This window comes from Ichthyophthirius multifiliis (assembly GCF_000220395.1).
Source record: "Ichthyophthirius multifiliis unplaced genomic scaffold scaff_1120509249410, whole genome shotgun sequence".
Taxonomy (NCBI): domain Eukaryota; phylum Ciliophora; class Oligohymenophorea; order Hymenostomatida; genus Ichthyophthirius; species Ichthyophthirius multifiliis.
The window spans coordinates 1-59113 of NW_004087739.1; the positions used below are offsets into that span (position 1 = coordinate 1).

The 59113-nt window shown below is 17.1% G+C and overlaps 9 protein-coding genes across 9 annotated transcripts, besides 83 other annotated features; 3 read left to right on the forward strand and 6 right to left on the reverse strand. All coding sequences in view use genetic code 6, as the record gives it.

The window, feature by feature from the left end:
* Positions 1 to 172: 172 nt before the first annotated feature.
* Positions 173 to 257: a microsatellite.
* A 1176-nt stretch (positions 258 to 1433) lies between these two features.
* Positions 1434 to 1505: a microsatellite.
* Positions 1490 to 1575: a microsatellite.
* Positions 1492 to 1597: a microsatellite.
* Positions 1492 to 1687: a microsatellite.
* Positions 1495 to 1584: a microsatellite.
* Positions 1495 to 1615: a microsatellite.
* Positions 1569 to 1631: a microsatellite.
* Positions 1688 to 2809: 1122 nt separating the features above from the next.
* Positions 2810 to 2875: a microsatellite.
* A 1216-nt stretch (positions 2876 to 4091) lies between these two features.
* Positions 4092 to 4127: a microsatellite.
* Positions 4128 to 4286: 159 nt separating this feature from the next.
* Positions 4287 to 4351: a microsatellite.
* Positions 4301 to 4348: a microsatellite.
* A 139-nt stretch (positions 4352 to 4490) lies between the features above and the next one.
* Positions 4491 to 4539: a microsatellite.
* Positions 4540 to 5097: 558 nt separating this feature from the next.
* Positions 5098 to 5134: a microsatellite.
* A 1453-nt stretch (positions 5135 to 6587) lies between these two features.
* Positions 6588 to 6669: a microsatellite.
* Positions 6592 to 6648: a microsatellite.
* Positions 6670 to 7083: 414 nt separating the features above from the next.
* Positions 7084 to 7117: a microsatellite.
* Positions 7118 to 8197: 1080 nt separating this feature from the next.
* Positions 8198 to 8292: a microsatellite.
* Positions 8203 to 8273: a microsatellite.
* Positions 8261 to 8318: a microsatellite.
* A 1350-nt stretch (positions 8319 to 9668) lies between these two features.
* Positions 9669 to 9721: a microsatellite.
* A 232-nt stretch (positions 9722 to 9953) lies between these two features.
* Positions 9954 to 11804, reverse strand: IMG5_001950 (taurine catabolism dioxygenase, putative; the record flags this gene model as incomplete). The annotated part of the gene is made up of 3 exons (XM_004040037.1): positions 9954 to 11123; positions 11293 to 11320; positions 11374 to 11804. The coding sequence occupies 3 exons, from the start codon at positions 11802 to 11804 to the stop codon at positions 9954 to 9956; spliced, it is 1629 nt and encodes a 542-aa protein (XP_004040085.1).
* An 856-nt stretch (positions 11805 to 12660) lies between these two features.
* Positions 12661 to 12709: a microsatellite.
* Positions 12665 to 12734: a microsatellite.
* Positions 12670 to 12712: a microsatellite.
* Positions 12735 to 12791: 57 nt separating the features above from the next.
* Positions 12792 to 12842: a microsatellite.
* Positions 12843 to 13736: 894 nt separating this feature from the next.
* Positions 13737 to 13802: a microsatellite.
* Positions 13782 to 13824: a microsatellite.
* Positions 13825 to 15060: 1236 nt separating this feature from the next.
* Positions 15061 to 15107: a microsatellite.
* Positions 15063 to 15107: a microsatellite.
* Positions 15066 to 15120: a microsatellite.
* Positions 15075 to 15137: a microsatellite.
* Positions 15138 to 15442: 305 nt separating this feature from the next.
* Positions 15443 to 15579: a microsatellite.
* Positions 15489 to 15578: a microsatellite.
* A 53-nt stretch (positions 15580 to 15632) lies between the features above and the next one.
* Positions 15633 to 15695: a microsatellite.
* A 1816-nt stretch (positions 15696 to 17511) lies between these two features.
* Positions 17512 to 17554: a microsatellite.
* A 1132-nt stretch (positions 17555 to 18686) lies between these two features.
* On the forward strand, positions 18687 to 20538 carry IMG5_001960 (hypothetical protein; the record flags this gene model as incomplete). The annotated part of the gene is made up of 3 exons (XM_004040038.1): positions 18687 to 18870; positions 18916 to 19369; positions 19413 to 20538. 3 exons carry the CDS (start codon positions 18687 to 18689, stop codon positions 20536 to 20538), a joined length of 1764 nt encoding a protein of 587 aa, XP_004040086.1.
* Positions 18872 to 18907: a microsatellite.
* Positions 18872 to 18914: a microsatellite.
* Positions 18875 to 18914: a microsatellite.
* Positions 18875 to 18940: a microsatellite.
* Positions 19366 to 19403: a microsatellite.
* On the reverse strand, positions 20507 to 22392 carry IMG5_001970 (phosphatidylinositol 4-kinase, putative; the record flags this gene model as incomplete). The annotated part of the gene is made up of 2 exons (XM_004040039.1): positions 20507 to 20672; positions 20720 to 22392. 2 exons carry the CDS (start codon positions 22390 to 22392, stop codon positions 20630 to 20632), a joined length of 1716 nt encoding a protein of 571 aa, XP_004040087.1. The 3' UTR covers positions 20507 to 20629.
* A 466-nt stretch (positions 22393 to 22858) lies between these two features.
* Positions 22859 to 22915: a microsatellite.
* A 573-nt stretch (positions 22916 to 23488) lies between these two features.
* Positions 23489 to 23544: a microsatellite.
* Positions 23489 to 23546: a microsatellite.
* Positions 23489 to 23547: a microsatellite.
* Positions 23495 to 23530: a microsatellite.
* Positions 23548 to 24654: 1107 nt separating the features above from the next.
* Positions 24655 to 24699: a microsatellite.
* A 127-nt stretch (positions 24700 to 24826) lies between these two features.
* Positions 24827 to 24934: a microsatellite.
* Positions 24873 to 24932: a microsatellite.
* A 30-nt stretch (positions 24935 to 24964) lies between the features above and the next one.
* Positions 24965 to 25031: a microsatellite.
* A 4-nt stretch (positions 25032 to 25035) lies between these two features.
* IMG5_001980 (viral a-type inclusion repeat protein) lies at positions 25036 to 27838 on the reverse strand (the record flags this gene model as incomplete). Its single annotated transcript, XM_004040040.1, has 5 exons — positions 25036 to 26703; positions 26959 to 27124; positions 27165 to 27296; positions 27339 to 27561; positions 27608 to 27838. Coding segments are annotated over 5 exons (2418 nt in total), but the record flags the coding sequence as incomplete, so codon positions are not given.
* Positions 27135 to 27160: a microsatellite.
* Positions 27565 to 27605: a microsatellite.
* Positions 27839 to 27844: 6 nt separating the features above from the next.
* Positions 27845 to 27899: a microsatellite.
* An 824-nt stretch (positions 27900 to 28723) lies between these two features.
* Positions 28724 to 28766: a microsatellite.
* An 819-nt stretch (positions 28767 to 29585) lies between these two features.
* Positions 29586 to 29638: a microsatellite.
* Positions 29639 to 29782: 144 nt separating this feature from the next.
* IMG5_001990 (malate dehydrogenase nad, putative) lies at positions 29783 to 30910 on the reverse strand (the record flags this gene model as incomplete). The annotated part of the gene is made up of 2 exons (XM_004040041.1): positions 29783 to 30232; positions 30298 to 30910. The coding sequence occupies 2 exons, from the start codon at positions 30908 to 30910 to the stop codon at positions 29859 to 29861; spliced, it is 987 nt and encodes a 328-aa protein (XP_004040089.1). The 3' UTR covers positions 29783 to 29858.
* Positions 30246 to 30293: a microsatellite.
* Positions 30911 to 31077: 167 nt separating the features above from the next.
* Positions 31078 to 33927, reverse strand: IMG5_002000 (WD repeat protein; the record flags this gene model as incomplete). The annotated part of the gene is made up of 8 exons (XM_004040042.1): positions 31078 to 31137; positions 31185 to 31373; positions 31424 to 31639; positions 31682 to 31809; positions 31855 to 31996; positions 32071 to 32152; positions 32204 to 32294; positions 33837 to 33927. Coding segments are annotated over 8 exons (999 nt in total), but the record flags the coding sequence as incomplete, so codon positions are not given.
* Positions 33439 to 33477: a microsatellite.
* A 790-nt stretch (positions 33928 to 34717) lies between the features above and the next one.
* Positions 34718 to 34797: a microsatellite.
* Positions 34798 to 34840: 43 nt separating this feature from the next.
* IMG5_002010 (hypothetical protein) lies at positions 34841 to 35483 on the forward strand (the record flags this gene model as incomplete). Its single annotated transcript, XM_004040043.1, has 2 exons — positions 34841 to 35067; positions 35124 to 35483. Coding segments are annotated over 2 exons (267 nt in total), but the record flags the coding sequence as incomplete, so codon positions are not given.
* Positions 35484 to 36484: 1001 nt separating this feature from the next.
* Positions 36485 to 36519: a microsatellite.
* A 1397-nt stretch (positions 36520 to 37916) lies between these two features.
* Positions 37917 to 37962: a microsatellite.
* A 4093-nt stretch (positions 37963 to 42055) lies between these two features.
* Positions 42056 to 42116: a microsatellite.
* Positions 42069 to 42141: a microsatellite.
* Positions 42113 to 42161: a microsatellite.
* Positions 42113 to 42166: a microsatellite.
* A 126-nt stretch (positions 42167 to 42292) lies between these two features.
* Positions 42293 to 42697: a microsatellite.
* Positions 42698 to 42703: 6 nt separating this feature from the next.
* Positions 42704 to 42770: a microsatellite.
* A 4507-nt stretch (positions 42771 to 47277) lies between these two features.
* Positions 47278 to 47303: a microsatellite.
* A 3242-nt stretch (positions 47304 to 50545) lies between these two features.
* Positions 50546 to 50612: a microsatellite.
* Positions 50552 to 50614: a microsatellite.
* Positions 50615 to 52174: 1560 nt separating this feature from the next.
* IMG5_002020 (hypothetical protein) lies at positions 52175 to 52968 on the forward strand (the record flags this gene model as incomplete). Its single annotated transcript, XM_004040044.1, has 3 exons — positions 52175 to 52321; positions 52371 to 52730; positions 52786 to 52968. The coding sequence occupies 3 exons, from the start codon at positions 52175 to 52177 to the stop codon at positions 52966 to 52968; spliced, it is 690 nt and encodes a 229-aa protein (XP_004040092.1).
* Positions 52339 to 52369: a microsatellite.
* A 685-nt stretch (positions 52969 to 53653) lies between the features above and the next one.
* Positions 53654 to 53708: a microsatellite.
* Positions 53709 to 53750: 42 nt separating this feature from the next.
* Positions 53751 to 53786: a microsatellite.
* Positions 53786 to 53825: a microsatellite.
* A 555-nt stretch (positions 53826 to 54380) lies between these two features.
* IMG5_002030 (rab-like gtpase activating protein, putative) lies at positions 54381 to 55328 on the reverse strand (the record flags this gene model as incomplete). The annotated part of the gene is made up of 2 exons (XM_004040045.1): positions 54381 to 55083; positions 55126 to 55328. 2 exons carry the CDS (start codon positions 55326 to 55328, stop codon positions 54381 to 54383), a joined length of 906 nt encoding a protein of 301 aa, XP_004040093.1.
* Positions 55329 to 57639: 2311 nt separating this feature from the next.
* Positions 57640 to 57687: a microsatellite.
* Positions 57642 to 57686: a microsatellite.
* Positions 57653 to 57696: a microsatellite.
* Positions 57697 to 57791: 95 nt separating this feature from the next.
* Positions 57792 to 57865: a microsatellite.
* Positions 57806 to 57865: a microsatellite.
* A 34-nt stretch (positions 57866 to 57899) lies between these two features.
* Positions 57900 to 58000: a microsatellite.
* A 114-nt stretch (positions 58001 to 58114) lies between these two features.
* Positions 58115 to 58184: a microsatellite.
* A 377-nt stretch (positions 58185 to 58561) lies between these two features.
* Positions 58562 to 58603: a microsatellite.
* Positions 58564 to 58601: a microsatellite.
* Positions 58604 to 58706: 103 nt separating the features above from the next.
* Positions 58707 to 58745: a microsatellite.
* A 285-nt stretch (positions 58746 to 59030) lies between these two features.
* Positions 59031 to 59113: a microsatellite.

Below are 59113 nucleotides of genomic sequence, written 5' to 3' on the forward strand. Positions count from 1 at the left end.
TCTTATATTAGAAATTTTCTTTTGACGTTATAGCAACTATTTATTTTAATATATTTATTAATGTATTAATTTTGGATAATTTTTAAATTAAGATTTTTTTGTTACATGTAGATAATAGGAATGATAATAGATATAAAAGGAATTAAATTGTTAACATTTTTATTATATGTATATTTTTATTGTTATATTAAATAAATATAATTTTATTTAATATGCTATTATTTTTATAATTTTTATGTATATATTAATATAATTATTTTAACTTTTTATTTTAATTTTATTATTATTAATTTTATGATAAATTATATAATTTATTTATATAAATATAATCAAAAAATAATTATTATGGATTATAAAATAAATTTATCTTATAAAATAAAAATAATTAATAAATAAGATATTAATTAATATTTAATACTTTTAATTAGCAAAGTTAAAGTTTTTTAATAATAAAAAATTTACTATTTTTATTAATTATTAAATTTTTCATCTATTAATAATTTTTTTAATCTTTAATTAATACATATATTATAATAAATTATAATAAACTTTAATAATTATTTATTCAATAAATATAAAAATATTAAATATATATTAATATTAATAAAAAATTTATTTTGACCATTTTATTTAAAAAAATAAATAAATATAAATTTATTTTTTAATAATAAACTACGATTTGGTTATATTAAATAAAAAAAACTTAAATATTATAAATCTTTTATTTTCCATTTTATTGTAAGAAAAAATATTAATAACAAATAAAATTTTAAAATTTAATACATGTGATATAAATTAAGATAATAATAATTTAAAGTATGCATAAATAATTAATATAAATTATCATTTATCGTCTTTATTCAATAATTATAATCTTTATTAGTAAAATATTTTATTTATACAAAATAATGAAAAGAAAAGTAGTTTTTTTTAATTATATATTACATTTATATTAATATTCTATTGCTAAAATTTTAATCATTGATATTTTATTAAATTAATATTTCTATTTATATAAAAATAGTAAACATTTATCATACATTATTATTAAAAAAGTTTTGATTACAATATAAAAATTATATTATTAAAATATTTTTTTTTATAATATATGATGTTAAAAGTTTGATATAATATTTAAATTTATGCTTAAAAAAATATTAATTTTTAAATTATATTGTCTTAAAATTATGAAACTAATATATATTAATGCATTAAATTGTAGGAGATATATATCCTTTTTTTATAAAATAAATAATGTATGTTTCAAATAAAAAAAAGTTGAAATAATAAATACGATGTTAAAATAGATTATATTTGTTTAAGCTATTAGTTAAATAAAAAAATTAATTATGGATTGAAAATTTATAGGATGATGAAATAAAAATATAAAAATAAGATAAAAATTAATTTAATAAGTAAAACTTTATATATAAAATAAATAAAATATATATAAATTTTAATAAAAAAAACAGATAATATTAGTAAATAAAAATATATATAAATATATTTATATAATTAATATGTTAAATATATTTTTATATATATATAATTATAATTATAATAATATATATATATTTTTATATATATTTATATATATCATTTTATATATTTATTTGTATTTTTATACTATTAATAGATTTATATATAATTCATAAATTAATTTATATATTTATTTTTATAAATATTTTTTAAGATATTAAATTTTTAAAATAAAATTTTTTGAATTAAATATTATTTTCTTTTATCATATTATTAAATTAATTATATATTTTATTGTTTATTACAATTTTATTTATAATAATAGTTTAATTTTTTATTGTCTATTAAATTTGATTATATTTATTTTATAATTAAATAATTTATTTTATTTTGATAAATTATACACTAAAGGTATGAATACATTTTAAGAATATTTTATATACATATATATAGTTACTAAAAATAATTTTAAAATATAATTTTTTATATATTATAAAAAAAAAATATTTTAATATATATATAGATAATTTAATTAATTTTTCTCTTAATTTATATAAAATATTTTATAATAATAATAAATTTATTATAGAAAATTTATTATTTTTCATCCCATATATTAATTTACTTTATCCATAACTAAATTAACTTTTTTTTCGAATTCCTATTCTAGAATAATAATGTTTATTTAATTGCTTTAAAAATTTCTATTTTTAATTCTATTAATATTATCGAAAATTTCTTTTATTTATCTTCTAAAAATGAGTATTTGATTCTTTTTTTCATTTTATTCAATAATAACATTACTTTCATTTAAATTATTAAAACTGTTAACAATAATATTTATTTTGTTACTAATATTATCAAAAAAATCATCAATTTCACTTTTTATTTTTCCTATAAATTTTTTTATTTATTCCTAGTCTTATTTATACATATCTAATTGACTTTTTAGCATATTAATTTGAAAATCTTTTAACTTTTCGAAATTTTCTTTCAAATTAAAAATATCTTTTAACCCTAATAAACAAATTCCTATTTTATTAACTAAATTATTAGCCAAATGAATATCTTTTTGCTAAAAAGCATTAAAAAAATCATAAAAAAGATTATTTAAGACATTAAATTTATCATTAAAAGATCTATTTATATTAATTTTTTAATCATAATCAAACCATTCGTATTATTCCTCATTTAAATTTTTGGAAACAATAGTAACTTTTTACTAAAATAATCCATTATTATAATTATTATTTGCTAAAAGAATACCCAAACACATCAAATCTTCGCAACTTTTTCTCAACAATTCAACGATTTCATTCATATTACTGTAATTAATATTATTATTGTTATTATTATTATTATTATTATTATTATTATTATTATTATTATTATTATTTTCTTTATAGAAAATTAATTTATTATTGTTGTAATAATACATTAATTTTTCTAATAATAAACTTAAACTGCTTTCTGTTTTCATTATTTATTAATAGTCTAAATAAATTGTTTTTTAAGCACCTTTTGGGTTATTAAAATCTTAAAAAAGCTGCTTGTTTTCCAATAATTAATTTGGTAAATCTAAAGTTCCATTTTTATCTTTAAAATAAAAAGGGTTATTTTTAAATATATTAAATGTTAATATTTTTTAAAAAGCCTATTGGCTTTTCTTTACTTTAGTAGCCAAAATAGTTACTAAATTATTCAAATTTTGTTTCTCTTTAATTGAAAATGCATCATATATAGTTTTAACATGAAATATTTTTTCATATTTATCCAAAAAAAGTTTAATAGGATGTATATACTTTACTTTATTTTTTTTAATTACAAAAAGCTTTTCAAATTCAGCATTTTTTAATGAAAAGTCACTTACTTTAGCATAAGAATCATTAAAATTATTTAAAAATTTTTACTTATCCTCGACATTAGTTAATGTATATAATAATTATTCCTATATTTATTTAAAATTTAAATTTTTGAAATATTCCTCCTGTAATTCTTCAATTTTCGGAATCATATTTTCATCTTCAACGAACAAATTATTATTTTATTATATATCAGATGTTTATTTAATTATTTATTAAGGTTATTATTATATTTATATATTTTTTTATCATGATAAAGGCGATTTTTTCAATTTTTATTCTTATATAATATTAGATTTTGACTAATCCATATTAATCATAAAATAATTACAGATTTTTAATAATTCTTTGTAGCTTTTTCTTTAGTTTTATATTAATTAAGTTAATCTTTAAATGTGTTTTTATTATTGAGCTATCTGGGCTTTTAAAAGAGTTATTCTTTATTCATTTATTGGCTCATTTTTTTGTTTATTTTATTCATTTTTTTCTAAAGAAATTTTAAATTCGTTAATTTCTTATAATTCGTTTTTCATGTCGTTTATTACATTTTTTAAATGAATATTGTTTTAATTTAATTCACTTAATCTTTCAAATCGAGTGTCTTTTGTCGTATATGAATTTTTAGGTAATTATTTTGTTGTATTAGACTCCATTAAAGTTTCGTTATTATTGCTTATCATTTATTAAATTTTGGACATTTCTTATAAATTTTATTTAATTTTTATATTTTCGTCATTTTTCAAATTTTAGGGAGTTCCAATAGGAGTTCCAATGGGAGTTCCAATATAAGGTTGTTAGATTGTATTTAATAAATTATTTATTTTTTAGTGAAAATCTGTTGATGCTTTGGATTAGAAATATTTTTTTTCAGAAACATATTAAGTAGAATGAGATCTGAATGATATTTATTTTTAATTTGGACTTTTATATTAATGATCTTTTTTATATTTTTTATATATATATATATATAATATTATTTTTTAATATATATATAATATTATTATTTTTTACTTTTAATTCTAAATACATTATTGTTATTAATATCTTTACTATTCATTTGAATATTTTTTTTTATAGTAAATAAAAAGAGTAATTATTATCTTATTAAAAAATTAAATTTTTAATTATATTTTATATATATGTATAAGAATAAAATTTAAATTATATAAAATTATATTAATATAAAATAAAATTAATAATTTTTTTTTAAATAAAACTATTTATAATAAATATTATTCTTAATACAAATACTTTAATTTTATTTTTTTATTTAATTAATAACTAAAGTTAAAATGTAATATTTTCTATTATTTTTGAAAAATAAAATAAAATTATTCAATTTTTTTATTGAACATATTTATTTTATAATATAGAATGAATAAAAGAATAAAACTTCGATATTTTTTTTTCCAGACTCTTTATATTTTTTTAATTTAATATTTTTTCTCAATAATCTCTAGTTATTTTTAACTGTTAAAATTTTTCAAATCACTTAATAACCTTTCCATATTATCAAAATCATTAAGAATAATATTATTTGATTCCAATCCATATTTTTGATTTTGCAAACAATATTAAAATGCTTTAAAAAGTTTTATTAAATGCCATAAATGCATAATCTTCCCAACAATGAAGAAAAATGGTTTTCCTCCCGAAATTCTTGTATCTTTTTCAAAATTTTATGAAATTTGGACATTTATATAATCAATTTCATTACAAATCCTATCAATTCCAAATTATTTAGCCTCTTCAGAAATTATATTTTTATAAAATTTTATATTTTCATAATATTTATAAAAGTTATTATAACATTAATTATTTTCATCATTTTCATCCAAAAATCCTTTTTCATTTAATTTAGGTGGTTACATGAAGCTTTTTAATCTTAAAAATTTTACAAAAAAACATATTTCATTTGCAATAGCATAAAAAGTATCAACTGTGACACTAAATTATCCTATAGAATAAGATTCTCTATATATTTCTGCTATTTCCTAATCTGTACTTTCGGGAAAGTTTATTTATAAAATTTTTTTAAATTAAGAAAAATCAATAGAGAATTTTTTCATCTCATTTATAGTTGAATTTAATCTAAAGCATTCCTTTAGTAAAAAATATTTATTCTATTTTTCTATTTAATAAAATTCTAATAATATTCTTAATACATAATCTGCCTCAATTAAAATTTTATTATTAATTCCTTTATTTACACTTTTTCTTTTCTCGAAATCCTTTTTTATTTATATCCTTATTTCTTCATTATATTCACACATTATTATTTCGATTAATTTTATTGCTTATTTCACTAAAAATAAAAGTATAAATTTTTATATTTTATTATTTATTCTTTACATTCTACATATTATAATACAACAAAAGTACTATCGGATCTTAATAGATTAGGTCCTTAAAATAATAAAAATCTACAATGCAAATAAAAATATAAATCATCTAATAAAAGGTCTTCACATAAGAATTATTTAAATGTGATAATTTCCCATATTTTGTTTAATTTAGGATTTATTAAATCCATTAAAAATATACTTTTTATATCATCCTAAATTTATTTTTCCTAGTTATTCAAATATCTATATATATTTTTTATTTAATATTATAAATAAAATAAAATATGAAAACCTTAATTTTCTTGTTTCTTTATCTACAGCAAATTTACTTAACCATCCATAAACAAAATCTGGAAATTTACTTATTTGTTTAGGTGTTTATTCAAATAATATGAATTCATTATATTTAGAATCTAATATTCCACGTAAATTACCTAAAAAAGAAAGATCTATTTTCCTTTCATCATCTTATTAATAGTTTTTGATATTTTAATCTATAAATATATAAAAATTAGGCTTAAAAATTTATATTAATTTCATTTTTTCAGAAATATTCGAAGTATTTTTTGCTAAATCTTCTAAAATATCTGTGTATTTATTTTTATTTGAAAAAATAATGTTTTTGTTTAAAGAATTATTATTAGCTTCTTAAAGCAAATTTTTAAAAAAAGTACGATTTTTAGTAAAATCTTAATTAAACTATTTTAAAAACACAAAATCATTTTTAAAATAATCATCACAAGGAATATCAACTTACTTAGTTCTTTAAATTACAAATTTATTCAATTTAATTTCAGTTTGATTTAACTTTTTTTATAACAATCCCATTAATATTTTTGCATTTTTTTAATTTAATTTATATGTTTAAAAATCTTCGCTTAACATTAGGAATCTTTCACTAATAAATATATATATATATATATATATATATATATAAATATATATTAAATATATTAATATATTAAGAAAGAATATATAAATATTAACTTCAATTAAATAATTTTTCCTTTGAGTTCTATATTTATTAATTCATAATTATTTATTTTTTACTCTTGTTAATCATAAGTTTATTTTTATTTTTTTAATTCATTTTGTAACTAAATTATATAATTTTAAAATAATACAAAAAATATATATTTTACCTTTTAAATCATATTTTATTAATTTTTAATAATATTTTTCTTAATAATAATTTCATTTTATTTAGTGTTTATTTAATAAAAAAGTTATTTAATTTATTCTTCATGTTATTCATTAGACTTATTAATTTATTCACGTAAAACATTAATATCAGAATTCTCTTACAACTACTTGTACTAATTTGCTAATTAAATATTTTATTAGCATAGTTTTGTATTAAGAAATTTTAAAGCATTATTATCAGAAATAGAATTATTATTTGTATTATTAGAATTTTATTATTTAGAATTTATAGGTGAACTATTTTTTTAATGAATTTTTAATTCTTGATTTTATTATTCTTCAAATTTTTTTTTTAACTATTCTATAATTGAACTTTTAACTTATATTTGATTATTTTAATCTTTTAATAAACTCATTATCACCTTCATACCCTAAAAGTTTATAGAATATATTTTTTCTACTAAATTATGTAAATTTTTTTCATTTAAAACTTCATAATCAATTTCTTTTTCAAGTACACTTTACATACTGAAATAATATATAATTTAATCTTTTACATTTTAAATAAATTTAAAGCAATTTTATTTTTATATTTAGTTAAATATTTTTTTTCTTTTTAGATTATTTTTTTATTTCAATTTTTAATGATTTTCATTTTTTATCTATTATTTCTATTAATTCATAGTAAAATATGGAAAAGGTTCTATTTTTTAAAAAAATAAACTCGGTTTTTCCGAAGGATTATTTTAACTAAAAATTGTATTTGAAAAACTCTAATCTTAAAAACATATTGGAGTTGTAAACTTCCTTGTTTCAGAATTTTATTCAACTCTAAAAATTTTACTTCTTTCATTTTATTTTTAATATTAAACATTCAAAGGCTTTATTTGTTAAGTATTTTGATTTTATTTTAAATAATTTATTTTGTATTTCTTAAATTCTTCATTATTTGATGCTTTTTAATTTACAGTTTAAATAAATATATTATCTTCTTTAAATTTTTATATTTTTGAAGGAATTTAAAATAAAGATATTGTTTTTTTATTCTTTTTCTATTATTTTAAAAAACGATTTTGTGGGGATAACATCACCTTTTATTATTTAATATCAAATTATAAATTTAAATTCATTTTACTTATTAAAAATACTAAAAATATTGGAAAAAAAATAAAAAAATAAAATTGAAATTAAAAAATAAATATATATTTGTATTATTGTATAATAAAAATAAATAACAAAATAATTAATCAATTCAATTCAAAACAGAAACATTATTATTATTTTTCACACATTTGTTTCTTTGATTTTATGTTTAAATAAAATCATAACTATTTTACCTAATAGATATTTTATTTTTCTATTTAAAGTTTTACTATTATTAAGAAAAGCATTATTATTATTAAGAAATACTTTATTATTATTAAGAAAAACATTATTATTATTATTAAATATTTTTATTATTATCACTAAATTTATTATTAATTTTATTCTGAATTTATTAAAAGCATGTATTTTATTCTAAAATATTTTTGATTAGGGGAATGATATCTTAATTGTTTTAAACTTATAGTATTTTCTTGGTATAATTAATTAAAATAAAACATTATTTAAATTCTTAATACTAATCAATAATAATTTTGAATGCATTCCAACTATCTTTTAAAGTATATTTATTTGAATTTTATATATTTGAATATTTTCTAATTGTGTCTTTAAATAATTTCGCGAAATCTTTATATTTGAGAAATTCCTTTTAAATTTCTAAAAGTTCTTAAATTAAATTATTTTTTTAACAATTAAATCCAAATATTTATTATATTTCTGCTTATAAACTCTATTATTGTTAATTCTAATTTTCAATTATTTAAAGTAACTAATTTTTTTCTTGTTTTATATCTTCATATTATTACATTAACTTTTATGTTTTTTAAACATTTTCTTGATTCAATTATTCTTCTTTTTAATTTTTTAAAATTCTCTCATTTAATTTTTAAATATCTCCTCCCATTTATTTTATTTATTTATTAGTTTCTATTTTTAATATTTACATATGATCAATTTTTTGATTTAACATTTCGTTTTCTGATCTTAAAAATTCAATTTCGGATTATTACTTTTAAAATTAAATATATTTTTCTTTTAATTATATATCTTTTTGAATTTGTATCTATTTATTTTTGTTTATTTCAGTTTTTAAAACTTCAATTTAATTGACTAAGTTATTAATCTAATTATTTAATTCTATATTTTTTATTTAAATTGATTCTTAATTATTTTCTTTAAATTATTAGTATTAGAATTCATTTTGTTCATTTTTTGTTAATTTATATGAATTAATACTGTTATTTTACGTTTTTAATTAGCAATTATTTATAGTCAACAATCCTTTATTCATATTTAAATTTTCATTTTCTTTACCTTGATTTTAATTTTCGATTAAAGAGTCTGATTTACTAAATGTGTTTATATGTGTTACAGATAACTATTCTTTAAATTCCTATGTTTCCGATTTTAAACTATTATAATTTTAATCATATATCTCTTCACTTTATCGAGTTTTTTGTAAATATTTTTTTTCAAAATAACTCGAGTCTTTTAAATTTTCTTCTTCATTAGAATTTTAATCTGAAATTTTAAAGAAATTTCCATGTTCCTATTCGTCCTCATCTTCAAAACATTCACTTTTTAATTAAATTTTTAATTTTTATAGACGTTCTTGATATGAAAAATTATATTATTATTAATTTTATAAATACATTATTTTTTTTAAATATTATTTAATTTATTATTAATTTTAATAAAAAATTTAACAATAAAAAAATAATTGTATTAATAAATTTAAATATAATATATTAATAAATATATATTATTTATTAATAATATATATAATAATCTTGTAAAATATAATAAATCGAACATTATTTAATTTTTTTTTAAAAAAGTAAATATATATAAAATAGTTAAATATGTATTTTTAAATATAAATAAAATACTTGATTTGATAATTTTCGTTTTTAATCCAAAAAAATGAAATAATAATAAAAAAAGTAAAAAGAGTTCTTATTTTAATTATATATCTCTATAATATGATTTTTTTACTAAAAAATATCAAAGTGTTAATTCTTCATAAAAAAAATCTAATTCTTTATAAAAACCTTCTTTCATCTTTTATTAAAGTTCTAGCATGTAAAATACGTTAATTATCGGCTATAATGCAATATTTTTCAGGAATTAAACACATTTTTTATTTTATAAGTTTTTTTGAAATATTTTTAAACTTTTCTAAAAGAGGACATTACTTTTCATCTCTTAAAGGTTACATAAGGTCATATCTGAACCTAATCTTATCTTAATCGAATTAAACAGGAAGAATTTTATATTGAGAATTTTATCCGCCGGAAAATTCAGGAGGAACTTTATATAAGTATTTCTTTTACTTAAATTCTAATTATTCATCTTCACTTAATTATTTTATACATTCACTTACTTTTACAATAGAAAAAAAGCCTCCACCCCTTCTATCACAATTTAAAACACTCAAGGCCAATGCTCTTGGAGGTTTTTCGTACCAAGAGCCATCTGTATGAGTATCGAAACGACCTGTTCCATGAGATCTGGCATATGTATTATTGCTAGAACCATCATTTGATTTTGTAGTTAAGCTTTAGGGTTTTATATCCCATACTATTTTTGGTTTATTTTTTAAAATTTATTAATTTTTTTCTTATTCAGATATAAAAGTAGCAAAAGCTCTTTATTCGATTTAAAGTTCCTATTATTATTTTAACGATTAGTCTTGTTCATTTTTTAAAAGACAATCAAGATGGTCTTAGGGTTTACCTTTTATTATTTCACAAACATATTATTTAAGTCTATCAGAATTCCAATTTTCATCTTCTTCTCCTTATTTTTCAGATAAAATTGTTGTTAATACAGCTGAATGTTCATCAAAAGCTGCATTTATTTAACTTCCTAACACTTCTTTTTCTTCTTTATAATTATTTTCACTATCATCTAATAATCTAGTAGTTAGAATAAATCTTGCCTTAGAAGGAACTTAAGTTAATAATAATGCCGCAGGTTAGCAAAATCCGCCTTTACTAAGGGCTATTATATCTGATTAAGAACATCTGAAAATTCCAGGGCCATAAAAGATGCCGTCCATACATAATAAAGTACTTACTATGTTACAATTTTCGAATTACCATTCTTTATTTTCATTATATATTGGCGCTTGGAATTAAATGCTTTTCAAAAATGGTTAAACTATTCCTGTTGAAAAATATGAGCTATCCTTATTTTAATTATCTTATAATGATTATAAAAATTCATTAATACTATTAAAATCATTAGATTTTATTATTCCTATTCCTTTTCCACCTAAAGAAGGTTTAAATATTAACTATTCTTATGAATGAAACCATGATTTACTATATTTTTTATTATATTGATCAATTGCTTACTCTAAAGGAATGCTTTTTATTACAGATTCTAATAAAGTATTAATATTTTATTAAATTTATTCTTTATTACTACTAAATTACATGATTTCTTCTAATAATTAGCAACTATAAAATCCCGAAAGAACTGTCAGTAACCTTTTATCGTGTAGAATAAGAATAGCACGTAAATCATTTAAACATAATCCTTAATCAGATAATTAAAGTAATCCTATTAAAACATTTTAATCTAAACTCATTATTTCAGTTTAATGAAGTTCAAGAATTATTTTTTATATTTAATTATTTGTTTTTTTATCAAATAATTATACATTTCCTTCATTTTAAATTGCATAAATATCACTAGGAAAAATAAATTAAATTTCATATTAATTAAGAATACTTTTTAGCAAAACAATATCATTTTTTAGTAGTTCTTATTCTATAGCAATAAAAATCTTATTATCGTTTTGTAATCCAAATCTATTTTTGAGATCTTTTACAAAAGAATGAATATGAGGGATAGAAGTAGCCATTTTTTCATAAGCAAAAGTTCCCGGAGTACATGATAATATTCTTAAGGCTTCGTTAAGGGCCGAAGATAAAAAGTAACCATTTAATGAAAATCTTGCATTTATTTCACAAACTCTAAATTCTACATTATCTAAATAATGCTTTTAAATTTCATTTTATAATTAGTTATTAGCAATAATAACTAAATCAGGTCTATAGGACCCAGATCTTTAAGATGATTTAATTAGATTTTATGGATTAGTTTAATAATGAGAAAGTAATAATTATTCAAATTTTTTAGGTAATTTTATAATATTTCTTAATTATTTTCCTAAATTTGAGTCTTAATGCCATGCCATAATATAAGCTGGTACGAATGAATTTATTGCATTTGCAATTTCTTGCATTTTTGAAAAACTAGTTTATGAAAGAATAATTGGTTCTGGCCCTATTATATTATCTGTAATGTTATAATCTTAATCATTATATATATATTTTTAGAATAGTTTAAGAATAATCTATCTACTAGTTTCCATTTTTATATATGTTTGTAATAATGATAAATATTTAGTGTATAATAATAAATATATTAATATTTTATATTTATTTTATTTTATTGTAATAATAAAAATTTTTAATTATAATATATTATATAATTAATAAATATTAAGTATGATAAATATTGTATCTAAAAATTATAATAAAAATAATCATATATAATAAAATTAATTAAAATTAATCATATTATTGAAAAAGTATAAAAAAAAATACAAATAATATGATACTATAATAAATAATATTATAAAATAGAAAAATAAAAATTTAATAAAAATGTCTATAAAATTATAATTATTTTTTTATATTAATATTGAAATATCTAATTAATAGAAAAAAAATTATTAAAAAAAAAATATAAAAAAAAAATTAAAAATATAAAAATAAAGAAATTATTATATCAAAAAAAAAAAATATTTATTAAAAATATTTTTAAAGTAAAAAGAAATTATTATTATAAATATATATATATATATATATATATATATATGTATATATATATATATTTAATTTATACTCTTTTTTTTCATATAAATATTTCTGTTATTAGATTATTTTTTTATTAATAATTTTAATCTACATAAAATATTTCTTTTATATATCCTTTTCCATTTTATTGTAAAATAAAGATAGTTGTACTATATGTTCCTCTTTCTTTCTTATAATATTTGCTATAAAACTATTCTACAAAAATTTATGATTCAGCCTCAACATCTTTAATAAATACAGTTTTATCTTACATTAATTAAATTAAACTTTAACTTAACTAATTTTAATTATTATTTTCATTTTTATTTATTATGTTTTCAAATATTTTTATTCCATATTCACATTTTGGCCAATCATTATTTATTAATCCATTACATAAAACATAGTTTTTTCCTTTTTCAAGCTAAGTAATTTACGGACAATCATTTTCCTTATAAGTATTATATAAATAATAAAAATTACTGCTCTTTAAATTTCCAACTACTAAATTAAATGAATTATATTATTTTATTTCACTTTAGATTTCTTTTAATTATTCAATTCGTCTATTCTTCTATATTTCTATCTTCTTTTAAAAATTAAGTCTCTAAAAATCTATATGTTAGGTTTCCTCTACCATACTTTATTTAAGTTACGTCATGCCATTTGTCTGAGTTATAATTTGTCAAAAAAGCTATTATTCTCTGAAATTTTATTGTAACCACACCATGTTCCTTTTCCTTCCAAATCTAGGCCTGCAATTATATTTTTGTCTTCTTAAAAAGTATTTAATGATGCTGTTTTTTTATCAAGTTTTTCGTCTCTATTAAATGATAATACAAAAGGTTTATTTGAGTTTGGATGAGGTATATGAAAAAATCTATACACATTTTTATACTATTAAATTTATCTTATTTTTCAAATATTCTAGATATATTAATAAATTATATATTTATTTATTATATTTATAAATATAAATTTTATATTTATTATTTTAAGTTTTAATATTTTAATATTTAAAATTAATATATAATATAATTTTTTGATTATTTATATAAAATCAAATTTATTTCTATCATTAGAAAAATAAAATATAATTTTAATACTAATATTATTATTTAAGAATTTATATATAATAAATGTATATTATTTAAATCTTTTTATAAACTCATATATTTATAACTAAAAATAATAATTAAAAATATTTATTTAATAATAAAATAAAAAACAAAATTATATTTTTCTATAATGACAAAATAATCTATTTAAATTTATTTCATATATACTAAATATAATATTGAAAGTTTAGACTATAATAATTGAATAGTAAATTAACTAGTTTTAATTGAATATTTTTTTTTTAAAAAAATTAAATAAAAAGCTAATACAATTAATGTTTTTATTTATATAATTTATATACAAGCATCGAATTAAAAATCTCATTAATGATTATGATTATATATCAGAAGTATAGTTAAGTTATTTTTAAGATTTTAATCATTATTATGAAAATTCCTAATAAATTATATTAATTCTTCTTAAAGGCCTGGAGCATTTAAACCAAACAAAAATATGACTTTTATCAATTAAAAATATTATTGGCTACTTTAGTTATCTAAACAAACTACTTGAATAATATATTTATACAATTTTAAAATAAAAAGCCTAAATCATAAAACATAATAACAAATTTAACCTATAATAAAAAATCCAGAATAAAAATATGAAAAGATAATAACTGAAAAATAGTTTGTAATTTAAAAGCTTGATCATTATCTAGTGAATTAACTGAACATGAAATCATAAATAAATATGCAAAATCTGATTAAATGTCGTTTAATACTTATACCAATAAATCTTTATATAAATTATCAAAAGTTTTAAATTTAAATATTTTATATTGAAATAAAAGTTATTAGGTATTTATATAACTAAGGAGTAAATAATTAATAAAATTAAGTCTAAATAAATAATCATAATTTAAAATAAAATAAAACATATTAAATATTTCTTCTATGTTATCTAAAGAAAGATTAAAAAATATATTTGCATCAAACATAAAAATTTTAGATTTAGATACAAATTGATAATAAATATACAAACATAGGTAAAAAAGAATTTTACTTAAATTAAAAGATATTTAAGAAAATTAATTTTAGTAAAAATATATTTTGATAAATATTTTAAAGGAAGTATTAATTTAAATAATTAAAAATTATTATATATAAATAAATATTAAGTTAAATTTGAAATATTAAAATATATATAATAAATATAATAAATATATAAAAAATAAAATATAAAATATAACAAAATTTATAAAAAATAAAATAATTATGCTTATTAAAATAAATTATAATATTATTTAAAAAAAAAATATATAATTAAAAATATTAAATTTGTCAAACATTAACTATATATTCTTACAAAGATTCAATAAAAGTAATAATTTCATATTAAGCTTCGGAATTAATAACATTATCTTTGATAGCATCATAAAGAAAATTAGTAAATTATTAAAATTCATCTATTTCAATATCAAATTTATTATGAATTTATTAAATGTGAGCAAAATAAATCCTTTTTAGAAAAAAAATATTTAATGATATAATTATATACGTTAATAAAAAAAAAGTAAATATATATAAATATATTTATATAGTAATATTATATATAAAAAGATTTATATGTTTATTTATATTTAAATATATATATATATTTATATATATATATTATTTATATAATTATATATATTTATATTAATATATATTTATAATTTTTTTTTTTAATTTATATATATAATTAATTAAATTATTTTTATATTATTTTTTATTATAATATTTTAAATATTTATACATATTTATTTATAAAATTTTAAATATTATTCATATACATTTTATTCATATTATTAGATGTAACCTTTTTCATAAATTTTACAAATTTCTTATTTATTTTATGTATATTATATGTAATAAAATAATGTCTTATATTTTTGCATTGCATTACTTTTTCAAAAACTTAATTAGAAATTTTTTAAATACATTCTAATCCTCCTAATTTATCGAAAAGTGTTAATTTAGTGACATCTTCTTTAATTTAATTAAAGTGTCCTTCAATTTAATTGGTTAATAATTTATTTTCAATAATTTATTCAAAACTTTCTTATAATAATTTTATATAATTTGTTACGTTTTCACATTTTATGTGTCCAATTTATTTTTTTTTATTTTTTCTATCTTAAAATATATATGTCAAATATTCTACCATTTTATATTGTTTAAAATTAAAGTCTTTTAATTTTTCTTCATATAATATTTTGATTGCTATTTATATAGTTTTGTATCCTCCGATTTTTTAAAATAAACTATTTTAGCTAGGAATTTCTGTCCATAAAGTTTCTAATAGCTAATTTAATTAAATAATTCCCTCTTCATCTAAATTAGTATTTTTAATTATTATTTATTATAATTAACAAAGTGCAAATTCAAATATACTTGGAGGTATATCTAATTAGCTATGAGTTTATTAAATTTATTTACCTTTATAATTTTTTTCTTAACTACCAAACATTAAAGATAAGTACAATGTATAATTTTATTTTAGTTTATTAATTTATTCTTTTGATTTATTTACATAATATTTCTTTGTTTCCTAACTAGTTAATAATATATCAAAATAAATTTCTATACATTTTTATATGCTTTCTGACCCCCCACATTTTTCGAAAAGGGATTTCTATATGTTTGAAATTAATAAGTTTTTGGTACTATCTAAATGTTTTATGAAATCTTAAATAATATTATTTTCAATTTTTAAAGAAATACAAATTTATTCAAAATGCTCTTTTACAATTGTAAATTAAAATTCTTATATGTTTAAACCTTAATGAGCTTATTTTATTTTTTTTAAGCTATTTTTGCTAATTTTGTAAAAATAAAAATCTTTAAATTTAATTTTTTTAAAAAAAAATTACTTGTATTGTGCTCCTAAAAAAACTTTCAAAAAATCAAACATATTTTATTATAATTCTTGTTTATTAAAATTTTAGCTAAAATAATCTTTTAAATTAATATCATTTATTATTCTATCAACAATTTCTTAACTTATTATTTATATATTTTATTCCCCGCCCATTTATTCATATAAGCTTTTATTTTAAAAAACTAAACTTTATTATTCTTAATTTGAAAATGGGCATTTTATCTTTATTTACTTATCACTTTATTAAATAGATTTTAATAAATCAAGTACTTATTCAGGGCAGAAAAATTTAGATTCGCCTTAATACTTAATCATTTGATTTTAATTTATAATAAATAGATTTATATTGCTATTTTCAACATTTACTTTGTATTTTTTTGATATTTCCTAGTCAATGTCAGATAATAAATATATATTTACATTCCCTATTTCATCCTTTGTCTCAGAATTATTGAAAATATTCATATACATATATTAATTCAAAGACGAAATACCAAAAATTACACTTTAATATTCATAATATTTAGATTAGTATTCAGAAAATTTCAAAATTTATTCCTTAACCTCATTAATATTATTTTAAAAAAAAAATAAAATCAAATATTATCCTATAAATTAATTAGATTATATTTTAATAAATTAATTTTTATAATATGATATTGTTTAAAAATAAGGAGCTGGATGCGCTATAAACTACTCTAATTATTAAAAAAAAAAAAATTAAAAATATTAATTTTATTTATTATATATATTATTTTTAATTAATATACTATTCTGTATTTTATTAAGTAATTCAGTATCTGATTGAGAAGAATTATCAATATCTGCAAATTAGCAATTACCCATTTGTTATGATTCCTTTATCTATTATATTCGTTTTTTTGTTTTGTTTTAATTTTATAATGATATAATTATATGTTGATAAATATAATTTTAAATTAAAAAAAAAAATATATTATTTTTATATTTTAATTTACAAAATTTAACATACTATAGATTTAAAAATAAAATATATCAATATTATTCCTAAAAATAATTGATATATTTATTTAAAATTAATCAATATTTTGTTATAATAAAATTATACATATCATATTTAATAATATAAAATTAACATTTATTAATTTATTTTAATGGAATAAAAAGTATAAGAGTTTTTAACTTTAGAAAGTACATTATTTAGATTAAATGAAAAATGTTTTAAAATATGTATTGGATAATCAAAAAGTTAAAATAAATAATATGTAAATTAATAGTTATTATTGTTAAGTTCTTAATAGGATCAAGCATAATATTAAAATGCAGTTTAAGAATTTGAATAATGTATTAAAAGTTGCTCATATAATTATGCTTCAGCAAGAAATTTCGTTAAAGATAATTTTATAAAAGACATGAATACAGTAAATGAAAAAAACAACGAAGTTTACGATTCTTTTTGCAATTATGATTTAGATTATAATGATGTTATTAGCAAATATAAAGAAAAAGAATATTAATTTGAAAAATGATTTTTTTAATTAGATAAAAAAATATTTAAAGATTAATTTAAAAACACAATTTATTTTCAAATAAAACGATAGAGTTAAAATGAAGGCTATAAAATTAAACTGAAATCCATTATTATATTTTTTTTCGTTATTTTTGTATATATATAAAAAATAAATAACTAAATTTTTAAATTAAATTTTATTTTGCCTCCCTCCCCCCACCCTTTATTAATTATTATTAACAATTTTTTTAAAAAAATGTCTGCAATATTAAAGAAATTTCACAAAAAATATCACGATAAATAATGATAAATGCAATAAAAGCTAATTATTTAATAATTTAAATTAATACAAAAAAAATAAAAAAAAAGCTAAAAATATTAATAAAAAAAATAACATATAAAAAAATAAAAAATGGAAGAAGACCTTTGTGATTTAGAAGACCTTATTTAAGGTAATGAATTAGCCGACGAATATACTTAAAATGTCCGTCTCAAACCAAACACAATAAAAAAGCGCCCTAAAAAGTAACTAAAATAATCCGAATAAAAATAAGATACATTGGAACATACAGCAGATGATTCCGAAATAAAATTTAGTAAAAAAAATAAAAAATAATAAAAATAAATAAAAAATAAAAAAGATTAATCAACAAATACATAATAAAACACAATTATCCCTGGAATATAAAATGTGTATGTAAAAACATTCGGATGTTCCCATAATATAAGCGATAGTGAATTTATGATGGGATAATTAGCCGAATATGGTTATAATTTAGTTGAAAATGAAAAAGAAGCTGATATTATTCTCGTAAATTCCTGTACTGTAAAAAATCCTTCACAAGATGCTTTCATGACAGTGGTAAAATCTGCAAAACAGCAAAATAAGCATATTGTAGTAGCTGGTTGTGTCCCATAAGGAGATAGAAATATCCCCGGACTAGAAGACGTTAGTGTGATCGGAATTAGTTAAATTGATAGAGTAGTAGAAGTCATTGAAGAAACCTTAAAAGGAAATACAGTTCGTTTATTAGGAAAAAAGGCATTACCATCGTTAGATTTACCGAAAATCAGAAAAAACAATCTTATAGAAATGTAAACAAAAATAAAAAAATATAAAAAAAAATAACAATAATAGTATTCCAATAAACACAGGATGTCTAGGTAGTTGTACGTATTGTAAAACCAAACATGCTCGAGGAAAACTAGGAAGTTATACACTAGAAGCCATATTGGCTCGATGTGAATAAGTATGTGAAGAAGGCGTGAAGGAAATATGGTTAACAAGTGAAGATACAGGAGCTTATGGTCGAGATATAGGAACTGATATATCGGAATTATTAAAACATTTAGTAGAAAAATTACCTAATGATGTCATGTTGAGAATAGGAATGACAAATCCTCCTTATATTTTAGAACATATGGAAAATATATCATTAATATTAAACCATCCGAGAGTATTTAGCTTCTTACATATACCAGTTTAAGCAGGTAATAATACAGTATTAGAAAATATGAATAGAGAATATACTAGAGAAGAATTTGAATATGTATGCGATTATTTGAAAAAAAATGTACCAAATGTTACACTTGCAACCGATATTATTTGTGGTTTTCCTTCAGAAACAAATGCTTAATTTGAAGAAACAATTTCTTTGGTCAAAAAATATGAGTTTCCGATTATTAATATAAGTTAATTTTATCCAAGACCAGGTACTGCGGCTATGAAAATGAAAAAAGTACCATCTATAGATGTTAAAAGTAGATCTAAAAAAATAACTGAAGTTTTCGAAAGTTTCCATAGATGGGATTATTTAGTTGGAAGTATTTAAAAAGTATGGATTAATGATAAAGAAGAAAAAAAAGGAAGATAATTTTAACTTGTTGGGCATACTAAATAATATGCCAAAGTATTATTGCCTTATAATGAGGAACTTTTAGGTTAATCAGTACTTTTCAAAGTTGAAAAAGCTCTCATGTGGCATATTGAAGGAACTATTTTGGAAATTAATCCCAAAGATTAGGTTTAGGTTGGGAATGATTATTTTAATAAATATGTTAAGATTGAAAAATCGAAGTTAGAAGATAAAGTTAAAATTATAATCTAATAATAGATTTAAGAAGAGCTAGAACTAGAGTAATAAAATGCAACTAGAAGTCGGTAAAATAATAATAATGAAAAATCTTTTATTAAGTAATATGGAGTTTTTATTATAGCTTTTTATTTAATTCTTTGTGGAATTTTATAAATGTATTTTTTGTGATTATTATTTATTTTTTAAATATAAAAATATATTTTTTACTTAAGATATTTTACATCTATCAAAAAGAAAAAAAATAGAAGTAAACAAAAAATCAATAAAATATGCCAGAACAAAAATACTAATATTTATCGTACCTAAAAAAAATATTAATTTATATATTTAAACAACAACAACAAAATACCATTTAGTACGCCAATTATCAAGTGATTAATTAATTAAATTATTACAAAAAACATTTAAATCTCCATCATTACTAATCCCTTAAGGGTTAAATCTTTGATAAAGTTCTTAAATACACGTTTCTCCTTTTTAAAAACATTACATATTTGACCCTTCACCCTCATACATCATATTTACCAAAATTAGAATTTCATCCTAATGTTTTTAAGCTGCTTAGAATCCTTTAAAAAATAATTTCCTAAATAAACCAAACAATTATCCATCAACACCACCTAAAATTTCCAAATATTCCGAAATAAGTTTAAAAGGCAGTTTTTTTTCTATATGAACCCCTCCTTTTCCTGGAGCACTAGAAAGGAAAAACCCAAAATCAATGTGTACAATATGTCCAGATTTGTGTAACATAATATTACCATTATGCCTATCTTTGATTTAAAGAAAATAGCATACTAAAGAATAAGCACATAGAGAATGCAAAAAATTATATTTGGCACTTTAAAGATTTTAAGAAGGAAAAATAATATCAAAGAAATCTCCGAAATTATTTTTTTAAGGAAAATCTTACCACATAGTACGTTTTAAATGATCAAAAGTGACTGCATTTGGCACCATTTATAATATACCAGCTTATTAAGATAAAGAAACTATTTCGTAAGGGAAAAGACTTAAAGGAAGTTTTTATTTTTTAAAGATTTAATGAAATTAATAAATTAATTAAGTAGCGAATTATTCCATTTTAATATTTTCTTCATTTTTTACTATTATTTCGATTAATTTCCATGTTTTTAAATTTCCAAATGGAGAGTTTTCTCGAATTCTTTCTTCTTTTTTTATAAAATCTTCACCAAAAATCAATTATTGAATATTTTTTTCTTTATTTTAACTTATTATTTCATCTTATTTTTATAATTAATTATGTTTTTATTCTTCAATTTATTTTTATCTTTATTCTAAATCAATATTTATTTTCCTATTTGTATAATGTTCAATATTTTCCTTAATAAAAGAACTATTTTAAAAATATTCCCCTTTATTCTCAAAGCAACACGATTATTTACAAAAAGGATTATCTTCTTCTCGAGCTTCTCGATTTGTAGTAAAAGGAAAAGACAGATAATTATCTATTTCTTATTCTTAAAAAAGATTCTCTATTTCATGAAAAAAACTTTCTTCAGGTCTATAAACTTCACAACAAATTGAAAAGGGAGATCGCTCTTTTGAAGAAAAAAGCTTTGTTTCTTCAACTACAATATTTAAAATGTTATAATGTCTTATACTTTTCCATACAAAAGGAATATATACAGCCGAAGGTAATTATTTATTTATTATTTATAAAAAATGCCTTAATGCAATATACTAAGGTTGAGCGTTTTTTAATTTTTCTCCTATAAGTATTAAGTCATTCCAGAAACTTAAATTACTAATAAAACCATCTTTTTATATTAATATTTAATTTTATGAATTATCTTATTCTAAAATAGATTCTTCAGTATAATTACTTAGTATTATATCTTTTGCTTATAATTTTTCTTTTATTTGTATCATATTTTCTGTCCAATTAGATGTTCCATACGCTTATATTTATTTTTATATTTCCTAATTAGGAAATAATTATTCCCTTTTTTAAGGTAAATATGTACTAGTGTATACTGTGGATAATAATTATTTGTTCATATAATAAATCGCAAATTAGTAACATATCTCTTAAAGCGAATTTAATAGTCTTTTTTAAAAAAATTAATTTTTTTATTTTTTATTTTTTTTACGGAAATATATTCAAACTTTTCATGTAAAAAAATATATAATGCGCAAAATAAAAATCAATTTTTCCAACTTTTAAAAGAAAGTTTTGGAATTACTTATTGCTTAATTGATTACGAAAAGCAAAATAATTACATATTTAAGGAACGAAAAATTCTAAATCATCTCTGCTGTGGTTTAAGTGTATAAAATCTGGGTTTATTCTACATTGTTTTAATAGCTTAAATAAAATCTATTGATCTTCTTCAATATAAAACCTTACTAATATTTGCAAAGGACTTAAAATAACCTGTATATTCTATTTTTTATAAAATGTAGTATTTATTCTTTTCTTTAATATTTTTATTTTACATTTTAACTTTTTTTATAAGCTTATATAAATTATTTTTTATTTTATTTTTATTATAATAATTATTTAGTTATTTATGTTGATTATTCTGAAATAAATTATACATCATCTTCTTCTTACTTTCATATATTTTATTTTAAAATAAGTATTATTAATTTTTATTTTAATCTTAGTTTACATTAATACAACAATTAAAACATCTTAATAAGAAAAACTATTTTTTATTTCTTTCGTTATTATTTTAAAATTAATACAAATCAGTCATTTATTTAAAAATCAAAAACTTAATATTTATTCTTTATTAATATTTTATATATTGTTTTTTAATAATTAAAAGAATAAAATAGATTTATTATTAAATATATATTTTTGGTTTTAATATTTTTTATCAATTATTTCTTTTAAATATTTATTTTATATCCCAATTATCATATCATATATATTCATTAAAATAATATTTATATAAATTTTAATTGAATAAAATTATAAAAGTAGTAATATATATTTTTAGTTATATAATATATATATATATATATATAATATGATAAAATTTAATTAAAAATATTTTTGAAAATTTAAAGAAAATAATTTAAAGAACTTTATATAAAAAAAGAAAACTAAATATATTGAAAATGAATTTATAATATTTTATTTAAATGCAAAAATAAAAAATATAAAACTAAATATAAAAAAATATAAAAATAAAAAATATAAAATATTAATTTTATATAAAAAAAAAATATTCATTCAAACCAATTATTATTATAATTCTTACATTTAAATTAGATTTATATTTAAATCAGTTCCATTTTTATTATATTTATCTTCTTGTTTTTATAAAATCAAAAATACTACTACTAAAATTACAAACCCTAAAATAACATCCATATCAGAAAATTTACCAAATCCACTTAAATATCCTATAATAGCGTATATTCCAACAAAAAAGTTTATTGAAACACTAGAAAAAGTTATTTTTTAGTACTAAAGACACCAAATAAACAGATGATTAACTAAAATAGCAACAACACCGATTCCAAAAAATATTAACCATTAGAATATAGAAGGTGAAGTTAGAAATTAAATAGGAAAGAATGCTGGAATAAATGGGACCTACATAATAGTATATAAATGAACTAAAGTACTAGCATTTTAACCTTTTGTTTTATTTAAGCAAATTCCAACAAACCCAAACAATAATCCAGATACAAAGCCTCCAAAAATGCCATAAAAATAATTTTCTTATTCATTATTATTATCATTACTATTAATATTTTATACTATTATTAATGCTAATATTTAAACAATTAAGCCTATTAAAATTTATTTTCTTGTTAAAGAAAAAGATTAATCATTTTTATTTATTAAACCAAAAAGGGTAAAAAATAACCAGCAAAGCACAAAACCAGTCATTGTTGCTTATTATCCAGTATTTTCTATAGAATATATAAATAATATTAGACCTAAAAATCCAGAAAAGCCAGCTAGTTTTCCTAAAAAATTCAAATATTCATCTTACAAAAATGGATCAATATTTTCAAGACGCATCATATAATAGTTAATTACAAAAACTACAAGAAATAGTATAAAAGTGTTTTCTATAAATGAAATATTAGAATTAAAACATTACATTATAAAAAAGATGAATGCTAAAGATAATATGAATAATAATTATATCAAAAAATCTCCTTATGTCTTTTATTAAATTTTATTTAAAAATGTGTTCAAATTTAATAAATAATTTTATCTAATACTTATGTCTTTTACTTACATTTTTTTTTAATAAAAATTTTTATAATTGATTTTTATAAAATATAACAAAATATAAATTTAATTTATATTTAAAAATTTATTATATTTATAAATATTAAATTAGCATTTGTTTAAATAAAAAATATATTTAAAGTAATAAATAAAATAAAATATTCTACATATTATAAATAATAATTATAATTATATATTTATATTTAAAAAAAAATACATATATTTAAATTGTATAAAAATATAAAATAATAAAAAAAAAATATAAATTAAAAACTTTTATATAATAAAAATAATAATAAAAAAAATAGAAAATATAATAAAAAATATATAAAACTAATAAAATTAAGCAAAAAAAATATATAATATTAATAGATTAAATTAAATTAAATTAAATTAAATTAAATTAAATTAAATTAAATTAAATTAAATTAAATAAATTTCTTTCATTTATAACTATTATTTGAATGTTATACTTAAGAGCTATTTTTTGTTACTACATAATTAGCAACTTATTATTTTTAAATACTTTACAATTATTAACTACCTAAATAATTCTATTAATTTTTTCCATTATTCATGTCATTATAATTTATTGATTATCCACTTTTTTTTCCATCAAAAGTACTATTATTATCTCCATTATGATCACTTACATTACCATTAACTTTAACTGATTCTGTAATAATAGAATTTTTTAACCAACCATCATTTTATTAATTTCCTCCTACAAACTTACTTTTTTTAACAATTTCATCATTTGCGTGTAGAGATTTCCTTATTTCCTCTCCACTTCTTATAATTGAATTTCTTGCAACAAATCCATCTCTTAAACTTTCAATAAGTGCTCCTTAAAGAATAATTTTTGTAATATGTTCACTACATTTTTCTTATTATTTTAAATAGAGAATTCCTTGATTTTACAATTCGCCTATTTATGTTTATAGAGATGCATTTTAACTTGTCAAGTTTTAAATTTCTTAAGTAAGTTATAAAACTTTTGCATCAGAGTATTTTTATGAAGAAAGGCTTATTTCTAGTTATTAATATTTATTTCTCCATAAAATTATTTCTTCTTCTTTTCCTCTCATAATACCTTTTTGTTTTTAAAATTCCTCTGCTAATATTTTTAAATCGTTCTTATATTTTTAAATTTCATTTTCAAATTAGATATATTACATAGATTTATCTTCCAAAACAGTATATTTCTACTACCATTCTTGAATTTCTCTTTCTCTAATATTCAGAAGTTATTTAAGATTATTATTTTCAGATTAAAATATACTAATTTAATCTATTTATTATTCATATTAAGAAATTTTAGTACTATATTATACCAATTAACTATTCTAAAATTCAATTTTACTTCTCAAATCTTTATTATTTTTCTCACATTCATTCAATTTAGTTTCATATTATTTATAGCTATAAATAGAGCTTTCGATTTCTACTTGTTTTTTTTTCAAATCTTCATTTTCTTTACTTAATCTTATTAAGATTTCTTTATTAGAATTACTTTAATTAATCTAAATTTAATAATTACTAATTTCATTCCTCAAGTTTTTCAAATCATTATCTTTTTAGGCTATAATTCCATTTAAAGTTTCCATTTATTAAGTTAAAGTATATAATCTAGACTCATAAGAAGCCATAATCGATAATTTTTATTCATTTTCTCCAATTAATTTTTTCAAAGAACTATTCTCTTAATCTAAACTGTTTACTTTTCTCTAAGTAAATTCTAAAGTTTGACTCATTAGAGCTAATTTTTCCTCTATATCCTTATAGTTTATAATTTTAATTTCCATTTCTTATACTTTCTTATGTTTTTTAATATTGTCATCATTAATAACCTCGCATTTCTAATTTAATTATTAAAAGATTCTCTCATATTCTTATAACTTATTCTTATAATTATTTAATTCATTTTCATATTATGATCTTTGTTTTATATAAATGTTGCATTCTTCAGTAATTTTTACATTAACATTACTCAATCTATCAATTTCTTTATTCATAAAAACTATTTTCTATTCATAATCATTTTATCTGTTTTCATACATAAGTACTTTGCTTCTCCATTCGTCTACTTCTTTTCCTTTTTAGGATAATTGCTTATTTAGACGCTCCATTTCGATAGAATATTATTAGATTTATTAATTAAATTACGTTAGCTTTATTTAATCTTATTGTCTTTCGTTTATTTATATTTTTGTTCTGTTATATTGTTACGTTAAGTTTTATATTTCTATTTCTTTTTGTTATAATTAGTTTCTCAGCAATTCTATTTATTTTATTAATTAATTATTTTCTATCCTAATATTTTCTAGTTCGGATTAAACTTAGGCTTATTTACCACTTTTTTTTACGTTTTCTAGATCTTATTATTATCTTAAATTGGATAATTCATTTTCTAGTTAACATATTCTTTCATTGTTTTCTACATATATTATCTTTTCTTTTTCTGACACACGTTCAGGTTTATTTTAGGCTTTTCTCAATTCAATTGTTAAATATTCATTTTATTATTTTAACCTTTTTTACGTTTTTTTTTTTTTTTTTTTTTTTTTTGTACATTAATAATTATTCATTTAAATATTATATTTGTTAAGTGTTTTCTACTTGAACTACTTTTTCTACGGATTTTTCTGGTCTATTTTATAGTAAATGAATTTATTAATTGAGTGATTCTATTTTTGTTTATAGTCTATTTTTTAAATTTTAATGTATTTATATGTTATTTTTTTACAAATATATTTATTCTCTAAGTTCATTGATATGTGTAACGTTTTCTACTTCTACAATCCTTTCTTGAATTTGCATAGGTATTTATTTTTCCATAAAATAAACAGGTACTTACTAAGAAACATATGTTTAGACTGCTTATACTGGAATATAAGTAGTTTCTGTTTATCCGCTTTATAACATTTAAGATTATACTAAAATACGAGAATTCGATGACACAGGAATTTCTTTTTTAATTTTATTAGAATTTTATTTTTTTATATTTTAATTTACTTTGTTAGCCTCCTTATTCCATTACTAAGTTTTATTATGATCCAAGTCTTGATGTTACTAATTATTATTAAGGGGCTTAATAAACTAATTGTTGGTGTGATTATTGTTTATTTAAAATGGGTTGCTAAATTATTTGTGTATGTGAGCCTTAATTTTATTAAAATTAATTATTTGAAGGACTTTTTAAACGAGAATTATTAAGTGATCTATTCCTTTCAGACATTTTATTTTATTATATATTTTTTTTAATTTATTAATTTTTAATTATTTTTATTTATTTGATTACTTTTTATATAACAATAGAATAATTATTATGGGTGTTAAACAAAGTTTTTTATAAATATTTATATATATCTTTTTATAATATTTTATTTGTTAATTAAAATATATTAAAAATTAATCACAAAAATTAATTAAAAATAATGCTTTATATAAAAATTAAAATTACTTTAAGTTATATTAAATTATAAAAATAAAACTGTTTTTAAAATACAAATCATTTATTTATGAAAAAAAAAAATTAATGTATAATATATTAAATACTTTTTATTAATTACTAAACATATTTTAATTAAATGAAAAATAAAAATAGATTTTTTTTTTTTCATAGTAATTATTTTGTGTTTAAATAAAAAATAAATTACACATATTATAATTAAATACCATTAAAAATAAGAAAATATTATTTCTAATCATAGTTTAAATATAATTAATATTACTAAAAATTCTATATATACATTAAATATAAAATAAATAATATTAGTGGTTAATTTAATCTTTTTGAAATATTAGTAAGAATAATATTTATTATAAATTATCTTTCTATACTAGCTATACTATATGCATATGATTTGATTTTTATTTAAATACATGCACATATAAAAAAATTATCTTTATTTTACATAAATTACATATTATTTAATTTTTATACATGTTTTTAGGAAATGGTTATATAAATGTATTTTAATATTCTTTTACTTTTCTCTTTGCAATAATTATAATAATCCCTTTATGTAAATATAAAAATTATTTTAAATATGATATTTTATTTAATAATAAGATATTACTAAAAAAAAATATTATTATAATATTTTATATTGTTTAATTATATAAATATTTATGTTTTATTATATTTTTATTTTTTCATTTATTTTATATTATATTATAAATATTGTTGTATTTATTTTATTTTGTTAATAAATTTTTAAATAACTAAAATTTTAAAAAATCAAATATTATATTCTAAAATAACACATAATTAAATATGGATCATATAAAAAGTATAGAGTAAAAATAAAAAAAAATATATATAATAAAAAAGAATTCATGATATATATATATGTATATATATTTCTTTTTAAAATAAATAACTTAAACATTTAAATAAATTTACATGAATAAAAATTAAAATTAAAAAATTTAAATATAAACTAACAAACAACTTAATTATACTTATTAAAAATAATAAGTTATGAAATCTAGTTGTGATAAAACTATTATAGCACTGTAAATATCCTTGAATAATAATACAATATTTTAAATATTTCAAGTTTTTATTATACTGTAATCAATAAATAAAGCAAATAACAAAGTTAATCTTATAATATTAAATTTATAATAAATTAATCATATTCGAACTGAGAATAATCTGATAAAAATAATAACAATTATAACAATAGAAATATTATAAACAATATATTAATATGATTAAAGAATTATTTAGTAAATTAAAACAGTTATTTCTAATCTAACATTAATGAATTCCTCATTTTAAGAAAATGCTTTAATATAATTTAATTCAAATAATAGACTTTCCATTTAAATAAATAGTTATTATAAAAAATAAATATTTAAAAACCATTAAAATAAATGAAGAATATACTAAATAAATGATTACTTTTAAATAAATTGTCAAAAAAACTTATTAATTTAAATAATAAAATTTAATTTTTTTTAATAAAATAAATAAATTTAATTCTATTTATTAAAAAGATATTTTCTTAATATTTATTAAAAAAAATTATTTTTAATTGTTTTATAAATTTAATGATATAATAAAAAAAGTTTTGTATTTGCAATTACATGTTTTTTATTTTAAATTTATAAATGAATTAATATTATTTATTTGTTTTTCTTTTTAATTAATTTTTGTGAACAAAAAATACATATTTATTTGTATTTTATATTCTTTTATTAAAAATTATTTTTTTAAAAGTTAAAATAACAAAAAAAAAAAGAAATAAAAAAATAATCATTAAAATGCATCATTTTTTTCTTCTTACAATTCCTAAGTAGTTAAATTCATTTTTTATCTCGAAAAATCATCAATATTTAATCCATCAACAATTTTAAACTCAAAATTTTCGCAAGTAACAGGAAAAGAATAAATTAAACCAGCCGGCACCCCATAATATTATCCGTTCGAATAAACAGCCATAGATACAAATTACCCTTATTTAGTTCCAAAATACCAATCATATAAATGATCTTTTACCGCATTAGCTGCACTCATAACAGATGAATTTTATCTCAAAGCAAGCAATTCACCCCCTCTTTTTTAAACTCTTTATATAAATTCAGTATTCAAATACTAATCATCATTAACTATTGATCTAATATTTTAACCTATTTTAAAATAATATATATATATATATATATATAATTATATATATATATATATATATATTTACCATTAACTTATCCATGATTAACATCTGGATATTAAGTTGTAGAATGATTCCCCCAAATAATAATGTTTTTGACATTATTAATATTAACTTTACATTTTTCAGCAATTTAGGCTAATGCCCTATTATGATCAAGTCTAGTTAAAGCACTAAAGTTTTATTTAGGAATACTTTTTGCAGTTTCAGCTAATAAAAGACAGTTTGTATTCGCTGGATTTGCTACAACTATACTTTTACAAGTCTTCTTGGCTACTTAATCTAGAGCTTTTCCTTAAGTAATAAAATTTGTACCGTTTATTTTTAGTAAATCTTTTCTTTCCATTCCAGGTTTTCTTGGGACTCCTCCTATAAATACGACAACATCAGCATCCTTAAATAATACTTCTGGGTTTGAACCTGAATTTACATCTACAAGTAAAGGATAAGCCCCATCTTATAATTCCAATTCAACTCCTTTTAGTATTTACTCACATTAAGGAATATCCAAAAGACGTAAACTTATTTTAGTATTAGGACCAAAACATTAACCTGTCAAAAGTAAGGGTAAGAATGCATAACCTATTTGACCTGCAGCACCTGTTACGCAAACTATGAGTTTTTTTTCGTTTTAATGCATTTTTTCTTTATTTTTATTTTTTTTATAATAAAAAATAATTTTTTCTTATATTATTTTTTTCTATTTATAATATTTTATTTTTATCATTTTTTGAAATAAAAATATTATATATGACATATTATTTTTTATTTTTTTTGTTTTTTTTATATAGTTTTATAATTAATTTTTCAATTTTAATTTATATTATTTTATTCTTCAACTTAAACCCATTCATCATCTTCGTTTTGCTAAATAAATAAATAAAAAATTAAATGATTTATATAAAAATATTTACTTAAACAATCACTACTTAATTGTTATTATTCTAAGTAGCTGATGAAATAGAAAGTTAATTGCCTTAAAAATTCCAGTTTAATCTCCATACAGGTCCATTAAATTAAATATTAATAATTTAATGCTCTATTTATTAATAATTATTATTATTTTAATCGTAATTTAATTTCCAAACGACAACAATTTAATCCTATTAAAAATAAAAAAAGAATATTTAAAATTATTTTTTTAAAAAAATACTTCTGAGCAACTAGCTATTATATCATATTCATATTAAGAAAGGGGAGACCAAGCCACATCTCTAATCCAATCATTATGAACTCCTATAATTTCATATATTAAATTATGCGAAAGTTATCCATTTTGAATTTCTAAACTCCAAATTTTTAAAGTTTTATCGCAACTTCCAGTTATTAATTTTGTAAATTTATTGTTACTTTTTTCAACTTAATCAATCTTTATATTTTTTATCTTTAAAATAAATAATTTTTATGTTACTGTAAAATCATCATCAGCTTTAAATGGTTCCCAACATATACAATTTACTCCTAATTCATGTGCTTACCAAGAGTATTCTTGCATATTTGAGTCTTAAGTTCTTAATACTAATAAATAAACTTTTCCAACTAAAATTTAATATTATTAAATGTTTTTCATTTTATTTAAGTTACCAGATGATCCACATGCAATATTAAAACCACATTCATATGGAGAAAATTATATATAATTAATAGATCCTTCTAATTCTTTTTTCCAAATAGTTTCCCATATTTTTTATTAATTATTTAATTATTATTCTTTGTGTACTGCAACCTTTTTTTTATAAAATAAAATTAATATAGATATTCCTATATTTTTTTAGTAGAAAATAAAAAGTAAAAAATAACATTTTTATCATATGAACATGAAGCTAAAATATTTCCAAAGTGCGGATGAGCCCAATCAATTTTCCAAATAGGACCTTAATGACTATTAGTATTTTTATTTAAAAAATTACAATGAATATTTGAATTAATTTACACTTTTTGATTTCCTACTACTATTTTATTTTGGTCTTTCATTTAATTTTAAAAGTCGAATATATGAATAAAACCATCTTAGGAACAAGTAGCTATTTTTTTTCGATAATAATTATATTGTATATCATGCTTTTCAATTGTATATTTTTAAAATTTTATTAATATTTAATTTATCTTTAGTAAATTTAAATTACTATTGTTCCTTCATGATTTGCAAAAAAACTAAACTAATTTTATTAGCTTAAAGCAACAGATTCTTACTTATAAAAAATAAATATATTTTTTAATTAAAAAAGATTAATTTCATTAATAATAATTTTTTATTTTTTTACAATTATTTATGAATTTTACATTTTTTTTTCTTTAATATATAAGCTATATTTTATTAAGTTTTATTTTGACTTAGTTTATTTTTTAAGATATATAATTATTAATTTTTAAATATTTACAAATGAATATGTCTTAAAAAAAACAAATTATTAATAAATAAATGAATCTATATTGAATATATACATAAATTATATAATAAAAAAAATATTTAAATAAATTAACAATATTAATTTTTTATCGAATAAAAATTATTGCTGTATTTCTTTATTTAATAAATTTTAATAGATTTTTAATGTTATTATTTCAAATATTGTTTTCATTACGATTTTTTTAATTTTTTATATTGTTATTTCAAAAACGTTGATATATGCTATTAATTTTAATTAAAATTTATATAAATATAAGTCTATTAATTTTATAAAATATTTTTTAATTATTACTAAAAAAAATTAGAGTATATTTTAATTTGTTTAAATTTTGAAAATTTCTAATAATGATATTTAGATTAAAAATTTATTTTAATTTTTAAGAAAATATGCAATTATTATTTATCAATTATTTATAAAAAATAAAGAACTAATATTATAAATAATTATTATTAGCATATTAATAATTATGGAAATAAAAAAATTATCTATTTATTAAAAATTATAAGAATAAGTTAATTTTAACTTTATATGCTTCTTGATAATATTTGAAAAGAAACGGATATTGAAAGTAAATTTTATGAATAATAGTAAATTTAAAAATAAAATATTAGGAATTCAAATATTTGATTATGTGTTTGTATAAGCACAATATGTATAATAAAAGTAAATCAATAATATATATTTAATTTTAATTTAAATATACTAATATTTTTTGTGTTTTAAAAATTCTAAATCAATTTTTTGTAAAAATTTAAATATATTAAATATTTTTAATATTAATTTTTTTTATATTAAAATAAAAACAAGTAAAAAAAAATCATTATATTTTAGTAATATTTTGATTTTTCATATTCCTTAAAATATCCATAATAGCTACAGGGTCTTAGTTTTTAAACAAATTTTATATTTCTTTAGTTTTACATCTCATAAAAACATTAATTTCATTTTCATTTTCTAAAGTTGAAGGAATAGTCTGAATTCCCATATCTTATAAATTTTTATATTGATTTAACTTATCTTTTATTTATTAATTAGACTATTCTATTTAACTAGACCATTATAGATTAGAAACCGAATATTCATGTCCACAAAAAATTTTAACTTATTTATTATTAATTTTATTAATTTTTTCCATATTTTCTAACATTTGTTTACCATTCCCTTCAAAAAATTTACCACAACCACCAATAAAAAGTGTATCACCAGTAAACAAACACTCATCTACTGTAAAAATATTATACTAATACTCTTATTCTTTAATCAAAGTATTTTATATTTAATTATTTTATTATAAATAATATAAAACATGTCCTGATGTATGACATGGAGCGAACAAACATTCTATTTTAATTCCTTCTTCTTCATTTTAAATAAACTCATTATTTTCATTTTTTTCAAAAAGTTTATTAGTTACAGTACTTATATATTGTCCATCTTAAGCTGAAGCATATATTTTTATATTATCTGTTAATCTTTTAGCATTATATAGTGTTTCTAAAAGCTCTTAAGGATTTCCTATATGATCATGATGCTTATGTGTATATAAAATGTGAGAAACCTAAAGATTCTGAAATTTATTTAAAAAAGCCATTATGGCTTGAGTATCTGCCGGATCAACTAAATAGCATGGGATATAAGGTTTTTATTAATTTTAATAAGAGTAAAATGCATATGAATAATTGCATCTAAAAAGAGGAATTGATATTACTTTATAAAGATTTTAGTTCATTTTTGTTTAAGAATTATATAAATTATTAATTTTTATAAAAATATAAAATTATAATTATTATTTTATTTATATAATTTTTCTTTAGTTTTATATTCTTTTATGTTAAAATATATATTTAGAATTATATGGGTGATATTAATAAACTAAGCATATTCTTATTTATATCAAAATATTAATAAATTAATGACACTTAAATTAGTTAAATAATTATCGTAAATAAATTTAATTAAAGCATAATTATAAATCCATATTATGATATTAAAATTTTAATTATCATAAATAATAATAGATTAATAAACAAATATTAAAAATTTAATTTAATGAATAAAAATATAATATTTATTATGTAAAAAAAAAAAAATTTTGATAAAAATAAAATTTAATTTTATTATTTTTATTATATAAAAAATATTAATTAAAGTATTTTTACATAAAAATAAATGAATACTAGATACAATTTTGTTAATACTTATTCGCCTCCTCCCTCTCATATGATTAGGAGACCATTTAATTATTAACTTCCTCCTCATTATCATAATCACAAACATTATAAAAATTAAGTAAACTCTTATAATAATATAAATACTTTTAGCGAAAACTAATACAGTAATCCTTAATAAATAGGCTTCGACCCTACAAGAAATTATCAAAATTATCGTAAAAAAAATAATAATTATACATGGCTATATTATTAAAAAAATAAAAATGAGTAGGAGTTCCTGATAATTGGAAAAACCATAATACATAATTCTGAATATCAATAAAGTTATCCGGAGCTCTAAAAAAATGATTTTAGTTAAGAGTCCCTATATTGGAAAAACTATCCTTATGGAGGTTAGCATGCAACTAATTTTTAAGATTAAGCAAGTTTATAGTCAGTTTTTCATTTAAGATCAGAAATAGATCGCTTGAGGAACTTATTATGTTAAAAGATAGAAGAATGCTAATTCAATAAAATAAAGTACCAACAATAATAGTTATATAGCTGTTATTAACAATAATAACGCTTTAAAAACAGACAAGTTTGTTAAAGAAATATAGTCAAGGATAGAGTACTTAAAATAAGAGTTAAGAAAAAAGAATTAAGAAGTTGAAAGTATATCTTAACAAAGAAAAAAGAAATAAATAAATTATAAATAATAATAATAATAATATGGAATAGAAAACTACGAAAAAAATAGAAATCATCCTGAATAAAATTTCGAAAGAAATAAATTTTTAAACAGAGGTCGTTCAGAAGAAAAGAATTCACATTTATAAAAACAAGTGAATACAAAGATTTAAAGCAACGATAATTATTAGAAAAATGCTTAAAGTTATCGTTTTAACTAATATGATAATAAATTTTATAATAATGAGAAATATCAACAAATTTATCCTTTTAATACATAATAAGGATAAAATGCTGAAAAATTGGCTTTATTGGAAATGAAATAATTCAAGAAAAAATAAATATAAGCGAATAATTAAAAGAAGAGGAAATTAAACTTGCAAATTATATAAGAGATTTCCAAATATAAATTTTTTTATAAGAAAACGAAAAGGAAAGAATTTAATTAGAAGAAAGGATTTAATTTTTAAACGAAAATTTTCTAGAATCAGAACCTTTTTAATAATACTAAGAATAATATTAAATCATTATTAATGACAATAATTTATGTTTTGAAGAATAAATATAAGGATTATAACAATAAATAAATGATTTAATGTAAAAAATTAAGAAAACGAACGTAAATATTAAACTCAAATAAATAATATTTAAAATACTGAATCATAATAAATGTTCGAAAAGGAATATTAGAATGAAAAGAGACGAATTTTCGATTAAATATCAGCTATTTAGAATATACTTCATAATAAATGTTAATAAAAATAATAACAATCCAGAAGTAACTCAACAGACAATAAATATTTATAGTAATCATTTGGATAATAAAATAATAATAATAACAACTGTTTCAGATAAAATAATTTTAAATAAAATTAATAGAATACTAATTAGTAATAATAATTTCCAGAAAATAATCGTGGAAGAATATAGCCTATTAATATATCTCATTTTAATAATTAACCCTAAAATTAATTGAATTAAAACTAATTTAATTAAAATCCTAGGAACAATTTGTATAATAATAATTATTAAAACCAAGGTTCGATCCCTCCTATTAATTCTAGATATGATGAATCTAACTAAAATCAATAAAAACCTAATATTGATTATAGAAATGTTCCCTTTGTCCCAAACTAGCATTATACAAATCCTCCTTAAAATAAAGACGGAATATTAGGAGAGCCTGATTCTATTAGACTTGGTCCTTAAGGTGTAAATAATTAAATATATTATTCGAAAGAGCATATAAACCCTCACTTTTTCAATAATAATAATCCAAGATAATATATACCTCTATTTCATAATAATAATGACTAGATAAAAAATTTAAATAATCAAAATACTCCTTCTCTTAATAATAATAATCCAAAATAATATTATCCTCATAACAATAATGATCAGACATAAAACTTTCTTCCTAATAATAATCTAAGATAATATCAAAATAGTAATGATCCAAGATAAAATTTTCCTCCCCAATATAACGACCCAAAATAATATGGACTTTCTTAAAACAATCCTAGATATTCTTCTTTTAAAAATAATAACAATATATAGAATGGACATTAATACAATGATCCAAGATAATATGATTCTTCCATGAACAATAATACACTCTAATAATATCCTTAGAATAATTATGATTCAATTTATGGTCCTTTTTCTCCAAATAATAAAGATTCAATGTATGCCCCTGGAGGTTTTTAAGAAGGAGAAACAAATAACAATTCTATAATATAAAATATTTCAAAGTAAAATAGTCCAAATAATAATTTTAGAGATGGAAATCCTTATTAAAATGAGTTTTGTGGTAATCCAAACGAATATAGAAGATGTCTTTCTTAAGGTCCTTTTAGTCCAAGTTAATAAGTTAGTTTTAGTAATTAAAGAAAAAATTCATCAGAAAGTATCAATATTTTCTAGAATAATAATTAATGTAATTTAAACTAAGAAGATGTGATTAATAGTAGCATATTAAATGAATATGATTAGTTTAAATAAAACAATATCAATATTAATAATTCTCCTTCAAAATAATATTATAGAGAATAAAATCCTCCTAATATAAATAATACAATGGGAGGAGGAATAAATAAAGTAAAATAATTTATTATTTAAAAAAAAAAAATATTTTTTATAGAATGAATAAAATTATCAATAAAGTTTTAATATATAATGTGGAAATAATACACCAAATTAAAATAAATAGTAAGATTAATAAACTATAAATTCATAAAATACATAATAATGTTTTAATCAACAAAATAAATAAAAAAGCTTACCAAACGAGATATGAAAATAATAAAAGAATTAAATAAATAGTAAAATTATTTAAATTTATATATAATGTAATAATATAAATATATTTTAAAAAAATTAAATACATAAATGTGTTTATTTTTTATTTCTAAATATTTATTTTTTATAAATAATTTATTTTTACTTTTTTTAAAAAAATCTATATAAATTTTTATTTTATAATAATTATAAAGCCTTATCTTTTTTTATTTATTATTTTCCTGAAAGTTAGATTTTAAAATGATTTTTTTTTTAATTTTAATCTTAAATATTTTTTTTTACATGGCTATTATTATTTAAAATGGTTTTAATAAATTAATTCGAAACTTAGCTGATTTATTATATATCGTTTTTTATATATTAATTTTTAAGGAAAAGATTCACTAAAATATTTAAAATTCGCACTATTATTTTATACATAAATAATATTATTATTTTCCTGATAAAAAAGAATTATTTAAGTTTATCTTCATTTATTTGCATGTTATATCAATTAATTTTTAAAATAGTTAAAGCATTTAAATATATTATAATGATTATTTTAATAATCTTTTAACTTTATTGCAGTTATAATTTTTATAATAATTTAAACATTATGTATTTTTAAGTAAATTTAAGTTTTATGGGTAAATTTTTTATTATAAAAACCGATATTATTATTTTAAACATTATTATATGTCCATGATGTTAAATCTTTCGAATTTGTATTTTTATTTATGTCTAAATATTTTCTTATAACTAATTATTAATTGTAATTATTATTTAAAATAGTTTTATTATTTTATAATTAATTAGTTTTTTAATAATGTTTTCTCATATTTTTATAAAATAATATTATTTGATAACTTTTCCTTAAAATAATTAATTTTTTATTACTTTTAGACTGTATTATTTTACTTTAGTAATTTTATTAAGGCAAATATTAACAACGTGTTTTCTTCTATTTGAATTAAAAAGTATCATATATTTATAATTATTTAGTTCTTCAAATAATTTTTTTTATTTATATAAGCAATAAATAATAGTATTTGCCATTATCAAAATAACTTTTATGGGCCTAACAAATCCTTATTTTATTTATCTTTTTTTTTATAAAAAATATAAAATAAAAGCATAAAATATTAAATATTAAATAATGTTTTGCTTTATTTTAATACAATTTAAAAAAATTACGATAAAATTAATTTAATATTTAAAGTATTTTTGTAAATTAAGCAATTAAAAAATAATTAAGATAAGTTTAATTTAATATTTTAGTTTTTAAAAATAAAACAACCAACTAAAAAATAAATAAATAATTTTTTTTCAAATTTTGCCTTTAATCTATTTAATTAATTTAGTTTATATAAATTAATTTTCAAAATAGAATTTTATTTGTTTATTTTTTTACAGTTTTATTTCATATTATTTTGTAATCTATTTTTTTTACTTAAATTTAATATTAATAGAATTAATTTTTTTAACTAAAATATTATTATATGTAATAATTTTTTTTAAAAAAAAAAACATTTGAAATTATATTATTTTATTTAATTTATAATGAATAAAAAAAATTCTTATGCTTTTTCAAAGATTTCGATATTATTACAATTATAATAAGAATTAACTTAAAAAAATAGCCTTTCTCATTAAGAACAAAATTAATTAAAAAATTTATCAGAATAGATATATTATGAAACACAAAAATAAGTAAAATTACATATAATTTAATAAAAATGTTAATATAAAACTATATATTTAAATTCCCACTAAAACATTATTAAGTAATCAAAATAATAAGGAGCAAAGTTTGCGAAAATGTACATTTTCAAATACGAATTATGATTAAAATGAAGGTTTTTAAATAAAATGGGATGGAATATGTCCAACACCTTCCACAATAAATAAAATCTAAATAACTTATAATATAATGACAAAAGAAGAAGATTTAAAAACATACAAAAATACTGAATAATTTCCTACAAGAAAGATGAATTGGAAGACTTCCGAATGCATAATAAATATAAGGGAATAAATAAGAAATATATATCCTACTATTAATAATTTTTTATATATAAAATTAAAAGATGAATATGGTAAATACTGGGCTTGGACATAGCATTATTTGTTTAATTAAAATAGAGAGTTAATATTAGGAAAATATAAATTACCTTTATATTCATTAGTTTATACGCCTAAGGATCTTGAAGAAGGTGGTTTACCTTATTAAGGTGAATGTTTTTTGTATATTACAATTTAATTAAACAATGATTTATTTTCTTAAGAATATTTAAAATGTTTTGAATATATAGTTCCTCCATTACATTTAAATTAATTTAAAATTTCTTTCTAATAAAGAGAATATCCTATTGAAATTGATAATTATATAGAATATAAAATAAAACAAAATAAAAATATTAAAGCAACATATTTTGATGATAAAAATATAAATATCAATGAATATAGGGCAATGTAAAAAATAGGTTAAATAACCAAAAAAGTAGATGATTCGGCAATTCCTCTTGAATAATAAGCGGAAGATTTAATAGATAGAATATAAAAAAAGACTTTTAAAGTATCAGATTTATTTCAAAATCAAAAAAATATTTAAAAATAATAAATCTTAAAAGAAAATCCTTAAAAAGTATATAATTTAAACTTATAAAATATTCAAAGTATAAATACTGAAAAAAAGTTTTCTTTATAATACGATTAAACAAAAGATCATAAAAATTAATCAATAAATGATTTAACTTAAAATTTGTAAGCTAGAAAAAATACAAATACTAGTTAAATCCAAATTTAAAATACTAAAAAATAAACTGATTATTTTTAAATTTAAAATTCTTATATTTAAGATGAATAACAAACAAACTAAGAAATATTAATTAAATTTACGAAAATTCTTTATTCTGATAAAATCGTAAAATATATAAGAGGATCTATAGTTTTAGGAGGAGAAAATGTCCCTTTAAAAAATATTAAAAACGATTTTTGTGTTGATGCCTTTGAATGTAATAATTCAGATGAAAATGGTGATTAGAAATTAGATTATGTTTATTCGAATTAAATAAATAATAATTAAAAAAACACTATTTATGCTTATTATACTTTTTTTGACCAAAATGCTAATACAATAGGTTGGATTTTTCAATAATTAGATTCTGAAGAAAAATATTGCTTTTTATATTTACCACCTGTCTAGGAGCCTTTGAATATATAAAATCCTAAAAAAGGCTAGGTTTTATTAGAATTTGTAATAATTTATATAATTAAAAATACTTATGAATTTTCAAAAAAAAGGAGATTATAACTATTAAAAATAATAAAAAAGACACATTATAATTAATAACAGAATATACCATATAATAATCAAAAAACTCATCACAAGAAGAAATAAAATAAAAATAAGAGATCAGAAAGAAAGAAAATCTATAAAAAGAAACTAGTAAAAATGAAGAAATATATTAAAAGAATGAACAAAAAGAAATTGAATTTGAAAATGAAAATGAGGAAAAAAATTAAACATATTATGAAATGATATTAAAACTGATAAATTTAAAAAAAAATTAAAAATTAAATAATTAAGAATAAATATTTATTTTAAAAATTTGTAAAGTGGAGAGAAATTGTTCCTAAAAATTAATAAATAATCAAATATAAAATTAAAATGAAATTTTAAAAGATATAGATGATAATGAAATGGTTTGCAAAGATATTTTTAAACCAGGAATAACTTTATAATTTATTGGATAATATAATAAGTTTAATTAAGAAAATAATACAATAGTTGTTTTTTTTGAAAAGTCAAAAATAGAATTTGAAGCACAAATTTTAGAATAAAATAAATAAGACAAATTAATTAATGGATAATTAAATTCATAGTGCAATTAATATACGCTTTAATTAGATGTTTAATTTATTAAATATAATATTTATAATTTTTAGTCAAACGAGATTATATAAATTAATTTAATTAAAACATTTGGAAAAAATTATTGAATGAAATAAAAATTTAACTAGGTATATATTAAGGAGGTTTTCTGATGAAAGATTATGAAGGAAATGAACTAAAAAGTATTATATCGTAATAAATAGAATTCAATTAGTAAGAATAAACTTATAGTATTAATAAAAAGGTTAATTTTAATGTTAATATAGAATATATAATAAAAAAGTACTCTTTTTATTTGCATAAAATATTTGTGCTAATAAGTATTTATGATGTTTAAAAAGTAAAAATATAAAATAAAAAAAATATAAAAATTATTATATAAATATATATTATAAATATTATGTATATATAAATATATATATATTTATACATTTTTATATTTATATATTTTTTTTATTTTTATATTTTCATATATCTAGATATTATATTTATGTTTATGTTTATATTTATTTTATTTTTTATCAATTAATTTTTATAATATTTATAATATATTAATCATAGTAATAACAATAAGGATGGGTGTATTTCAAACTTTTAGATAGTAATAATTTTTTAAATTAATAATATCAAAAAAAATTTTTATTTAACGAACCTTATAATGTAGATGCTTATTTAAATATTAGCTAGAAAATATAAACAAAATTAGAATATATTGAATTTTAAATATTGTAAATTAATTGATTGATTTTTTTTAATAATCTTTTATTTCATTTCTTATTTTTATATTTTATTTATTTAAATTTTATATTAGTAATAATTTTTTAAATTAATAATATTATAAAAAATTTTTATTTAACGAACCTTATAATGTAGATGCTTATTTAAATATTAGCTAGAAAATATAAACAAAATTAGAATATATTGAATTTTAAATATTGTAAATTAATTGATTGATTTTTTTTAATAATCTTTTATTTCATTTCTTTTTTTTATTTTGTTTATTTTCTTAAATTATATATTTATGTTTAATTAATTTTAAAAAAATATTATTTATATAATTTTTAATTATTTAAAAAATGTATTACAATACTGTTTTAGTTCAGTAATTCTTTTTAATTTTTTTTTATGTTTTATTAAATTAATATATTAAGATAGCCTATTATATCAGAATAACATTTATTTTCTGATTAAAGTGACTAAATCTAATTAAATGAATAAATTAATAATCTAAGATTGTTGCTAAATGTAAAATTTCAGATTATATTTTTTATAATTTGAATTTTATTATAATATAAAGGAAAAAAATTTAAACATTTCAGAATAAGCAAAAATAATCTCAGAAATAGAGAAAGAAGTATTTCATTTTCAAAATATAAATTTTTTAATTAACGTAAAAAAAAGAACAATATTTTAAATAACTAAATTAATCTTTTGTAATAAGAAAATTAAGTTTATAAAGATACCCTTTCTAAAATGTATTTAATAAGTGTCGAATAATAAAAAACTATTAACGTAAATTCATATTAAGACTATTTATTATATGTAAAAAAAGATATACAAAGAAAAAAGTGAAGAAATCGAAAATAAATTCATCTAATCAGAAAAAGATAATTTAAAAATTATTGTAATTATATTATTATTAATTATATATCATAATTAAAAAAAGGGAGATTTAGAAATGCAAAAGCTAGAAGAAGAACTATTAAGAATAAAAATGGATGATTAAAGCAATTAAAACTTTGGTAATAAAATAAGTATAAGATAATAATTTAACGAAATGAAAAATGTAATTTAAAATATATTTTTTTTTAAAGAAAATAAAAATACTAGGAATTAGAAAAATATAAAAAATAAGTATTTGATTTAACAAATATAAAAAAAAAATAATTGAAGAAGCAGGAATAGTAAAATAATAATTAGATGAAGTTTTCAAATAAAGGGATTATGAATAAAAAGAAAATAAAGTTAAAATAGATTAATTAAAAAAAAATTACGAAGAACAAGTATAATAAAATTAAGTTTAAATTAAAAAACTAGAATAAAATTTAATGAATAAAGACCTTGAATTATGCAAAAAAAATGCATAAATAGATACTAATAATTATGAATTAAATCTTCTTAATAAAATTATTAATGTAAAAAAAATATAATGTTTTAATTTATTTATATTAATTATATAAAAAAAAGGATTTAAATAAACAAAATAATAACAAAGATAATAAAGTCTAATAATTAATATAATAATACTTAAATAAAGAAAATTTTAATTCTTCTAATTAAAATAATGATTTAAAATAATAAATTAATAAAAAACCTTTAGAATAAAATTAATTAGAATAATGTTTAAATTATTATTTATCACCTAATTCAGAAGGAAAAGATTTAAAATATTTTATTAAATAACTACTTTTATTAAAAGAGAAATCTATTAGAAAATAATATCTAACTATAGTTTATTAATTATGGAAATCTTAATATTAGATTGTAACTTTAAAAAAGTAAATATAGAAAACAAATTAGAACTTCAAGATTTAGTTACAACATCAAATATAGGATAATATACATTTAACAGCTTAATTTTTAAGTAAAAACTATAATTTTAAATATTATTTATTTATTAAAAAAAAGACGATTTTTGTAATTATATTTGCTTTCTAAGATAAACTTGTTTTGACATTTTATTTAACGTTTATTAAAGTTCGATAACTCTTTCAACAAAATAAAAAAAGTAAAAAAACTAAATTTCTAATTTTTTAAATATTAAATTTTTTAAATAAGCAATTCCTTAATAATATTTACAATAAATCTTAAAGATTTATATGCAAATTTTAAAGGCTTTTCTTTCTTACTTTAATTATATATTAAGTTAATTTAAATAATATAAACATATATTAAATAATTAAAATCAAAACCTAATTGTGTCAATTATTTACCCTAATTAACTATTTAAACAGGGTATTAATAATATTTTATTTTTTATACAAAATAAAAATAAGTAAAATTTGGAATAAAGATTCAAATTTTAGAAATATATAAAATTAATGGGTTGAAAGTTCTCTAAATTAAATAATTATAATGCATAAAAATACAAATAAATAAGATGAAAACAGAAATATTATATTATTATATAGATTGTTGACTTTAGCTTATAAAATAAAATTTCCTTTATCTGGTGATTCTATTAATGTTGACTATGATTTATAATGTGTTTTATATCATAAAATTATAACTTCACTAGACAAAGAAATATCCATTTTTTGAACAAAAATATTACTTGATCATAATTTTTTTTCTGTAATTTATTAATAAATATTTAATCAAAATAATTGGAAACGGAATTTTTTTTATTAAATTTTTGAAAAAAAAATACAGAAAAAATAAAAAAATTATCTTCAAGTAATATAAAAACTATTTATTTATTAAAATCATTATTAATCATTAAAAATAATTCGAATCCACTATAATTATTTTTTAAAAATATTGGATGATTTATATATATATTATGTATTTTTAATTTTGTAAAATTTTAAATTTTATTAATATAAAAAATTATGAAATATAATAATAAAAGTAAAATTTAATAATATGATATTTGATAAATTTGAAATAAAATTTTTATATATAAATATAAAATCAAGGTTTTTCAAATCAAAATAAATAAATGCTACCAAATAATTTAGGATTAAAAGAATATTTTGATTTAAAATCGAAATTTAGTATTTTTTTTATAAAAAAAGTCATAATGAATACTTAAGAAATTTAAAGTATAAATTAAAGAAATATTAAATTAAATAACTGAATAAAACCCTTAATACTATTATATTGAGAAGATAATATATGGATAGTAAAGCCAGCATGTTTATATTATTTTGTTTAAAAATTATAATTTTAATTATTTAGAGTATTTTCTCATTTTTTATTTTGTTGATTAAAAGAAAAAAAACATAGAAATAAATAAAAAAAATAATTAACAAATAATAAATAACTTTAATATATAATAATATGGGTATTAATTTCTAATATAAATATAATAATAATTTGGTATTTTGATGAATTTTATAAAAATTTACAGCAGACGATTATTCTATTTAAAATTTATAAAACTCATAATAAAAATTATCTAATAATTCCAGTAAATAAAAACGTGATAAATTAAAATTTTACTAAAGATATATCAATATTATGTAATATGTATATAGAAGAATAACTTTCTCAATATTTAAAGATTTATTTTGTAAGAAAAATAAAAATAAATTTAAGTGTTTAACAGGAGAAGATATTTTCGAAAATAATATAATAACTCAAATAAAATATGATTTAATGGTGTTTATAATCATTTTAAGATTAAATTTTAGAAAATAATAATAGTTTAAATTATTTGGTTATGAATATAATGATTTTATAATGAATATAATTATTATTGGCTAATAGAAATTAATTTATAGCAACCATAAGAATATTCAACTGTGAATTTATTAATTTTTAAATAAAAAATAAATTAAGAAGCCTATGACAGAAAGACTTGTTAAACTATTATTAAAAGATATATCTATAGTTATTTAAAATTTAATTATTAATAAATAATATAATATAATCTAATTCAGATAAATGAAATTTTATTTTAATTTATTAAGGAATAAATTCAAGATAAAGGCATTAATTCTTTATGTAAGAATTTTAGTTGAGAAGATAAAAAAATAATATTAAATAGTTAAAGAAAACATTAAAACAAATAAAATAAGATATAAATTCATTTTTATATAATCAAATAATACATACATTTTAATTTGTGTTTAATATATTTTACTCTAATATAAAAATATATAAATATATATATATTTATATTTTAATATTCTATATTTAATTTCATTTATTAATTAAGTTTTCTAATAATAAATAAATTGAATCAAAATGATATAAACCAATAATACAGCATAATTATTAATGTTCTTTTAAATTTTAAAATATTTAATATGTTTATGATATCATATAATCTTCTCTTGCATGTATAAATGTTTATTTAAAGAAAGGAAATTTATCCAAAATAAATTATTTATTTTTCAAATTTTTATTTAGCTTTTGAATTATTAAATTATGTAAGAATAAATATTCTAAATTTGATTGATATTTATATATATTTTTATTGTTTTCACTCTATTATATTTATTTTTAATAAACTTAAATTAACTAATTAATAGACAAATCAATAGGATGTATTTTTTAATTATTAACATTTTTTATAATCTGTACATATTCATTATGTTAATTTAATCTATTAAAATTATTTTATATATATATAAACCTATTTTAGCATAATTCAAGGCAAAATGCCTAGTATTATTATCTATTATCAACTATACTTTTAACTATTTACTTTTTTTTATAATAATTTTTTTCAAGAATTGTTAATTTACCTTATTTGTTATTTATGAATGTTATAATCCTAAAAAATTAAAAATTTTGTTTCGAAAGAAAGAAAAAAATACCTAAAAGATGTATGGATTTATTTTTATTTTTAATTATTTATTATTTCATTTATGAAATATATATTTATATTCAATTTAACTATTTTATATAATTGAAAATATATATATATATATATATATATATCCTTTGATATTAAATATATTTTTTTTAATTATTTTATTAAAATGATAAAGAAAAGCTTAATAATTAAAAAACAAATAAAATTTTTTAAAAAAAATCATAAACACATCTAACAAGCCTAAGCTACAGAATTATAAAATTCTTCATTAAAAAGTTTATTATCTGCGATACATTTTAGGACAGTTTTACACTAATTATTCAAAAAATCTGGTCTATTAAGTAAAAGTTAAACAAAAAGTTAATTTTATTAAAACCCATCAATATTAGAATCATAGAAAGGCAACTAAGCAACCCAAAAATCTACCAATTCTCGAATTTATTTAACATTATTGAATTAAAATTAAAGTATTTTTCCCAAAACTTACACACATGAATTTTTAAAAAGTCCTTCCTTTTTTTTAATTAATCCACCCAAAATATTTACTAGATCTTCTATTTAATTCTAAAATTCAATCTATGGAGTTTGTTCTACAAATTTCCCTATAAGAGAAATCCCATTTTCTTTCCAAATGAAAATTCTTGCCCCAAAGTAAAGGCTTTTCCATCGTTTTTACAAATGCTCATACCCTAAGAAGTCCAAAAAGCAAGAAATCAATTAAATAGCAAACTCATGAGTTTTATCTGAAGCATTTTCAGCCAAAAGTTAAGGCATGAAATTAGAATATAAAAGATCCTACAAATCAAAGGCTTTTTATTTTTAACAGCAAAAAATTACATAGATTAATTTTCCAACTTCCTCCTATAAATTATCTTCTTTTTCCAAATCTTCTTCTAAGCAATCTTTTTCATCTTCATCAACTTCTTTTTCTCTTAAAAGTTCATCATTTTTGTTTTTTCTTTTTAAAAGTTCTGAAATTACAGAAACAATACAATTATTAATCGAAGACGATTCTTCTTATGTGAATTGAATATCATCTTTAACTACTTCTATGCATTTCCATATACTTTAAACAATACTTGTTTACAAAAGAACAACTTAATCATTATTTTCTTAAGTTTCTTATTATTAAATAATTAAATCACCTAAAATATCTATAAAATATTTCGCCTATTCTACTTAATATTTTTTCTCGAAAAACGAACACTTTACGAGTTCAGGCATACATAAAATTGCTGCTTTTTTCATTTAAATTTTCTCACTTTAAGAGCACACTTTTACTATTAATTTCGTACAAAACTCAACATAATCGGAAAAATTATCTTTAAAAACATTCAAAAATACATTTAAAGTTTCCAAACATTCTTCATTTTCATTATCTTATTCTACACATTTATTTACCAAATCTAAACTTTCATTTATAAATGCGTCCATCTTTTCAATTAATTCACTCCTAAAATTCACACTCAAACGTTTCCAAGCATCGAAAATATAAATTAAATTACTAGTCTAAATATTTTCTTTTTAAAGCTCACCCCTTTATAAAACTACTAAGTATTCCATAGTACTCAAAAAATGTTATTTGAAAGCCTCTTTAGGCCCAAACCCAGCTAAAACGCTCAAATTTTCTAACACAAAAAACTTTATTTGGGAAAACCTTTCCCATTTATTAACTATTTTTCCCAAAAAAAGAACTATTTCATTCACAAAGAGATTTCTTGTTTCTATTTTTTCACAAATAAAAGCCAAAGCTTTAACTAAACTTTCCAAAACTAAAAGATGTTTCGTGTTTTCTCCACAAACAAAAAGTTCATTTAAAACAATTTTCTAAACTTCCATATTTCCTAACTCATCTTCCATTCCAGATAGAAAATTACCCAAAGCATTTACTGAATGTGCCTATATTCTTGGAGAAAAATCTTTCACACCTTCAAAAAGAAATTCAAAAATCTACCCTTTATATTATCTTTAAAACTATGGTTTTTTATCTTCTGCAAGTTATCCAACACAATGTAAAATACTAAATTTAACCATTATATTATCCTTCCAAAAATTTTTAAATTAGCAAAAAAGTCCTTCAAAAATATCTTTTATATCATCAAAATTTTCAACAAATTCTCCAATTTAGCTAAAAGCCATAATACAAGTATACAAATATCTCCAATCTGAATTATTATTTGCTGTTTTAATAATATTATTCATTAAAATTTTTAAACAATTTTCCTCTCCTAAAGCCTCTATAGTTCTATTTAAAGCCTCTAAGCCATATTTAGTACTTTATGATTATCCATTACTATCTTCAGTTTCTTCATTTTAGGGGAAAGCCCAGCTTTCGGATATTTCTTAATTTACATGTAAAATTATATTCGAGAAAATCATTTCAAAAAGCTATTCTATTATATTAGAGTTATTTTCTTAAGGGATTACTGTAAACCCAAACCTTTCTAGAATATGAATAAGAATTTCACACAATTATCTTTTAATAAAAATGTTAATATTGACATGATTTTATTTAAAAGCCTAATAAACAGTAGAGAAAATTGAGATAAAATTTTCTTTGAAAATCTTTGGTTCTCCTTCTGATAATTCATTAAAAATATCCACAAATTCTTTATTATTATTCTATATGCTTTTTTCCAAAATTGGTAACATAAATACAACTAAATTTTAAAATTTCTTAATATGTCTAGAATCAATAACTAACATATAACTATTTATAGCTTATAAACATGCTTTTTGAATTTATTCTTATTATTTTTGTTATAAGCCTTTCTCGAATAAAAAAATAAGCTAGTCTTGATGTTTAGTAAATTATTAAGGGATTAATTATAGAAGATTTTTTAGTACCAAAAATCCACTTTCTATTTAAATTGGATCGTTAATTATTAATAATGTCCATATAATTGAAGGTAACTCAGGCCATTAATTACCTTTTTCGTTATCTTACATTAATGTAGCGCCTAATTCACCTATAAGGTCACATATTAAAGAACGAATGCGAGTTTTTGTTTCTTTTTTCAAACATTCAAACAACTATATTTTTACATAATGTTAAGTTTTTGGGGTTAATTATTCCCATATATTTTCAAATGATTATTCGCTATATTTAGATGTTATTTTTCTTAAATGAGTTGCAGTGAAAATTCGATGCTCATCTATAGCTGAGGCTATTTTATATATATATATATTTATGATTAGTTTTAATAAAAAAAAAATACATGTCAATATTTCAATGAACTTTATTATAAAATTATTTGGATCATTTTTAGCTATATAATTTAAGGTTTCCTCACTTTATTTAATATCTATATTGTCTTAAATACCGGTTAATTAGTTTATTATCGCTAGTATTTCTTCAGACATTTACTTTTTTTATTTTTATTTTTAATTTTTTTTGGTATAATTTTATTTTTATACTTTTTTTATTATTTTTTTAGAATTAATAAGGATAAAAATATTTAATTATATATATATATAATGTTGCTCAATATATTTGATATAAAAATTAATTTTATATTAATAATAAATTTTTGTAAATTATAACTGTAAAATAATTTTGATAAATCTTAAAATATATAAATACTAATATTTTATATTTATTATATTAATTCTTTTTATTAATAATAATTAATAAAACATTATTTTTAATTATAAATTTATTTTATTTTTTATATATAGTAAAATAAATTAAACTAAATAAAACATAAACAATAAAATATTTTAAATAAACACAATAAAATTAATAATAAAAAAAAAAAAAATCATATATTTATTAAATAACAAAAAATTAAATCATTTTTACGCGAAAAATAAAATTATTAATAAAATAAAAAGTAAAGTTAATAAAAACTCCTTAAATAAAAATTCAAAACTTTGACCCACATAAAAATAAAAAATAATCAAACTTAAAAATTATAAATAAGATAATGTTTTAATCATCAAAAAATATTTAACCACTAAAAATTCTAACAAAAACTTCATATAAACCAAAAAGTGAATTAGAAAAAAATCCAATAAAATTATCTAAACCGAAATCAAATGATTTTGAAAAGCAAAAACAAATAAAGAATTTTCAAAATAATTTATTATCAATCTAAAGTAAAAAAAAAATCACCAACTTCTTAGAAAGTTCAAAAGAATAATCTCAATAATTCCATAAACGTATTTTGATGAAAAATATAACAGGGAAATCAAACGATAAATTATCTTTAGATTAATTTCTTCCATATAATTCTTAAAATATACAATCAACATATACATAGGAATATTAAATAGGAAAAAATGTATTAAAAACAGAATCTGTGGGTATAAGAAGTCCTTTATAAGAAAGATAAAATACATTTCCATATGAAATTTAACACTAAAAATAAAATATTTAGAAAAAATTGCTTGAAAATGATATAGAAAATAACCAAAGTAAAAAAAATTTATAAAAAACTGATGAAAAGTTAACTTTTGTAGGTTTGTAGGAATTAATAGAGTTAAGAAAGAGGAGGAGAAAGATTCATAAATTAAAATAACTGAAATAAAAAATAAATCGATTAGAAAATATAGAAAAAGAATATTTACAAGAAAACAGTAACGACAAAATTAACGATGAATAATAAAAAGAACTTGAAAATAAATTAAATTAAGAAAAATCTGTTGATTTAAATACTACTTTTTAAAGTATTAATAGTATTAATTTAGATGAAGTTTAAAATTCATTAAATAATCAAGAAGCTGATTCTGTTATTTCTAATACTTCATCGATTCATGAAGATGATAAAATTAATTATGTAAACCTTTAAGACGAAGAGGATAAAATTAAAAAACTTTCCAAATTAGAATCTATTGTTGAAGATAATTAAGAATATTTTGATCATCTAGCAGGTTTTTTTTTAAATAAAAAAATAGATATAAATTTATATAATTTTTAGGTAATTGTGCTTGTGGTTAATGTAAATGTGGGAAATGTGTAACTGAATGTAATAAAATAAATAGAAGACCAGTATATATGAATATAAAATGGTTATCTTCATATAATAAATATTTTAATAGTAATAAATTAAATTTATATAAAAATTAACATGAAATAAGAATTAATGATAATCCATATAAATATAATTCAGCCGATAATATTTAGCTTATTTCTACTTTTTAAGTATGTTTTTTTTATTAAAAAAAATATATATATAAAAAAATAAATATAGAATGATTATAAATCGCCTGTAAATAATAATTTTAAAAAAATAAAATTAGTTAAAAAATTATAAGACAATAATCATTTTTATGGGTTAACTTCTTATAAAGCTAATTATGTAAATTGGAAAAGTTATTTGGGTCCCTGTCAAAAAAATAATCACAAAACAATTGTTGATGGAATTAAATTTGAAGGCGAATCTACTTCCAAATAAGCTTATATAAATTTTTCCGACTATAATAAAACTAAATCTTTAAAACCTAAAGATTAAGATCCTTTACCTAGATTATTAAAATTCTAAGATTAAACTACCAAAAATTAATACTATAAAGCTGAATAAGGTGAAAAAGCTATAAGTTGTAAAGAACATGTAATTTTTTAAATTACTATTTTTTTATTTTAATATTTATTTATGCATTTTTTAGATTAAATATTAACCAACGCCTGCTTATAAAGGATAATTTTAAAGTAATAATTTCAAAGATTATTTAGGCAGTACAATTTAATGTGGTGGAGTTGAAAAATTAAAAGAAGCTTATAAAAGAAAAATTTAAAAATATAAAAAGCAATTTGAATTAGAATTATTAAAACTCTAGTAATAAGAATGAAAGAAAATACAAAATAGAAAATAAAAAATCTTTATTTTATAAAATTATTGTTATTAACATTTTTTTCAAAATATAAATATATTTACTTTTTTTACGTATAATATTAATATATTTGGCCTTTTTCTCATTTTAATAACTTATTTTTTCTTTTTCTTTTTATTTGTTAATTACACTAAATTGTTTTTAGTTTATTTAGAAATTTATATAAAATTTTATCAACAAAAAATAATTTCTAATTGAAATTAAAAATTTATAAAATTCCTCCAAATCCATAAAATATATTGATTTATAATCTTACTAATATTTTTAGTATTGCTTTTTATTAAGATCACTTTAATGATGGATGTTTTTGAATAGTAATAGTGTTATTTTATTAAGCCTGTTATTTATGTTATTTAGTATTAGCATTAATTATGCAATTATTCTGAAAAGTATTTTAATTTTCTACTATATATATGTATATTAATTAATTTTAGAATTTAAAATAAGATTTTATTTTATTTTCTTAATCCAAACTAAATTATTATTAGTTGTATTTTATTTTTTAAGAAGAAATATTTGAATCAAAATCACTTCAAAAGAAAAAAAAAATGAACAAAATAATTTCTTAAATAAAAAATATAATTTGTAGAATTAATTTATAACTTGAATATTTTTAAAAAATTTTTAATTTTTAAAAATTTTAAAAGATATTTTTTATTTATTTAAATATTTTATTTTATTTAATTATAGATTTTATTAATTTTGTTATGTTTAAAAATATATGATAAAATTAAATTGTATATAAATAATATTTAATAGTATAAAAATATATAATAAATTTTAAATAAAATAAAATATTTAACTAAAAAAAATTTAACTTATATAAAATGGATTGAATGTTATTCTCACAATAAATTCTGAATTTTTATACTAATCAATTATGTCTAAATATTAATAAGTAAATTTGTACTGAAAACCTGCATTCTAGCTACCTACTGTTTTTTTTCATAATGTAAAATTCCCAACAAAGTAATATATAATTATATTTTTTTATTATAAAATAATATTATAAATTTAAATGAAATATATTTTGATGATATAACTTAGGACGCCTTCTGAAACGACTTATTCGTTTTTGAGAATAAATATGGTTTCTGAATAATTTATTTCATTTAAAAATATATAAAATATAATATATTTAATTTTTATTAAATTAATATATTTACAAAGGATTAGAGATTGAACTAAACTAAGAAATATGAATAAAAATATTTATATATATTCAAAATTTATAAATCAAAATATTTATATTATATGTATATAGTTATGTAAAATATATAATTTCTAAAAATTAATTTTTTTATAAATATATATACTAAAATATTTTAAGAAAAAAATAAATGAAGATATTTTATTTTAAAAAAAGAATATCATTAAATTTGTAATTTTTTCTTAACATTTAAAATATAGCAATTGTATTCGTTTTCCAAATTTTTCAATAAAGAATTAGTAACTTTAAATGTATTAATTTCCTTTTTAAGTTATTCTGCATTAGCAAAAATACCTTTTTAAATCATAGATTAAAAGTCACATATAAAAATATCTGATTTAATTAATTCAGACATACAATGCAAAAGTTCATCGAAATCCATTTTCATTAACTTTGGTTAAATAAACTTAAGAACCCATAGTAAACATTTAAAGAATCCTTTCCATCCCTCACAAAGGAAGAAATCCCAAATCGTACATAATAAAAATGAGTTTTTAGTGTATTAAAAAACGCAACTAAAAATAGTTATAAGCCATCCTGTAGCATAATAATTTGAATAAACGTTTTATTATTTTAAATGTTATTCTAATTCAGGTAAAAAAATACTCAATAATCTTTCTATTTGATAAAAAACCACTTTTAGATATTCAAAGTTATCAGTCAAAAGTAAAGAAAAATAAGAGTTCATTACAGTTTCAAATGCTTTATATGTTTCTGCTTCATCTAAAATGTTTAAATAGAGAAAACCAGCTATGTAATTCATTCCTTAACAATATGAAATGTCAGCATTATAATAAGCAAAAACTCTTAATAAGCTTTATAATTAATTAGGGTTAATTTTATCTGAATGCATGTGCAAAGATCTATTTTTTAAAATAAATAATATTTTAAAATTAAAAAAATACCTATTAACATCTAAATTAATAGTTTCTTCAATACTATCATGTTTTTGATTCATAGCAATTTTATTTTTTAATTCTATATAATTGGTTTTGACTTAATCGGTTTTTAGTATTTTAAGCCATACTAAAACTCTATTTTTTTACAACCACGAAGATTAAAAGTCATTAACGAGATAAAGCTTGAATATGTTTTTTTCTAATTCCATTTTAATAAATTTGTTCACAAGAAGTAATTACCAAGGTTTATCTTTAATAGAAAAGAAAGGTAATGAATTTTTAATAATAAAAAGAGTTTTTTTAATATTGGTTTGGCATACTTTTAATATTTTTTCTTTCTTATTTTCTATTTGGGTCTTATATGAATAAAAATTTCTTCTTAACTCACTGTTTTTTTACTTTCTTGTCTTTATAAAAGAGGTGGAATTTATTATAAAATTAATTATCCACCTTTTTTTTCGCTAAGTCAATAATAAGATCTGATGCAAACTAAGAAGATAACTCTAAATTTATTAATAGTTGATTAAGTTTTTCTAAAGCAAAAAAACTGGCCTCGTTTTCTATGCTTTTCTCTTCTTCTAATTATTTATCCGATTTTTTAAATAAGCTTCCTAACTTTCCAAATGTTCCGAGCTTTCCTAAACCTGCACTTATTATTTTTATTCCTTTTTTAACACCTATTATAGAAGATAAGGGTTATATTTAATTATTATTTTGAGATTATTAGTTTAAGTTCTGTTAAGAACTTATTATTTCTATTTTTTTTTTCTTTTCTTCTAATTACTTATGTTTTAAATATTCGAATAGCTACTCCCATTTATCAATTTTGTACCAGGTAGGCATTGAATTGAGTTATTAAGATAAAAATTTGTTATGAGAATCTTTTTATCTCCTATATATTCTTGTGCATATAATTAAGAGATAAAGGAAATCTTCAGGTTAAGTAACTTCAGGAGACTCCAATTGAATTTCTTTGAGAATAATTTTAATAATTTCACATAATTCAAGAAATTTATCCTCGATAATTTCAATATTGAATTTTTTTGTTTTTAAATTTACTAATGCAAATTATCTAAGAAATATTATCTATTGGAATATAAAGAAAATATATTAACGAAAATTTCTAATTATGTGTTTAATTCACTTACTGTACTTTTTTCATCTTCATTATTGTTATTTTTGTTTTCTAATATGCTTATATTGGAGCATGATTTTTTTTAAGGGGATAAATTATCACTACTTTTAATTGAGCTAGAATATGTTTTTTTGTTTTATATAATATTTAGTGTATATTTTTCTTCATCAAATATGTCAGATATTAATTAATCCATTTTTTTTTATCCTATTCATTTGATCCATCACTTATAATATTATAACTATTTGCTATTTTCTCGTCTAGTGTTTTTTTTATTTAAATATATAAATACAAAGAAATTTTATAAATATAATATTATTTAACTATGTTCTATTTTTAACTATTCATAAGAGATGAACTTTTCTTCATGATTTCTTAACTTTTGGTAAAAACACTCAAGTTCATTTTTTTAAATTCCATTTAATCTTTCATATGTATCTTTTTAATTTAATTATTTTTCTATTACATTAAATTTTTCATAATATTAATTTGCCTAGTTTAAATCAATTTGATTTTAATATTATAGATACTAAATTAATTTCAATATCGTTTATTTTGAAAAAGAAATGCGACTTTCGTCATTATAATCGAATCTTTAAAATAGATTAGGAAATATTTTATTGAAATTTTCCCATTCTAAATTAACAACATTAATTTAGTTTTTATATTCTTCTTGTGCTTCTTCTACTTTAAATTTCAATTAGACAGATTAATGAGTTACTTTTGATAAATCGATATCACTTTTTAACCCTTTTTCTACTTATTCAGCCGTTTTTTGCATCACTTATGAGAATTTATCTGTGGTTTTTTTACTTTGTAAATAATTTTCCTATGACCTTATTAATTTGTCTCTTTTAGCTTCCATTTCTATCAGTATTTATTTAGTTTATGTCACTGTTTCTCTATTTGTTTGTCTAAAATTATCGACAAACATTTTAAAAGGCTCTATTATTTCATTTCTTATATTCTTACTAAGCTTAGATTGATTTTAGGCTATTTTTAATAAATAATTACTTAAATGTTAATATGCAAATACAAGTCCATCGTTTTCACCAGATTATTCTGTAGATATTTCTTAATGAAATTATTCAGCTAATGACTATAGATTTTATGAGAATTTTAAATGAGCTTCTTCTAATTAATCTACTAATTTACCTAAATTTATTACTTTTTTTGTACTTTATACCATATTTTTGTAAAATAAATCATAAAAATTCCAAGATTCTTACAAGATTAAATTCATATGCTTAATATAAATTATAATTAAATTCTATTATAAAATATTATAAATTTTAGGTTAAAATATAAATTGTATAATATTTATATAAATAATTTAATAAATATTTTTATTTTAGATGATAATTTTATTTAAAAATAATATTTTGTTAAAAAAATTATATATATAAAAAAAAAATATATTAAAAATAAAAATAACAAAAAAATTATAATATTAAAGAATTAATAAAATAAATAATTTAAATAAATAAAAAAAAATACTATAAATATATATATTAAAATATATAAATAAAAAAAAAAAATATATTATGTTTGTATAATATATATATATATACATATTTATATATATATATTTTTATATATACATTTATATATTTTTTTTTTATAAAATTATAATAATTTATATATTTTTATTTTACTTTTTTTTATTGAATATTATTATTTTTTTAATTTATTTTATAATTATTTTTATTCATATTTATCAATTTTTTTTTTTTTTTTATATATTTTGAAAAATATATTTAAATAATAAAAAAAAAAAAATTTTTAAAATATCTTTTAATTTATTTTATTAATATTTTTTTTTAATGTATATATTTTATTTTTTATACATACATAGTTATATATTATAATTATTTTTATTATTATTTAATTATTATAAATGTTTTCTTTTTAATTATTTTATTATTATAATATCTATAAAATTTTATATATCAAATATAATATATTTTTTTAAATTCATTATTATTTTAAGATTTATTTTAAATATATTCTATTATATTTAATCATATTTTTTTAATTTTTATTTATATTATGAGAAATATATTTTTTTTTATTTTTTTATATTAATTTATTGCATAAAATATATTTTTGTTTATACATTAATTTTATTAATACATTATTACTATAAATTTTTTAAATATTCAAACAAATTTTAATTAAAAATTTTTAAATAATTTTTTTTTTTTTATATAATTTATATATTTATAGTGTTAAATATATATATTTATATTATCGATTATATTTTTTATCCTATAAATTATCTTATTGATTATAAAATTGAAGAAATAATATTTTAATTTATATTTTTTTTTTATTTTATTTTATTTTTATATATTTTCTTAATTTGTATTATTTGTATATATTATTATTTTTATAATTTCCTTGATTTTTTTAATAATTTTTTATTTAATTTATTACATAAATTATTATTTATTATACATATATTTAAAATAAATATAATATTTTTAAAATATTTCTTATAATAATAATTTTTTTTTTATAAAAATATTTATGATTATAATATTTTTCAAAATTTGAATGTTATTTTTATAAAATATATCAAAGTTTATCTTATAAAAAAATAATAAACAAAAATTTTAATATAAATTATTATTTTTAATAATATAAATTTATATATATATTTTAATTAAGAATATATTTGTATAAATAACTTTATTATTAATAACATTTTAATTGTTTTTCTGTTAAAATATATAAATGAATTTATATAAATAGTTATTATATATAAAAAATATATTTATTAATTTTATTATTATTATTATTATTATTATTATTATTATTATTATTATTTATTATTATTATCATTATTATTTTTTATTA